The following is a 72,089-nucleotide window of genomic DNA, read 5'->3' as shown; positions in this document are numbered from 1 at the left end:
CTGAGATCTGTTAATTATGGTCTTTTTTCACTGATATTTATGCCTTAACTCCAGGGTAAAAGGTACTGGAGAGTAAAAACTGTGAGACAGGGATTTTACAGACACAGGTTAATGCACTTTTAATAGAACTTCTTTGGGGAGATTTCTCTCCCTAGCTTCTAATCTGTTTTTAGCACAAATATCCAATGAGCAAAAATTTTGCTAAAAATAGCTGTTCATCCTATGGACTCCCAGGGAACCAAGAGCATGTGATAAAGGGTTTTGAGGAAGGCTGAATACACTTGTCTTTTTTTTATGATGGAAGCTTTGGAATTATTGTTCCTTTTACTTAGAAATGTATATGAATGTGTGAGGTCCTAGCTGATGTCAGGTTGGGTCATGGGGCCAGGTCCCTGATAACACAGAGTGTCGTCTGAGTAGTGCCTCTGTCCTCTTCGCAGGGTGTGGCTGCTTCCTGGGTGCATCACTGTTAGGAGGGGGTGGATGGGCCTGTCTAATCCGTCTGGGGTTGGACCACACTTACCTGGCACAACAAACACTGTTACTGCACAGCCACAAATACTGATGACTGTTGTTTCTATCATTACTATTGTTGTTATTATCAAACATAGTAAATTAATCGTTATCATTTGACATTCATGAAGACTTACAAAGCACATCCTCAAAACATACTCCAAACAGGTTTGTAACTTAGATAGGTTGAAAATGATACTCCAACTAAGAACCACAATTTGAGTGGTCAGAATCTATTTTTTCACCCCAGATTGATCTATCAAGGAGTGTACAGAATTACTCACTGAATGTGTTTGCTAACTAAGGTTTGCTTTCTCTGTCAACAGAAGAAAATCCTTTGAGACACTGCTCTATTTCCAGAACTTCTTGGCATGTGGTAAGTGTTCAATAAAAGTGTGTTGCCCTCTTAAACTGAGCTATATTAACACGTGTTCTAAGTCACATATTTCACTTAGGGTTAAAATGTCACTAAGATATATGCTTATTTTTTAAATGTACTTCAGTGGTTAAGTTCATGCTATGTGATTCAGATTAAATTAGGCTCTTTCACATAGTGCTTCACTGATTACCAATTGTCATAATACTAAATGTCATGAATTGTCATAATCCTAATACTCAAGCACCATCTCAGCAAAGAGGTAATATCCCACCAGCCACTGATAATCACAAAATGGACAGACACTGAGAAACAACTGGTTTGATAAGTGGTACCCTGAAAAGACAGGGTTGCTGTGCCAGCTCAGCACATGGGAAAGCCTCTTTTCCTACCTCAGTTTAGAAAAGACTGACAACATTTCTCCATGGCAAATATTAAATGCTCTTGAGAGATGTGTTTAACACGAATTCTTTGAGTGCACACTACAAAGGATGGTAGGGTGGAAGGATCCAGGTAACTTTAAATAATGTTAAACTTACCGAGTAACAAGAAAAGTTACTATAGCTCATCTAACTTTCATCTCTAAAGGGTCCCACTGCTTTACTTAATAATTCAAGAAATAGTCAGTTGAAGTTGTTTAGATCTAATTAGTATAAAAATAACCAGGCCTGCCTGACACTCCGAACGCAATTTCCGCATTAACAGAAACTTTAATTTGTTTAGCTGATTAGTCCAGGAATGTACTGGGTAGATTTACCTGCAGCTAGCTCACCTTTCCCCAAATAAAACCAAGTTAGAATATTGTGGCCATAATTCTCTACTTGTCCCTTCAGATTCACACTTCACACCCTTCTTGGCCCTGCTTCATGCCTTGGGTAGCTCACTTGCAATAGACCACATCATCTGATCTCCCTTGGCCTCCATGGGAGGCACCAGCAGGATCTTGGAAGAAGGAAAGAGAGATTGGGATATGTATGCTCCCACTCTTTCCCTTAAGGCCACAACTTTGACAATAGTGCCTTCCTCTGACCATATGTAGCCCCATTCCATGCCTCCTGCTCTCACCAGGTTCCAGCAACACCGGCTGCCCTTCTCGTCCCTTTAGAGCAGTGTGGTGATGGCTTCCACCTTTGCAAGTCTCTGGATATTTCCCCATCTCTCACTAGTTTTCCTAACTCTACCCCACACTTCTCTAAGCAGTGTCTTTATAACACTCACTCCAGTTACCCCTTTGAGTGCTTCATACATGTTTCCTGACAAGATCCAGCAGACACAAATACCCTTGAGTGCTTTATAGGATGACCTCTTTTCCCTCTAATGGCCCTTAATCCAGCATGGGAGAATGTCTTAGCTGCAAAAATGAGCAAAGATGTATATACATGACAAAAATGTGCCATACGTTAGTGTGAATGTCCTTGGAAACTTAACTAGTCTTGTATATATTGCTGTTCTACTGCCAGCTATTTGCTAAACTCTCAGAAAACGGCCTAGATTAATATTAATAGGTGTCTCTTACCCTGAATAGCATCAATCTGACAGGCCACTGTCATCTCTTACAGAAGAGAAGTTTCTAAAGCAAAGGTGATGGAAGAGTAAAGATTCATCTGCCAGTTCCATCTCTCTAAGCCAATATGCAGGCTCATGTTTTTGAAGCAAAGTTCCTTAAATAGCTCTTTTCTACACTTACACTTATTTGTATGTACACAAACACACACACACACATCAAATTAGAGGGCTCTTCTCATCAAGCTAACTTTTAATGTGTTCCTCTCTGGAACATGCCTGAACTCTAGTATCACCCTTCTCCATCCCAGCCCCAGCCAGTCATGCACCCAGCACAGCAACAGGGCTCCTCTGGGCAGGATCCTGAGCCCATATCCTTCCTTCCTCTGGGCATCTATGCTAACGAACCTTGACTACTGCTTTTGGTTCCTAACGTAAGTTCTTTTTCCATTGATCTATAAGGTGCCTTGCTCCCTACCCATGATCACGAACAGATCCCCCAAACACTGCTGGCCCCCTGAATTCTGACTCTCACCTATGTAGGTGCCCCATTGCCACAGTCTTCCAGTCCTCGGCTCCCACATTTTAGCTCCCTGGTGCTGCTTTCCTGATCCATTTCTAGACACAATACTTGGAGATCAAGCCTTGCATGCCACCTACTAAATTTCTCTATTGTCCAGATATTCCACATCCCACAGCTTTCCTCCTGTTCCCACCAAATAGTGTCTGAACTATCTGAGTAGATGGGTTCAATGCCACTTTCCTAAACTGAAATTCCTTGGACTCATGTCCTTAAAGACATTGTAGAACAAAGAGTAAAATTCTGAAAATTCCACAAGAGACTGTAATATGTACTTGTTCAAAGCGTCCTTCGAAGCAGCCAGTCGTTGCTTTGATGTGACAGTCAGAAAAGCTGGTTTGACGCTAACCTGTGGAAACAGCTCACAAAGCATTTTATCTCACTGGGCTTCATTTTTTCCCATATGCAAAGGCTAATTAAGGTTAGAACCCAGACTCTAAACTAGTTCATCACAGATATGAGCAAACTATTATTTGGTGACTAGAAGTATATAATAGTGAACTAGATTGCACAGAAACATATATGAAGAATGAGTGATACACCTTTCATGTAAGCCCCATTTACCCTTTAAGGTTACCACCAGATGAATCATTTTCCTGAAAGTACTTATGTGGCATAGAAACATCCCAAAATGAAAACTCTTACTCCAGGGTAGTCTGTACCCAATTGTCAACCGTGTAATAATTCAATTGACTAAAACAATATGCAGAAGAAATGGCAGAGCCCAGCACCAATAATCAAGAATATATTTCATACATGATAACTGCTGAATTCAATGTTCATTTTCACTTGGTGGGAGAATCAAAATATCCGTCAGCTCACATCCTAAAGCATACCAACTGCCTAAGGCCACTGCTGAGCTATATTTTATCCCGCGAAACCCTGCCTGCTTTTTGCCAGTGTTAAGTAGATGAAAAAATAGGCACCTGACTGGGGTGGGGGGTGAGGGGGCAAACCATAGGCTGTCCAAAGCCCATTGTCCTGGGGCCCCATGATGAACTGGTACAATGCAGTTCCTTCCTGATGACTAAAATAAGAGCATCGGGCTGGAGAGCCAGGGGCACCTAGTGAGTGCCAAATTATGGGGCAGCAGACGCTCTGTGAGCAGCCCCCTGAAGCACAGCTGAGCCACTTTAGTAACAGAGCAGGCCACTGATGAGCCATAGTCCCTGCTGCTGGGTTTCCAGGGCTCCCACCCTGAATCACTTCCTCACTAGAGTATGCGCGAGGCCCAGCCGCGCTCTGGTCCCAGATCTCAGAGTCCACAACAGCCGTTTCCTCACTCTGGCCCCTTCCTTCCAAAGCTGGGCCCTGCTTGAGTGGGTCTCTGTTCTGTTTAACAACAACAACAAATGCCCTAAAGTCCTGATAAAAATATAGGCTTATAGGACACTCTAAAGTTTTAAAAATAAAAGTAAATTTGTTTTTTCCGTCTGTTTTTTTCTCATTGCAAAATAGGAAAGTCAAAATGCTGGACAGAACTGAAATGCACTCAGTACCATCAAATCACTTCATGACACTGAATGTCAAGGACGGTGGCATATGAATTGGTCCTTACAGGTGGATTATGCAGGTAACTGCCTACCCTGTGTGATGTTTGGGAGAAAAAAAAGGGTCTTCAGCGACACGCAATATTTCTGCCCTAAAGTTTAAAGCTTCATCAGTTGCGTTTGATAATTTGATTCACTTAATAAAAATAGCTGAGGAGCAAGAGAGGCTTAATTCTTTAAGTGCCGGTAGTCATCTACACCTAAGTAAGATTTAATACGAGTTTTTACTGAGGGCGAAGGAAAGGCGGCATGAGAGCTCCTTAAGAAAGGTGAAATGAAGGCAGCAGAAAGTGAGAACAGGGAGGGAAGATTCGGGAGAGGACCCGGCTCCTCCCTGCATTGCGTAAAGCCAGGCCTTGGGCTCTCAGGCAGAGACTGTCAGCAGAGAGTTTCCTGGCTCCTGCTTGGTATGAGGAAGCCTTACAAATCACAAATCAAGCTGACATTTGGTGGAACTACTTCCTCTTTTGGTCACCTACTTGCTTTTCCAAAGCTCATCTGTCACATTCATATCTGGCTGTCGAGGGAGCCCCCTTTTTTTTTTTGAAGTATGAAGGATAGTAAGCCCCACAGGACTGTCGCGATTCAGGCTCAGAACCCAGGATCAACGCTGCGTCTGTTTTTAAAAGATAATTATAACACCTATAGTGCTAAAGTCAATCATCCTATTGTTTCATTCAATGTATCCGGAAGCAGATGGTCCTCAAAGTGTCGAAGCGCATTTGAACGTGAAGACCCGTTACTTAGTGCAACGGATGAGGCAGAACTCGGGGTGGGCCCTGAGCAGGTACAGAGGATGGGAAGCCATAGGCGCTGCTTCCAGGCCACCAACCAGAAAGAGGCTGTTGTTGCATCAGTTTTCTAGTCTCCAAAGAGAGTCTGTTGGACGCAAGCACATCTCCATCTCCACCAGAAGCACTTATTGTGTCTCTGTGTAGGTGAAAATGAATCGGTTTCCTTCTGTTTTGCCAGAACTCATTGGTGAACATGCATGGTGCCAGGGGAGCGCTGGAAAGGGAAACACTTTGTAAAGTACATGACTGTCTAACCCCTATGCTGTAGGCCTGAAACTAATTCAAAATAATATTGAATGTCAACTGTCATTGAAAAGTAAATTTTAGCCCAGCCAGGCATGGCTCAGTGGTTGAGCATCCTCCTAGGATCCAGGAGATCCAGGTTCAGTTCCCGGTCAGGGCACATGTCAGGGTTGCAGGCTCGATGCCCAGTCAGGGGCTTGTAAGAGGCAGCCAATCAATGACTCTCTCATCATTGATGTTTCTATCTCTCTCTCCCTCTCCCTTCCTCTCTCTGAAATCAATAAAAACATATTTTTTTAAAATGCATATGGCAAGAAAATTCAAACTTTTTTTTTTTAAATAAATTTTAAAAAAATTTTAAAATTTTAAATTTTAAATTTTAAAAATAATTAAATAAATAAATAAAAAGGGGTGGGGGAGTGGCGTTGGCTACCAAAAGGCTGACAGGATTTAGAATGTGAAGGTGCTGGAGTGTAAATTGAAGAAATGAAATGAAATGAAATTGAAATGAAATGAAATGAAATAATGAAATGAAATGAAATGAAATGAAATGAAATGAAATGAAATGAAATGAAATGAAATGAAATGAAATGAAATGAAATGAAATGATGAAATGAAATGAGAGAAAAGCAACCTCTTTACAAGGCATGAAAGCCCACCGCCCTCCCCCGCCTCTCCTCTGGGCAGCCTGCCTTCTTTATTATCGATGCTTCTCTGCATTTGATCCCCGCACTGCTTTGTTTGGCTTCCCAGGTGCTCAGGGAAAGGCTGGCAGAGAGCTCTGGGTGCGGGCTCCCGGTGGCGGCCCCTTGGGCTCAGCAGCTGGATGTCACCAAGTTGGTCCAGGGCTTCAGCAGCATCCCCGCTTGCGCCTCTCCGCCAGGTGACAGACCCCGGGCAGGTAGCAGGGAGCCGGTGGCTGGGCCACACGGCCTGTGCACTACTTGCCATCCCCCTAGCCGCGCCTCCCAGTCTGCATTTAGTCACAGCGGCTCCTCCCCTGGGGCTGCAGGTAGCCAGAGTCCCCAAGAGGCCTGCGACCCCTCCCTCGCGGTGCACCTGGCGCCCGCTAGCAGGTGCAGGCAGGTGTCCTTGCTGCGCCCCAGCTGCGCCTGTGAGCAGGAGTTGAGGCTTGGGGACCAGAGGCAAGGCCGCTCTCACAGGGGCTGGCGAAAGGCGGGTCTCCGCGCCTGGTGGGTAAAGCCACAGGGTGGAATTTTAAAAAAATAATAATAATAAAGTGGCCACCCTTCAAGAACCATGACAGAATAAATCATGATGTTAATTGTGCGTCCCTTCCCCCTTTGTGAGGATGTGTCCTGAAATAAACAGTCACTTAGCCTTCCAGGGAAATTAGATCCAGGTTGAGACCTCCAAATCCAGGCAAATGTTCTCCGCAGAATTGTCCCCGGACAGAGGTTTTTACCTTTACCTGTTACTGCAGTGCGGCCAAGCTCCCTGGCTTCTTTCTGGTTGGCGTTGGCCTTCTGCTTAGATCCTGGGGAGCAGAATCAACAGGACTGAGCTCTGCTCTGTCCCTTCTCTACCAGCACCTTAAAGAAGCTTGCAGATGACCAGGACTGTAACGCCACATAATTTTAAATGCATGGACGAAAAGTTGGCTCAAGAGACTAACATTTTAAAGATAACACTGCTTTCATGTAAATTAAGGGGGGAAATGATAGCTAAGCACGGTTAAAATTCAGGGTTGATATGCAACCCCTTTTAAATCAAGCTGTTTTTACTTGCTTGCTCTAAATATCACAGGAAGATCCATGGAAAGAAAGGGGTTGCGTAGATCAAGTCTCTGTATGTCAGTGTTAACAGTGCTTATTATCAAAGAAGAGGGGAGAGGAGCTCTGAGGTCAGAGCTCCCCTACTTTTCTACCCCCAAACAGGTAAGGACTGAAATGACAGAAAGGAGGTTTCGCTCACCACAGAGGTCCAGACTGCAGCATTTAGATAAAAATATCAATGGCAAAATACTTTTAAATGAATCCAACTTCTTTTGATTATTGATGTCCTACTGTTTTGTGCCTGAAACAACATACAAGATGCATCAGTCATTTATAAATTATTCATTCAGTTATTTTGGCAGCAGTGTCTTTCCATCTATCAACTGATAAATGTACAGAAGATAAGAAGGGTAATTTTATAGCCCCTTGACATTTACCTTTGACATGATTTTCATTTTTAATATGGGAAAAACACTAATGAAATACATTTGACAACACTGAAGGCATCACAGATTAACACCAGCGAAATGAGCCACGGCACCTGATCTGCCAGCTCTGACCAGGAGCTCCTAGAAACTCGCCAGCCCTCTCTGGTGTCCTGCCTGACACCCTCCCAGCTGTGTCTGCATAACAGAAGTGCACATAATTGGGGGGTTTGTTTTGTTTTTTTTATTGCTTCTTATTTATGTACTTGTTTGGTCTGAATAGTTTTATTTTGTGGTCTAAACAGGGGAAGACATTGTTTATATTTTGGGGTTTTGTCAGGGTGATAGTCTAATCAGTTTTATTTTCTAAAATCTATCTGCCAGGCAAATTGAACAGGTCTGTAGGGAAGGAGTTTCCTGGTGGTTTTGTTATTTATGCCAAAGCAACTCACTTGAGCCCTCATGACAATCTTTCTCCATGATTCTTTTGTTTTAAATATGTTTTTATTGATTTTAGAGAGAGGAAGAGAGAAATATCGATCAGCTGCCTCCTGCGCTCCGCATGCTGGGGAAAGAGCCCACAACCCGGGCATGTGTCCTGACTGGTAATGGAACTGGTGACCTCTTGGTTCATGGGTCAATGTTCAACCACTGAGCCATGCTGGCCAGGCTCCCACGATTCTTAATAAAAGTTGTAAAGGATAATTCCTTCTCTACCTCCCTCTCCACTATTACCAGATCTTATTTCTGCCTGCATATCACCCACTTTCTCACTTGCCTTTCCATCCTACTCCCCTTCTTTGACTAATATTCATGTGTGGGGAGATCTAGACAGAAGCAAAGATGCAGGTTATTAGATGACCTTCAGAGGACTAATCTAGGATCTAGTTTGGGGCAGGAATTGTAGCCAAATAGAATGGATTGTGGAATTTGAACTACTGGTTCTGACCAATCAGAGGCCAAAAGAGGTAACAAACAGCAGCTTCCTTCATGCCCATGAACTGATCTATCTAAATGCTTCCCCTACATTTAAAAGCTTCATCCACACAACTATGTAAAATATGTAGATGTATTATGAGATTAATCACAATGGATTCCAGAAGTGAGGTTGGTAGATAGACAAGTTCCATTTGGTTGTCCCTTGGAAGGAACTGGGAATATTAAAAAGTCATCTAATCTTAAAGTAACTGGGATACCAGACAATAAACCAAAGTAGGAACTCAGAAATAATACTTCATAGGTGAGTGTATCAGTATCAGATAAGTAAAGTACATGAAAATGTTTGTAAACAATAATGTTATACAACTATTAATTACTATTTCACTAGCAAGTCCGTAGTTTCCTTGAGAAAAGGAACCAAATTACACTCATATTAGTATCCTCATAAGTTAGCATGATGTCGGGCAATTAATATATATTCAATAAATAAATATTTTACATTGTTAGCATTTACTGAAGGCTTACCACCTGGAAGGTACTATATGAAATAGTTAGCATGAATTATTTTATTTCATCAACGTCGTAATACTATCAGGACTAGTTCCCAATACTATAAAGTATTTAGAGATTACGGAAATAAGTTTTAGGGAGGCTAAGATTTCTAGGGTCACACAGTAGTAGAGTAGGGTAAAAATACAGACAATCTGATGCCAGAGCCTGCACATACCACCTCTTGGATTGAACACGTAAGACTAGTACTGAGAAAGGAGACTGTTGGGCCAAAGGAGAATCAACACAAAGCTGGCTTGATTCTTTTACTAAGTCACTGAGTGAGGGTTTGTTAGGTTTCTCACAAATTATTGTCTCAAGCATCTAAAGCAGGAGCTCTTTGGAGGTATATAAAAAATGAAATGCACAAGTCAGAACTTATACTTTTGTTTTTATAATGGCAAGAAAAAGTTTACCCAAAAGCAATAAGTAGAATGAGAAACAGAAAAGCAACTTTAAACTTTTTCTTTAATACAGTTAAGAATTTTAAAAATAAACAATAAAAACCAACCTTCAATGTATTAAGAAGAGATGCCAAATGCAATGAAGGTTGAGCTCTTGAGAGGAAACACCCTTGACTACAGATCTCATGCAAACCCAATAACAAACACTTCTCTAAACCAAGTGGCACAGCCTGAAAGGGAAAAACCAACAATCCATGTGTATGAGTTATCTATTGCTTTGTAACATATCACCTCAAAACATCATTACTCTAACCATCATCATTTATTGTATCACAGTTTCTGTAAGTCAGGGATCTGGGCATGGCTTAGCTGAGTCCTTGACTTCAGTGTCTCTCCAATGCAATCAAGGTGTTGGCTAGGGCTGCAGTTATCTGAAGTCTGTATTAGAGTAAGATCCACTTCCAAGCTCATTTATGTAGTTGAGGGCTTTAGATCGAAGGCCTCCATTCTTTGCTAGATGTTAGCTGGAGGTCACACTCAATTCCTTGACATGTGGACCTCTCCATGGGCAGCTCACAACATAGCAGCTGGCTTCATCAGAGCAAATAAACAAGAACCAGGGAGAGAGTATGTGAGAGCAAGATTAAAGTCACAGTTTTTATAATTTAATCTTAGAATTGCATCTCATTACTTTCTTCCATAGAGGCAAAAAACTAGGTCTAGTGCATTCTCCTGTGGAGGAGATTATAGAAGGGTGTGAATACCAGGAGGTGGGGGTGAATGGGGCTGTCTTGGAAGTCCACCTATCTTACCCTGTCTGAAACTAAATGAACAGGCACTTAAGCTAGCTGTGGGAAATGCCTTGGACCAGTTAGCACAAAGTCATGAAAAGCAGAGGATGTGGGGATGAACAGAGAATCACACAAACAAGTTATATTGGCACGAAGCTTTCTGTGTTTGGCAAATGTGATAAATTGTGTTGATGGCCCCAATTCTGCAGCCCAGGATTCACCTTCTTTTTCATGTGTTTTTTCAGTTTCTCTCACTAAAGAAGTACAGTATATTTCCCCATCCTTTGAATCTTGGCTCAGCTATGTTTATTTGCTTTGACCAATTGAACAAGGCAAATATGATGATGTGCTAGTTTCAAGACAAGTTCTCAAGAGTCCTGTGTATGTCTCCTTGTCCCCTTGCACTTCTGCCATTATTGTAGCAGAAGGACAAACCCAGACTGGCACACTGGTCCCAGGAGGCGAATGACAGATATACAGAGCAAAGTCATCCCCAGCCTAAATCAGTCAACCTCCAGCCAGCCACAGACTTACGAATGACCCTAGATGTGACCAACAACATGATAGCTAATAGATACCTATTGTTTTAAGTCACTGAATTTTGAGGTTGTCTGTTATGCTAGAATAAGAAATTAATACAGCATGGAGAAAAAGGGGGAATATCTGCATTGGGAACAGTCTTTTGCTAATTATCTCAGGTGTCTTGGAAGAAGTAAATGAAAAGATTCAAAGGAATAATCTACAAAAACAACTCAAATTTTTGCAAAGCTGAAACATGGATTTTGTTTTCTCTCTAGCTGGTCCAAAGAAGATGGGCCTTATTTAAAGAAAAATGAAAGTCTTTCTAAAATGAACTAGCACCAAAATACCAAAGATAATATAAGAAAAAGGAAGGCAAAAATGGCAAATGAAATAACACACCTTAAAAAAATAGTCATGAAGCAGATAAAATTATAAGAAAACATATTATCATAAATTTTGAAAATGTAATGAATCAATTGTTCCTACAAACAAAGATGTAAGAGATCAGAGAAAGATACAGGGAACTAACATAATGTTGAAACATAGCTTGAAGAGCTAAAAAAAAAAAGTAGAACAGAAAGGGAGTGAAAATGAAATTCAAATTAGAAGTAATGTAAAACTTAACTGCCTTAGTTGATTTGGCTCAGCGGTTAGAGCATCAGCCCATGGACTGAAGGGTCTTGGGTTTGATTATGGCCCAGGGCACGTACCTGAGTTACAGGTTGAACACCCGGCCCTGGTCTGCGTGAACTCGAGTGGGAGGCAACAAATTGATGTGTCTCTCTCATGTCGATGTTTCTATTTCTCTCTCCCTCTCTCACCCCTTTTCCACTCTCTCTGAAAAGCAATGGAAAAAATACCCTCACGTGAGGATTTTAAAAATAATAATAATTAATTCATTAAAAAAACAGAATCAACACAATTGAAAACATACTAGGGACATAAATGATAGAAATCAAAAAAGGCAAGCAAAGTGAGATGAAATTTAAAAGATTGAAAGTATTAGAAAGAAAATAGTTGGCAATTAAGACATACCTAGAAAATATACCTGTATGTTTATCACTGAAGAAAAGAAATAAAAGGAAAAAGAAAAAAAGATATAATTCAAGGAAATTTCCAAATATATAAAAGACTTAAATCTATAGAATGAAAAGTTATAGTACACCAAAGGAAAAATTAGGGAAATATCAACATATTTTCTTTGAAACTTCCCAGAAAAGTTACTAACCATCATAGACAAGGAAAGAATAATTTGGAGATCCAGGCTAAAGATCAAGTCATTAATTAAGAAAAAAAAAAAAATGCTAGCCTCAGAGTAAAGAAAGATCTGATGCTACAAGGTAGAGACCTTTAATGAAAGGAAAAGTAACTAAAGAATTTTATATCCAGATAAACTGTCATTCAAGTATAAAGACAACAAACACTTTTCCACATACAGGAAGATACAGATTTTAGATCTCAGTGGCTCTTATTAAGGAAATACTGGAGGCTTCTGGTCAAGATGGTGGCATAGGTAAATGTGCCACTTGGAACTTTCCGCAACTACATCAAAATTACAACTAAACAATTATTCAGAACAACCTAAAATCTAGCTGAACAGAAGTCCTATAACTAAGGATATAAAGAAGAAGCCACATCTAGACTGGTAGGAGGTGCAGAGATGTGGAACAGGCTGGTCCCACACCCATGTGTGGTACTTAAAAATTGGGAAGGATATCTTGGTTTCATAGATTCCCCCTGAGGAGCCAGGAGTCCAGCCCTACACCAGGATGCTCAACTTGTGGTTCCAGTGCTGAGAAAAGAAGTCCCCATAATTTCTGGCTGTGAAAAACAGCTGGGATTATGTCCGAGTGATATGGAGGGCAGCTCTAGTCCCAGGTGTTACTCTTAAAGGGCCCATGCATTGACTGACTTGGATTCACACACTTTGAGCTCCAGCACTAAGGGAGAAGCTCAAAAGGTACAAGGGACATATTGGGAGGAACTAAATTGCCTGGCTTCAGGACAAGGGCTAGAGGGGCAGCTTTCTCCCACACAAAAGTGCTGGCAGAAGCCATTGTTCCTTTTTGAGCCCTCCCCCACAGAGTCGGCAGGCAGACACCTGAGTCCCCATCAACTTGACTAACACTGTTTGCCCACCCTAGTGTTTCCCTGAGACCCTGCCCCATCCAACTTTCAGGCCCACTCAAGCCATTTCTAGTGGATTTTCCATACAAATGACCTCTCTTGGCTCATGCTCTGGACTTTCCTAAAAATCTCTAAAACGAGCAACATCTGGCCTCTGTGTACCCTGTACCTCTAGCTAAGTGGGCCAAGGTCCAACACTAATGGCAGTTGGCCTCAGTTCTCAGCTTGGCCTCTCTGAGTATCCTCCAAGCCCAGCACAAGCAGCAGCCATCTGCAGATCACTCTGTAGCTCATTCCGGGTCGCCCCAAGCAGAGAAAATGTGATTGTTGACCTTGGCCTACACTTTCCAGGAGGTCCCAGAATCACTGCACTGACTAAACAGCTTCAGACCATGCTAATTATAACCCAGCCACTTCCAAGAACAACACACTTGAGGAACAAACTCAGTGGGTACTAAAACCCCACTGAAGCAAGTCCTGTTCTGTAGAGTTGGCCCCTGCACAGCAGTTCCTTCACTGTAGTTACAGCTGGTCCTCGAAGCCGATTAGCCTGTGGGTCAATCCCTCCCAGTGATGAGTCAACAGCAATCAAAGTTCAACTACAACAAGAGAGTGCACACAGCCCACACAGGGGGTGCACCTGGAGTGCCCAGCTCAGGTGACTGAGAAAGTTGGGCCACTGGGCCCTACAAGACACCTAATACATAAGGTCACTCTACCAAGACCAGGATACATAACAGCTCTACCTGATACATAGAAACAACACAAGGAAGCAGCCAAAATTAGGAGACAAAGAAACAGGTCCCAAATGAAATAACAGAAGAAATCTCCAGAATAAAACTAAATGAAATGGAGGCAAGCAAACTACCAGACACAGAGTTCAAAACAATGGTTATAAGGATGCTCAAGAAACTTAGTGACAATTTCAATAACATAAAAAGCAGCACAGAAACCATAAAAAAAGAGCCAGTCAGAAATGAAGAATACACTAACTAAAATGAAAAATACATCACAGGAATTAACCATGAAGTAGATGAAGCAGAGGATCAAATCATGGATTTGAAAGACAAGGAAGCAGAAAACGCCCAACGAGAACAGCAAACAGAAAAAAATAATCCAAAAGAAATGAGAATAGTGTAAGGAGCCTCTGGGACAACCTCAACCATGCCAACATCCACATCATAGGGCTACAGAAAGAGAAAAGAGAGAGAAAGAAATTGAAAACCTATTTAAAGAAATAATGACAGAAAACTTCCATAACCTGGTGAAGGAAATAGACATAAAAGTCCAGGAAGTGCAAAGACTCCCAAACAAGATGAACCCAAAAAAGCCCACACCAAGACACATCATAATTAAAATGCCAAAGGTTAAAGACAAAGAGAGAATCTTAAAAGCAGGAAGAGAAAAGCAATTAGTTTCCCGCAAGGGAGCACCCATATGACTGTCAGCTGATTTCTCAACAGAAACTTTGCAGGCCAGAAGGGAGTGGCACAAAGTATTCAAAGTGATGAAATGCAAGGACCTACAACCAAGATTACTCTACCCTGTAAAGCTATTATTTAGTATCAAAGGACAGATAAAAAGCTTCCCAGATAAGAAAAAGCTAAAGGAGTTCATCACCACCAAACCAATATTACAAGAAACGTTAAAGGGTCTTCTTTAAGGAGAAGAAGAAAAACAAAGATCAAAAGTATGAATAATAAAATGGCAATAAATACATATCTATCAATTACTTTAAATATAAATGGATTAAATGCTACAATCAAAAGACTTACAGTGACTGAATGGATAGCAAAACCAGACCCTTACATATGCTGTCTACAGCAGACTCACTTCAGATGAAAAGATACACAGACTGAAAGTAAAGGGATGGAAAAGATATTTCATGAAAAATAGAAACAGCAACAAAAAGCTGGGGTAGCAATACTTACACCAGACAAAATTGACTTGAAAGCAAAAGCTATAACAAGGGATAAAGAAGGACTCAGCAATTCTAATTCTGGGTATTTGTCCAAAGAAACCCAAAACACTAAATCAAAAAGACATATGCATTCATATGTTTATTGCAGCATTATTCACAATAGCCAATATATGAAAACAGCCCAAGTGTCCAGGAACAGATGAATAGATAAAGAAGATATGAGGTACACACACACACACACACACACACACACAGAAGTATATTACTCATCCATGAGAAAGAAAGAAATCCTGACGCTTGTGACAACATGGATGAACCTGGTAGACATTATGCTAAGTGAAATAAGCCAGACACAGAAAATAAAATAAATATTATAGCACCTCACTTATTTATGGAATATGAATTCTAGTTATATTGTGGACTCTACAAAACATCAAATTCTAGAAGCAGAGAGCAGGACAGTGGTTACCAGGGGCTGAGGGGATAAAGTTAATGGGGAGATGTTGGTCAAAGGGTACAAACTTAAAGATACGTCAGATGAGTAAATCTAGAGATCTAATGTACAGGAATGATGACAGTATTTAATAATATTGTATTGAACTCTAGAAATATGCAAATAGAGTAGATTTAAACAATTGAAAAACTACAATATGCCCGGCCGGGCATGGCTCAGCCGTTGAGCATCTACCTAGGATCCAGGCAATCGGGCTTCGATTCCCGGTCGGGGCTCATGCCTGGGTTGCAGCCTAGGTCCCCAGTTGGGGACGTGCAGGAGGCAGCTGATCAATGACTCTCTCATCATTGATGTTTCTATCTCTCTCTCCCTCTCCCTTTCTCTCTTTGAAATCAATAAAGATATATTTTTTAAAAAAAAGAAAAGAAAAACTACAATAACAGAAATAATTTAGAAAAGTGCCTCTAATACAAAATCATTAACCATCCTACATAAAAACATACAACTGCATTCTATAGGTCTAGCTTACCTAGAAAATGCATCAATACAGCAGAATCAAGAAATTACTATTACAGGCATATAGGTATTACTATTGTCCAGCTGCAAGCTGTGCAATTAATTTTCCCAAATCAAAAGATGATAATATTTTGCATTTCCTCCTCTTAATTGACATTGGAAGCTTTTTTCTGCTCTGAGGTTTTATTTGCCTTGAAATGGTGTACAATAACTTTTTCAAAAGCGAAGTTTTCTTCTGTAGAAATTGAAAACCTTTACAATTTATGTTAAGACTGCAGATTGGTCTTAGGATAAAGTTTATGTTCTTACTATAAAAAAAAAAAAAACACAACAATTTAAAGTAGTATCTTTTATGAAAATATTTTTTAAACAAAGATTAAGATGATTCTTCCTCTCCTCTTTTCCAGTCTGTTAATTCATATTCCTGAGAAAACCCCTTAGTCCCCAGACTTGACATGACCTTACCAGTCACATACTCATGAGAGGCTAGATGGGGTCCATGTCCAGTTATTTGTATCACCAAGTGCAGGACTGAATAAATGGATCACATCCACCCTAAAATACATGGAAAACAACAAAGTAACCATTTGTGAAGCGAATTAAGTGATATATTTTTCAGCCTATGCTTGTTAAAAATTATATATGTACCACTGTAAGAAACCAAGTTGGAAAGGAATTCATGCTGTCGTGTTTAAAATTGGGGGAGGAGCTGTTTATCATTATTATTATTATTATTATTATTATATATTTGAGTAATGAAGAGTGTTTGGATATAATTTAAGGCCATTTATCTACTCCCTGTTTGTAGTCCACTGTCTCCACAGCTTTTATTCATAATAGCTTCAAACTGGAAACAACTGGAAAGTCATTAACATTTGAATGGATAAATAAATTGCTGCTGTATTTCTTGATTCTGCTGTATCAGTGTATTTAATAGGTAAGCTAAACACCAAAAAAAAAAAAAAAAGAGAGAGAGAGTTGCATCATACTATGAAAGAAAGGGGAACACTGAGAAAATAAAGAGCCAAAGTGCCTAGAAACTGCTGCTGAAACAAGGAAAAAGGCACAGCAGTTACCTGAGCTACGAGAAAACCAGAGGGCATTTGGCTGCACAAAGTGCAATGTGATGCAGAAGAAGCCTTGAAATCCAAAACAAAGAATTCAGATGAGCAAGAGAGTGACTTTCTAATCAAGCTGAGGTATCAAACCAGGATTAGCTTAAATTCTACTTAACAATAGTGGAGGTTTCCTGAGGAAGGCACCAAGTCATGTTTATACTTTTGAAATTTTCTCCATATATGTTGCTTCAAATCATATTTGGTGATATCTGTTGTTTAGCTATTTCATAGAAACCTCATGGTGTAGTGGAAAGAACAGACAAAACTGTCGACCTCACCTACCTGAAAGACAACTTTTCAGCTGAGAGCAGGTCATTGAGACACCCTGAGCTTCAGTTTCCTAATTTGTAAAATGAGAATAACAATAAATCGGGTTGTATTGAAGATTAAAGAACTGAGCATATAGAAAACACTTAATAAGTGAGTACTTTCTTTTTTCATTTAATTAAGTTATCTTATTGACTTCCAAAATGTAGATGAGGAAGGAAGGTACTCTTTTTCTTTTTCTTTTCTTTTTTTTTCACTCATCTACTGATGAGCAATTAGGCTGTTTCCAGATCTTGGCTACTGTAAATCATGCTGCTATGAACATAGACGTGCACATGTTGTTTCAAATTGGTGTTTCGGGATTCTTAGGATATAATCCCATAAGTGGGGTTGCTGGGTCAAAACGGCAGTTCCATTTTTAATTTTTTGAGGAACCTCCGTACTGTTTTCCACAGTGGCTGCCCCAGTCTGCATTCCCACCAGCAGCGTACCAGTTTCCCCTTTCTCCACACCCTCGCCAGCACTTGTCTGTTCGGTTCGTTGATTTGTTGATGGAGCCATTCTGACAAGTGTGAAGTGATATCTCATTGTGGTTTTAATTTGCATTTCTGATGATTAGTCACATTGAGCATTTTTTCATAGGTCTCTTGGTCATCCATATGTCCTCTTTGGAGAAGTGTCTATTCAGGTCCTTTGCCCAGTTTTTAATTGGATTGTTTGTCTTCCTTTGTTGAGTTGTATGAGTTTTTCATAGATTTTGGAAATTAACTCCTTATCAGATGTATCATTAGCAAATATGTTCTCCCATACAGTGAGCTCCCTTTGCATTTGAAGGATGGTTTCTTTTGCTGTGCAGAAGATTTTGAGTTTGATGTAGTCCCATTTGTTTATTTTTTCCTTTGTTTCCCTTGCCCTAGAAGATATATTGGCAAAAATTCTGCTATGTGAGATGTCTGAGATTTTACTGCCTATGTTTTCCTCTAGGATTTTTATGGTTCCACTACTTACATTAAAGTCTTTTATCCATTTTGAGTTTATTCTTGTGTATGGCGTAAGTTGGTGGTCTAGTTTCATATTTTTGCACCTACCTGTCCAATTTCCCCAACACCATTTATTGAAGAGACTGTCTTTACTCCATTGAAATCTCTTGCCTCCTTTGTCAAATATTAATTGACCCTAAATTCATGGATTGATTTCTGGGCCCTCTGTTCTGTTCCATTGATTTTTATACCTGTTCTTGTGCCAGTGCCAGGTTGTGCTGATTACAATAGCTTTACAGTAAAGTTTGATATCTGGTATTGTGATCCCTTCAATTTAATTCTTTCTCCAGATTGCTGAGGTTATTCGGGGTAAGGAAGTTATTCTAAGGTCTGCTTCTCTCTCTCTGTCTCCCCTCCTGCTTCTTTCCTCTTACCTGGTAGACGACGCCAAGCATCCAAGTGTCTATGGCTATCACATAACAACTACCTTAATTATAAGTTTGGATTTTTTGAATGGAAAACAAATATCATGAAAGTTGACTCTGTGGAGCAAAACCTGAAAAAATTACAGTGAGAACAAAAATTATTCAGGGCCCCTGGTGAATACACACTCTTTGGAAGGAGGATAATCGTGAAAGAACAACAGTGTGTGGGTCAAATCCAGGCTACACCAGATGCTCAGCAGAGAAGGATATGTCTCCTTTTCTGTTAACCTCCAAACAAATTTAAGTTATACAAAAACATATCACATAACTCTCATTAAATAAGAAAAACATGTCTACCTCACTTATGTAGTCACTGAGCTTAAAAATTAAGACCTACACCTTAAATTATAAGCTTCCAGCCTTTATAAATGACCCCTTGCCTACCTGAATGAGCTATAATATATAATCAAAAATTTCAGATCTTAAAGGTATGAAAATGATCCAGTTTTTACCAATCCTATTTTAAATTTACTGCTCTTTTCTTTCATCATTATGTCAGCCAAATGAAAGAAAATCTCCTTCTACCTAATTATTACCACCCATACTAATTAAGATGATCCTAAATTTGTGCTTCAATGTTTTAAACTTTTCTTGACACGTAATTTGTACTGCACCAATGAAATGACTCTAAGTGCATTAAGGAGTAATCGAAGTCTTCAAAAAGTTCTGTTTTCTTTTGTGGGCTTGTTATTGTTGTTGTTTGGTGTGTGTTTTTTCTCATTTCTCTTTCTGATAGTTCATTGCAAATAGGTCCATTTTCAAAGGGCTTCTGTTTTGTCCCAAATCAAATTTATTATTTTACCCCCCAATATCTGTACCATCTTATAACTTCTCTTTTTCTCATCTTGGTGGCTCCAGCTTTTCAGTTACTTAAGTTACTTCTTGACCCATCCCTTTTTATTGCATTTCAGGAGTAATAAACTGCCAAGTCCAACTGAGTCTACTAATGCGAAAGGTCCACATCCAACTGGCCCTTTTCCTTCCCACTGCCAAAGAATTCCATTGGACCTTCATCCCTTCTGGCTTGTGTCATTCACATGGAGTTTTTTCTAGGGATTTACTTCAAGTCTTTTTTTCACCTTTATTTCATTCCACTACCTCCAGATTATAATTTCTAAAGCACAATACTAAATAAATCATTCCTTGCATGCTCATTCACTCAAAACACTTTAATGACACCTAAATAAATATTTAAGGCCCACAATCAGACAACCTCATTTTATACTTCCAGGCTTTTCTCCATACTACTGCTTTTCACCTAACATGGCAAAACTACACAATTCTTTCCCACCCCTGTTCCTTTGCTCTTCCTGCCACTTCTCTATATTCTTTATTTCTCCTCTACTAGCTGAAATATTAGTCACACTTTAAAATCCAACATAAATCCTTCGCAGGATTGCCTGGTCTCTGAAGTTAGAAGTAATTTTTCCTTCCTCTGAGCTGCCATACCACATCGAATTTCTCTTTCCAAGCCAAGCTATTTGTTAAGAGTTGTTTACATACATGTCTATATTTTGCTATTATACACAGATCTGCTCCTCAGGGTCAAGACCTGCACAGTAGGAGATAATTCTCCATGAATCTTATGCTTTTACACATCTTCCTGCAGAGGCTCTGGCTCTATTTGTTTCAGACTTTCTTTCCAAGGATGTTTGCAGAATAAACGTCCTTGGAAAGACAGAGGTAGTGTCTCCCTTCAGGGTTTACTTACTTTAATAAAAGGGTCAGGCTTCCTAAGCTCTGAAGTTCTTCTCCTGTAACACACTCCACTGTATGTACAGGTATCACCCGGCCCCCTTTGCATTGTCCGGTGGGAACTGGGGCTCAGGGAACTGGCACAAATGCTGATATTCTAGCTATTATCATTACTATGAAAAATAAAATCCTTTGTCTCTGACCCAGGAATCTCATGTCTTCTGCCAACATCCATTAAATTATGGCAAACAGAAAGGCTCTAAAGTGGCCTCCACAGTCACCGTATTTTCATATTAATGCCCTGTGATGTCTTATCTCTTTGAGTGAGGGTAAGACATGTGACTTGCTTATAACCAACAGAGTTCAGCAAAGGTGACAGGATGTAAGTGATTATGTGGACATGATTATGTTACCTATGTTTCTAATGTTCTGTCTTACAAGGGGACTCCCTTGCTAGCCTTGAGGAAGCAAATGCCCATTTTGGAAAGGTCCACATAGCAAGGAACTGAAGTTCTCCAGCTGAGAACTAGCAAGAAATAAGAGATTCTCAGTCCACAGTCTGCAAGAAACTAAACTCTGCCAACAGCTATGGGAGCATGGAAGTAGGTTCTTTAATAGTTGAGCTTAAATAAGAACCCAGTCCTGACCTCAAAAAACAAGAAAAATTTTTAGTAAACTATCTAACCATACAACTTAAAGGATTAGAAAGCTCCCCTGTGAAGCTGTCCAGACCAGGGCTTTTGTTTGCTGGGAGCCTTTTTATTACTGCTTCAATTTCAAGAGTTGTTATTCTGATGAATCAGAGGCCTATCCAGGTTTTCTGAGTCTTCCTGATTCAGTTTTACATGATCTCACTCATATCTGGAATCTAATAAACAAGATAGACTGTGAAACAAAATAGGTCCAGAGACACAGAAGCATGGAACATACTGAGGGATTTCAGTGGGAAGGTGGGGGTGGGGGAGTGGGTGGGGAGAGATTAATCAAAGAACTTCTATGCATATATGCATAACCCATGGACAAGACAATAGTGTGGTGAAGGCCGGGGGGCGGTGCAGGGTGGAGGGGATCAATGGGGGGAAAAGGGAGGATATCTATAATACTTTGAACAATAAAGATAAATTAAAAAAAAACAAAAAACAAATAATGAAAAATAAAATAACAATAATAAAAGAACCCTGTCCTGGCTAATATCTTAAATGCAGCTTTGCAGAAGACCCAGCTAAGCCATGCCTAAACTTGTGACCAATAGAGTCTGAAATAATAGCTGTGTGGGTTTTTTGTGTTTTTGTTTTGTTTTGTTTTTTTAAATATGTCTTTATTGATTTCAAGGAGAGGAAGGGAGAAGGAGAGAGAGTTAGAAACATCAATGATGGGAGAGTCATTGATCAGCTGCCTTCTGCACCCCCCCTACTGGGGATCGAGCCCGCCACCAGGCATGTGCCCTGACAGGGAACCGAACCTCGATCTCCTGGATCCTAGGTCCATGCTCAATTGCTGAGACACACAGGCCAGGCAGCTGTGTGTTTTTTAAGTCACTAGTTTTGTGGTACTATTGTTACTGACTAATTGATAATTAATATACAGGCTAACTTGGTAGTTTGCAAGTAGTGTGACATCTCAGACCCTTCACAGTTCTTGACTGTTTTGGAAACAAGGATTGAATGCGGATAGATATATGACTTTTTGGAAGAGGAAGGAAGGCCTTGAGGGATAACTAATGGCAACTGAGGAACTCTGTGGAAATCGGCAGTAAACATGTTGACCAAACTATGTGGCTAACCAGGCAATAAATGGTACTCTATTTCATGGCCTGGTAATGAGGAAGAATTTTCCCCAACCCTTCAACCCAATGGTTATAGGCCCAGGCCCAAGAATCAGATCCAAAGATAGGCAGCTGAACAATGACCTGGTTATTGCTAACACTCCCCCAGGAAGGGAAACTTCCCCAAAAGTCTAGTAGTCAGGGTCAGGTGTGCCTCACTGTTTTAACTGATACAAAGATTCATCCTGGTGGGCACAGAAGGTGCTGACTTCTTTCGGAGAACCACACAGAGACACCACTTATGCTGTACATGAAAGAAGGGAAATTTGTAACTACTGTGGCCAGAAATCCATAGCATCATGGTCACACCTGGAAAACAGCAGCTATCCCTGTGAAATAAACTTGATTCCTCTCCCCACTGCCTGACACAAAGCTGATGCTCAATGGAATGCTTGGACATGGGCCTGATTCACAGGTGACTGAGCTACACTGAGGCCCAGTCTTGTCCCACATGGATAGAACTTTAAAACATGATGCTAAGTGAAAGAAGCCACTCGCAAAAGAGAATGTATTATTATATGTCTTTATTTCTATGAAATGCCCAGAATATGTAAACCTGTAAAGACAGGGAGTAATTAGTGGTTGTTTAGGGCTAGAAGTTAGGAACAATGGACCAGATGGGGAGGGAATACTAAAGAATACAGGATTTATTCTTGAGGTTATAAAAATGTTCTAAAGTTAACTGTGGTGCCTGGCAGGGCATGGCTCAGCGGTTGAGCGTCGACCTAGGATCCAGGAGATCGGGATTTGATTTCCGGTCAGGGCACATGCCCGGGTTGTGGGCTCGATCCTCAGTCAGGGACGTGCAGGAGGCAGTTGATCAATGACTCTCTCATCATTGATGTTTCTCTCTCTCTCTCTCCCTCTCCTTTCCTCTCTCTGAAATCAATAAAGATATATTTAAAAAATAAATAAATAAAGTTAGCTAGGGTAATGATTGCACATATCTGTGAATATACTAAAAACCATTGAATTGTACATCTTGAGTGGGTAAGTTCTGTGGTATGCTAATTGTATCTCAATAAAACTATTTTTTTTAATTTATAAATAAATAATAGGTTGACTCAACTTCCACACTCTTTAAAGAGGCAGTTTAGTCACTAAATGTAGTTGGTCCAAGAAAAGGATTATTTTTTCTCAGATGCATCCTGAACAATGACCAGATAAAAGGTATAGGATATTATATAGACCTATTTTGAAAATTCAGGATCCCACCCCTACAATTCCTAAACATGATGCTTTTTTTTCTTTCCCTTAATGGCAACCTCACTCAGGCTGGCCTGCCTGGTTCAGCCTCTAGGTGGCAGCCCACGTAGAATGGGAATAAAGTGTTCAGTGAAGTTAATGTTAGTCCAGCCACCTGGAGTCTCTTATTGGGTTGACGTAGTCTTAAGCTAAAAGGCTAATGACCACTTGCTTGCCAAATCCTTCTAAAGTGGTCCATGTGGATCAAAGTGAACCAACTGGTCCCTGTACGTTTCACAAAAATGTTCTTGTCTGTTTTATGCCTGAACTTTCCAGAAAACATTGTATGGGTTGAATAGGGAATGAGTGGAATAAAAGGAAATTATATCCCTGGAATGGGGCACACCAATTTTGTGGAGGTGTAAGTTGATTGACCACCCCAACACCTGAGGAGGGAACCATTTAGACCTTAGGAGGTGCAAGGGAGGAAGGGATATCAATAATCTTTGTCATTCAGAACTGCCCCTGGAGGCTTCCTCACTGAGATACACCACCTTCGTGGAGTTCTCCCAAACTGTTGCAAGCACCCTAAATTTAACTGACTGCTGGGCCTGACATCCTCCATCTCCACAATTTGGTCACCACTTCCCTTGACTTTACTGAGAATTCTATCCGAAACAGAAAGACATGGCTGTACCTCTCTGCGCCTCCCACACAAAACACCTGGCACCACCTCTAGATGCCTTTCCAACCCCCATTCCCATAGTCATTGATTGATAGATCATTCCAAGAGACAGACAAATTACATGTGCTGGTGGAATGAACAAACAGGACAGATTGGACCCATTGCCTTAGGCAGTCCTTCCCAAAACAATAAAAACTCAATAATTTGAATCAAATGGGGAACCTAAGGCCAACCAGTCAGCCAGAAGACCACTCTGGAGGCAATGTTCACCTGATCCCCAAAACTGATAGAAGTTCAGGGTCCCCAAACCCTGAACTTTAGGGTCACCAAAATTATAAACAACACTTACTTCCATATGTGGATACCATATGTGGAAGCCAGTATTAACTTGTCTCCCTCCTGAAAACGTGGTGACTTGCACCATAGCTGTAGGGGTTGGGGTGGGTTAGAGGACCATAAGAAACCTTCAGGTGGTTAAGCAAATGCCACCAGTATGTCATGTAGCTTCCAGATGACTGTGCAAATTTCTCCTAATGAGCCTGTAGGGGATTACTCAGGGAAGCATTCCAGAGGGGGGTACTGACCTGTTATTTATGCTCACTCTTTCGGCAGTTATCCCTATGATAAGAGTCATCCAATTAGAAAAGGTGATTCAAACCTTGACCTTGACTTTAGCTAATGTGGCTCACTACCAACACCTTGGCCTTGGAAAGTGTTCAGGTCAGCACAATTCACTGGCTAGTGCTGATATGGGTAATATAATTTCTGTAAGCTTCCTCCTTACAGGCCAAGGTAAAGTGTGCAATCACTAATACATCCTACTAATACTTGGATTAATGCTTTGGGCAGAGAAGAAAAGCCAAAATGGAAACTAAAGGAGAAAGCTACCTGGATTTCTAAGGTAGATATTAATGATTCATAAGGTTCTTTCATCGAGTTAAGTCTAGGACCCTTGAAGTCATGGGGTCAATACTGCAAGCTGGCTTCATCCTGCTGCCAGGAAATCCTGTGGACAGAGTGGAGTGCTGCTGATAATAGTTTCAATTTATATGCTATATGAGATTAATTGAATGGACTTGGTCCCAGCTCTGTTGCTCAGATTAATCAGAATGGCACACTCATGGGTAAATTATCAGAAGCCAGGACGATGAGAAACAAGGGGTGGATTTTGTTAGAAAACAACTTTTTTATGAGTCTCTCTTATTTCTGCTCTTGACTGTTTTTTGTTCCAGGGCATTTGTATAGTGACCAGCTTTGGAAGATAGGGATAGTGTCTCCCTTTGGAGCAAAGGGCAGGTTTGCTTACAGTCCAGTAGAGTAAGGAGAAGGTCTCCCTCCAGGCCAAAGGGCAGGCATGCTTACTACTTATAAGAAAAAAATTCAAGTTCCTAAACTCAGGGTTCATCTTCTATAATGCAACCTATGGCATGTATAGGTGTGACCTGGCCCTCTTCACCTCACTCTGTGAGAATCAGGGTTCAGGGAACCAGTGCACATTCTGGCTACTGCTATGGCCATGACTAATGAAATCCTTTGCTTTTGACTCTAGAGTCTCACATCTTCTGTCAACACCTATGAACCTGTGGCACGCTAAACTTTTAGAGTTAAGAGGTTGTTTATAGGCCCTTTACAGTTCATGACTGTGCCTGTGGCCCACTCAGCTTTGTATACTAAATTCCATATATACTGGATGAGGAATTGAAGGAATCTGCACTTGAAATCATGTACAGACACCCCAAAATATACACCTTGTCCACAGGTGAGATCCATGTTTCTTAGGAGATATACACTAAGGTACAACATAAGATATTAAACACATGATTGAATATAGTCTCTGGGAGAAAAGATTACTTCCAAAATATATTTACACACCAAAAACCTTCAGTATAGCAGGCCTATTCATTTCAGCTCTCATGAAAGTTTCCCTAATCCTCATAGCCAAATTAATTGTGGCTCAATTCTTAGCAGCCTCTAATATACTAAAATCGATGCATTAATATCCAGTATAATTCATCTTCTGCAATCAAAAATTCTCACTCTCTTTCTCTCTATTCTACTTTCTCTCTCCCCTAATGTCTCTGTGTTCTTAAGATTTTCTGCATACTAAGAAAAAATAACAATGATAATGTTTGAACCTTGAGTTAAAAGCTTATCAGAATATCTCCACTAATAACTTTATTGAACAAATATGCTATACTAGTCACATTAAGATTAAAAACAGGTTTGTTTATCCCATATGAATATTTTCCTCCTAGAACACGTTATGGAAGAATTAGAAAGGCAATATGTTGTCTACTTTTAAGTATTCTTTTTTAAGCTTTTATTTAAAAAACAATTAGCAGTGACCAAAATAAGTTTAGAAAAATGGTTCATCTCAATTCTGCATTAGTCCCATAAGCATTCTCCAGCCACAGTCCTTGAAGCTATGATCCAGTGTGAAGTGGCTTCAGAAAAAAAGGGTGTGCCAGAAAAAAAGGTCACCATCAATTGGGAGACTGAAGGAGAGCCTGGACAGCACAGCAGGAAACCACCTAGTATGGGTTCCTGCCTTCCACCTTTACCTCTATACCGATGGTCAGCTTCTTTCTGGGGACCGTGTTCCTAGTAGCTGTGCTTGGTTCCATCTGTTCCAAATAAAATGACATAGGACCAACATCCTCCCCCTTGCTCACTGATAACCTTCCTGGGCCTTGGGGTAAGAGGAGAGATGTCACCACAGTCAAGTCACATCTCTCCCAAGAAAGCAGCCCACATTCCTTGAAAGATTCGTGAGTGATGGCCTCCCTCCCCGCTCCACCCATTGCTTTCCTTTTGTCCCATGCGTTTCTGTGTCAAGTACCTGAGAGCTGTTCAGAAGATAGGGCAGCAAAGAGAGAAGCTCTTGCATTCCATCCAGAAGTGCTGAAATTACCCCTCATCTGTCCCACTGGGCATTGTGAGGCTTCCTTAATTAACGCTTGTCAGACTCCTTGAAACCTTCAAATGAAAGGAGCTGGGCAAGTGCCAGGTGGCGATTACTGTAACTTATCTCACTCTCTTTGGTTTGAAAAATCAGCTTAGAATTTTCATAGGGTCAAAGCATCTCATGAAACTTAGGGTACCAAGCACCTCTCCTTAAAAATGTCTAGTCCCAATTTTAGGGTTTATTGAAAGCACAGTAATGAAAAGTCTAAGGTGAAAGTCTACTCAGTGTTCAGACTTTACAATAATGACATCATCTGCATACTGCAAAATCAGATTCCCAAAACAGGCCCTGCAAATCCTTCCCTCCTTTCTCACCATTATTTTGTTTCTATCTGAACTATTCCCATTTCCATGAGCAATAATAGCCAAAGAGAAAAAAACACACACTGTGATTCCCCTTTTGGGTCTCATCTTTAGGGCAGGTGTGTGGCTATCTTGTTCTTATGGTTAATCTTGTCAGTGAGAATACTTTTCCTGCACTTACTGATTTTACTAATATGTGTTAGGCCACCTGTGAAATCATCATTTCAGCACTAACCATTGGCTGGCAGAAAACTACTAATCAACTCAGTAAGTTGAATCACTGAGCCTGCCTCATTCTGCTATATAAGGATCACATCTCACTTCCTTCTGTAACTTGATTACAACAAGCAAGGATCCAAAAAGTGCTGTGGCCTCCAGGTCACCCTAAATAACTTTGAAAGCCAAGCTGCGCTGCCAACAGGTTGCTGTTACCTCGGAGAATGGGAGGAGATGGAAACTTGAGGCTCTGATTTGCAGGAGTCTGCGCAAACCAGGCTAACAGATCTGAGAAAAGAAAAAGCTTTTTGAGTTTTCCAACCTCTGACTGGAAGTTCTCAGGTGCTGTATGTAAGAATGAAGAACAGTCTTGGGCCCACCTAACCTTGACCAAAACGGATCTTCTACCTAGTAGCTGCTGGAGCCCTAGATTACCTCAGGCCCCAGCTCACAAATCTCCTTTGCCAAATACTGTGCCATAACCCATGAGGGACATTTGTCAACGTTTCCCCAAGAGAGACTTTTTATTCCCTTCCCATCTTCCCCAGAGTCTTCTTTTGTTTGGAAACTGCAACCCCATTTTTGAAAATCCCATGAATGAAAAACCATGCATATTTATTTTAGAAGGCATTCGGGTTATGGAAGTGGCCACATTTGTTGACTTCTTAAGTAAAGCTGAAGTTCCCTCTCTGTTACTGTATGGCAAACCCCAGGGCTCAGTTCACGTAAGTGTGCTGTGCTCCACTGCCAAAAAAAACACCCGTTTTTTCTACAGTCACCATAAACCAACCACCCTAGAAAAACCTGCTTTGTTGTCCTAAAGGAGTTATTATTGTTCCGAAGATGTTACAAGTAAAGCCAGGGAGTTGTTCTTCTGTTCTTTTGTAATTTCTCACTGGGATCTTCCATTTTTATTTATTCTTCCACTTTTAGCACCTGAGTACTTATGGGATCTGCAAAAGTACATATTGAAATATGCAAATAGTATATAGCATGTGAATGTCAGATGCATGGAAATTAAATCAAATACGGGGGTGCGGGGGAGAAACAGAGTGCATTAAAGCTTACTTTATGGCCCCAAGCTGTAGATAAATTGTGGTCTGTGGTAGTTAAACAACAGCTGTTCAGATTTAAAATAAAATTATGATAAGGATCCCCAGAAGATAACACTTCTTGAGGTAACAGCATTTACCTAAATGCATCTGTTAGCAACCAGCACTGACAGGAGTGTTTATGTGAAAGTTTATTCCCATTTGTTTGCCTGTGCTCTATCACCCCCATCTCCAGAGCACAGCAATTCGTCCTGCGTGGAGTTTATGTTTGGGTCCTAGCGTAACATTTTCTTCCATGTCCAGGCAGGCCTGCTTCTGCCTCGGCTGGTTGTGGTCCCGCGTGGCAGGGGAGAGCAGGGGAGCAAGCGGAGGGCTGAGGCTCGTTCAGCAGGGGCCCTTCACTCTAACCCAGTTGCCCTTAGATTCATGGTGAGCAACAGTTCTTTAAGAGCTTTACACCCAATAAAGTTGAAACTTTTATATATTTCTCTTCATTTATTGTGCAAGAGTTTTATTGCAGACACATAAGAAACCACCCAGATGGAATTTCTAAGAGTGGTGACTACCATTTCCCTCAACACCTCAAACCTGTCCATGTGCAGCTTCAAGTCTGTCTGTCTGTTCTCTCTCTCCCTCTCCCTCCCTTCCTCCCCTCCCTCCTGACTTGTTCCATCTCCATCCCTATTTCCTTCCATCACCCTCACCACCATCATACCCACCAAAATGTATGTCCATAGCAGGTAGGTTATATGTCAGGGGGAAAAACTCCTCCTATATATTTGTTAGTGAATAAAATTTGCCCAATCCAAGAGAATGCATAAATTCTTTAAACAATTTATACTTTATTTGAAACACGATATATACTTTAAGGATATTCAGGAAATCAAATTTGAACTGAAAACTTTCCCACAAAGCTCTATGTACATATAGAGATAAAATCTGCTTGTAGAAGCAGCCTTTTTGCATGCCCTGGTGCCAAGAAAAATCTTACTGGAAGATTTTCAAATACAAATTGACTTTTGAATCACTTTGCGTTGAACTTTAAAAAGTGAGTTAATACGGAAGACTTATTGTTATTAAAATAATAGTTAACTTTTTAAGATGAAATTAACTGTAAAATCAGTCAGTGAACTAAAATATTATCGTTGGGTCGTTTCATAATCTTAAACAATAAGAATGTGTTTGTTAATCTTGTCGTTTGCTCTTTAAAATATGAATAAGCTTTCTCCTGAGCCAGGGGAAAGTTCATCTAACAATCATAGGTTGGGTAACTTAATTGAAAATGCATTCTTAAAGGCAGACTAAGCATGCAACTTGATTTAATATAAAGTAAGTAAGAAATGCTATCAACTAATGTTTGTTCATCAGTAATTATAAACCTGTTTAAAATATCACTGTGAAGTGTAATGTATTTTAGATTCAAATGAATCATCAGTATCAATCACATAGAAGTTAAATGTATAAGCTCTCCTTTGGGAGCTAATTAGATGATGAGAATAGAGTCCTCATGCATACAAGGATTAGTGCCCTTGTAAAGACACCCCAGAGAGCTCTCGCAGCCCCCTGAGGCTGTAAGGAGATAGCTGTCCACAAACCAGGATGAGGGCTCTCAGCAGGCTCCAACTCTACAGCACCTGGGCCTTGGTCTTCTCAGCCTTTGCTACTATGAGAAATAAACTCCCGTTGTTTATAAACCACCTGTATACTATGCATATTCTGTTATAGCTTCCTGAAAGGACTAAGACACTCTACAGAGCAATTGGAAAAGACAAAGCAATAGAAAAATGGGCAAAGTATGTAAACAGAGAATTCAATGGAAGGGGAAATTCAAATCATCAAAAACGTGAAAACAATGTTCAATCTCAAGAATAATTACAGATACAAAAATTAAAACCATGAGATTTCGTACCCATAAGATTGATGAGAATTTTCCAATTCTGTCAACACATTGTGTTGGCAAGCATATGAGATGACAGGGGCTCTCATACACAGCTGATGGCAGGTATAAACTGATGCACACAGTTTGGGGAAAATTTGGGGGCTACATGTAGCAAATTTAAAACTACTCACAACCTACGACTCAGCAACTCCAAACCTGGAGAAACTCTAGTCGAAGATTTTCATAGCAGCATTGCTAAATAATAAAAAACTAAAGCATGCTAAACTGCGTCAAGGATATAATGTATAAAAAAGTGATGTGCTCATGAAAAATTAAAAATAGCAGATAAAACATTCTATCTGTCTACTTATCTATATCAGCGTGAACAAACCCCCAGAACATAAAAGTTGAGAACAAAAAGGATGTTGGAAGGGCAAAAACAGTTCAATAATATTTATAAAAAGTTTAAAACTACAGTAGGTCCTCAAATAAATCATTTTGTTCAATGTTGTTTTGTTATAACATCCATGAGATACCCTAGGAACTTAACTCTTGTTTATGTCAATTCACCTATGATAAAATAGGTTTTGTCGCACATCCTTTCACTTAAAGTCAACAGGACCCATCAGCGATTTAATGAGGTCTCATTGTACATACAAAAGGGCGCCAGGGTGGGGGCTGGGTGAAGGTGGGCAAAGGCTGTGGGAAATGGAGACACTTGTAATAGTGTCAACAATTAAAGTTTAAAAACACATATTATAAAAAATAATAATATGTATAAAGATGGTAGACACCAAATTCAGGAAATTAGTGATCTCAGTTGAAGAGGAAGGAGAACAGGGGGCAGGAGGTTTCATTGAACCTATAATGGTTAATTTTTTAAGCTGGGTGATGGGTACTTTGGTATTCACTGTATTATTCACGTGATTTGGGTTTGCCTAGAAGACTTTATAACTTAAAAATTAAATTGCCTTTCTAGCTTCCCAGTAAAATGCATAAAGGCAAATAAGACAATATTCAAAATAATGTTTTTATTAGTTTGCTATAGCTGCTATAACAAAATACCACAGACTGTGTGGCTTAAACAACAGAAATTTATTTCTCACAATTCTGGAGACGGGCAGGCCAGGATCAGAGTGTTGGCAGGGTTGGTTAATTTTGAGACTCTTCTCCTTGGTTTGCAGATCTTTGCTTTGTTCTCACAAAGTCTTTTCTCTATGAATGTATATCCCTGGTGTCTTTGTGCATCCAAATTTTCTCTTTTTAGAACACTAGTCATATTGGATTAGGGCCCACCTATGTGATCTCATTTAACCTTCTTTACCTCTTTAAAGATCTATCTTCAAATACAATCACATTCTGAGCTACTAGAAACTAGAAGTAAGGACTTCAATCTATAAATTTGGGGGGAACATAATTTAGCCCATAACACTCTTGAATTCTAAGATTATATACAATTGATTCCTAGAATCTGGAAGGAAGTGTCAATTATTGTAAAGACAATGAAGTGGTCTGAAGGTAAACAATCAATAGGTTGCCATGTTTCAGCTCAGGAATCAGAGCAGCAGTGCCCGATCCCCAGCTCTCAAAGACAGTGGGAAGGTGGTTCACCTCCCGTTGCAGATTCTCACCTAAGAACCAAGTCTGGCCATAGTGTTTTGTATCTATTGAGAAGGCCAAGCCATTTTCTGAAATTGTCTTTTGTTTCCTGAAATAGGCATATTTTATTTTTCTCTGAGACTTCAAGCTGATCACTCCCCCTAACTGCAGTATTTTTCTATAAGCCTCTTTTTGGTATTTTTCTGTTTTCTTATTTTCATAAAAAGTCAATTCTTGTCAGACAGAGAGAGAATCGTACTCTAACCCCACTCCTGCACCACCCCCAGAGTATCTATTGTCCATCCTGAGTCATTGAAGTACATGAAACATTTCCCAGAATGCACTGTACCAGGGAAGGAATACATCTCCAGGATGCAATGTATGTCCGCTGGTCTTCCCAGCTGCCCAAAAGCATTTTAGTTTTGTTTGTGTTTTAGTTACATTCTCTAAATGGATGTACAAAGTGAATAGGCGGAAATATCATTTGAAATGAAATAAAAATAGACTGTATTCAGATTTCTTTCCTTCAGCCCTAAATGCCAGAATACAGTAGAACATTGTTTATAGAATTTTGAGAGAGAGAGAGGAGAAAAAACCCTATGACCCGTAAATTTATACCCATGCAAAGTCTCATTTAATGGGTGAAAGGCAACAGAAAGAACCTCTATTATAAGGCAGTTTATTGGCCTTGACTAATTACACAAAAGCATAACTTAGCTTTTTCTATATACATTTTAAAGATACAGAAAGAAAAAAAATAATTGCCCCAAAATGTTGTTTTCAAATCCTGCAGCCGAGGAACAGTTTGTCCCTGCAGTGCCTCACCCAACTGTTCTTTTTCTGCTTCTGATGCTGTAATCCCATCATCAGAAACGCTTCTTCACCTACTGTTTCAAATTCTTGACTTCTTTGATGACCACTTAAAACAAGAAATAATGCTATTCTGTGCCAGCATTTACTAACAATGGCCAAAATTTTCACACAGCTGATACAAAAAGTGCCCTTTTTGCCCTGCATGAAAGCAGTATCACCAAGACCAGCATAAAGGCCATTTCATTGCCAAGTTTCTTGGATATTGATTTTTTTTTTATCTTTAAATGCACTGCATAACATTTTGGTCAACAATGGGCCTCATGTACGATGGCAGTCCCATAAGATTATAACGGTGTTGAAAAATTCCCATCACCTAGTGACATTATAGCCACCTTAACATTGTAGCACAACACATTACTCACATGTCTGGTGATGCTGATGTAAACACACCTAACTCTGTTGCCAGTCATATAAAAGCACAGCACATACAATTATGTACAGTACATAATGTTGGATAATAAACAACTATGTTACTGGTTTATGTATTTACTGTACCATACGTTTTATCATTATTTTAGAGGATACTCTTTCTACTTGTAAAAAAAGTTTGTTGTAAAACAGTATGCTGTGTTACCCCAGCAGCAGCCTCATATATTTTGTGTTTACTATGTCTCTTGATTGCATCATTTCATCTTATGCTTTTGATTTAATCTCATGTTGTTTTGCTCATCATAGCCCCTAAGTGTACAAAATCCACTGATAATGTTGCCAGTAAGCAGCCATGTCAAATGATTGACCTGGAAACAAAATTTAAAATAGTTAAGGACTAGGAAGGTGGAAAATCAGTAAGGTTATTGCTCACCAGTCAAGCATGTCCCATTCCACCATAGTTACAATCTTGAACAAAAACGAAGTGATGAGTTGTTAAAGAATCTGCTTCATTGAAGGCAAAAAGACTAACAAAATTTCAAGAAGGGCCTATATCAGACATGGAGAAACTTCTCATGACCTGCATTGAAGACCAGACACAGAAAGGTATTCCTCTCAGCACCATGATGATCATCATGGCCAAAGAAAAAAAGTTTGTTTGTGATGTTGAAAGAAAAGGCTAGACCCAACTATGATGCTGAATTTGCTGCTAGCTCTGGGTGGTTTAAAGGATTCAAGAATTGTTATTCATGACATAAGATGAAAATGAGTGGTAAGTCTTTGAGTGCTGATGTGAAGACAACTGAAGAATTTTTGGAAACTCTAGGTAAGCTGATTATGGAGATAAATTATTTGCCAAAGCAAATATTCAGTATGGATGAAACCTCCCTATTTGGGAAACAGATGTTTGAAAGGACTTTCATCCATAAGGAAGCCAAGTCAATGCCAGGTTTCAAGACTTTTAAGGATAAGATAACAGCCTTGCTTGGGGGTAATGTTGCAGATTATAAGTTGAAACCCTTTATGACCTGGCACGTTGAGAACCCCAGAGCTTTAAGCATATCATAAGCATACAATGCCAGTGTATTACAGGAGCAATAAGAAGTCATGGATGACCCAACTCCTTTTCCATCATGCCCTCTTCAATTGCCCTGCCAGCAAAATGGAGTACTGTTTGGGATTCACATACCTTTCAAGATTTTGCTTATTGTTGATAATGTTCCCAGGCATGCTTCTCTTATTGGTGATCTTCATCCCATCAAAATGGTGTTTCTCCTTCTGAACCCCACCTCTTTGATCCAACCAAAAGATAGAGGAGCAATAGCAACTTTTAAGGTCTACCACCTGAGGAGGAACTTTGCCCAGGCTACTGCTGCAACTGAGGAAGACATTGATGCAATTCTGGAAAGACTACAATGTCTATGACTTAATCAAGAACCCTCCTTGGGCTTGGGGTGATATCACCATGGGGTACATGAATGACACCTGGAAAAAACACTCAAGTGGTCATCCATAACTTCAAAAGATTTGCCATGGATGAAGAGTTTGCAAAAATCAACAAGGTTTGGTTGAGATAGCAAACAGCTTTCACTTGGTGTGGATAACATGAAGAATAACATGTTATTCTTTCACTTGGAGAATAACATGAAGAGCTCCTAGATGTGGTGGTTCCTGAGTAACTGACTAAGGAGAAGTTGTTGGAACTGGAACAGGAACACAGAGCTGAAAAAAGAAGCAGGAGAAAAAGCAACTGCAGAAGAACAAAAAGAAGAACAGAAGACCCCGCAAGAAAATGCACAATGAAACGTTTAGCAGATGCTTTTGCAGACCTCAACAATTTCTTTAAAAGTTTGAAAATATGGACCCCAACACCAAAAGGTTTTTATTCATAGAGAAGAATGATCACAGTACGTAATTTACTTACTAGCAAATCTATGATGACAAAAAGAAATAAACCAAGCAAACCACCATGGACATATATCTGAAAAGAGTGGCACCTCCTCAAGAAGAGCCTCAGGCAGGTCCTTCAGGGGGAATTCCAAAAGAAGGCATTGCTATCATAGATGACAGCTCCATGTCTGTTACTGCCTACTAAAGGCCTTCCAGTGGGACAAGATGTAGACGTAGAAGACAGTGACACTGATGATCCTGGCCCTGTGTGGGTCTAAGCGAATGTGTGTTTGTCAGGTTTTAGACAAAGAAGTTTAAAAAGTAAAAATATTAAAAAATTAAGAATAGAAAAATGCTTATAGAATTAAGGATATAAAGAAAAAAATATTTTGTACACATGTACATGTTTGTGTTTAAGCTAAATGTTACGAAAGAGTCAAAAAGTTATAAAACATTAAGTTTATAAAGTAAAAAAGTTACATTAGGCTAAGGTTAATTTATTACTGAAAAAAATTATAAATTTAGTGTAGTCCAAGTGTACAGTGTTTATAAAGTCTACAGTAGTGTACAGTAATGTCCTGAGCCTTCACATTCACCCACCACTCACTCACTGACTCACCCACGGCAACTTCCAGTCCTACAGACTCCATTCATGGTAAGTGCCCTATACAGGTGTACCGTTTTTGTCTTTTATACTGTATTTTTACTGCACCTTTTCTATGCTTAGATACACAAATACTTACCGTTGTATTACAGTTGCCTACAGTATTCAGTGCAGTAACATGCTGTACAGATGTGTAGCCCAGGAGAAATAGGCCATATCTTAGAGCCAGTTGTGCAGTAGGCTACATCATCTAGGTTTGTGTAAGCACAGCCCCTGATGTTCACGCAATGACAAAATCCTCTAACCACACATTTCTCAGAACATATCCCCATCATTAAGCAACACATAATTGTACTGAGGAACATAAGTATGGTTTTATATATAATTCGTAAAGACCAATAAACTGGCCTATGATATATTTTATCTGACACAAATCCCTCTCTATTATCATCTTCTTTCTAAGACTTGAGGATATTTCTACTTAATTATGATTTTAAAACTATATTAAATGGTATTGTCAGGTTTCAGTTGCAAAGAACAAAATCCACTCTAGCTAGTTTAGCAGAAGCAGGTGTATTACAAGTTTTAAATGTAATTTAGAACTGGATTGCTGGGAAGGCTGAGGAAACAGTCTCCAAGTTAGGTTTCAGGACAGACTCCCAAAGTTATGAAACTCAGTCACCAAACGAGCCTCTTATGTAATGAGGATGCCTCCTGCCAAACAAATAGGCTGCCACCTTTTGAACTCCACCCCCATCACCCCAACCAAGAAGCCAGCTATGATCTCTACCAGCAAAATGCACCCCCACTCCACTCACCTCCCCAACTCTGCTGTTCAACAAATATTAAGGCTACTACTGATGCTGCAGCAGAAACACCAGTTTCCCACCCACCCCAGCTTGGTAGGAAAATCAAACAGCAGAAACAGCCTCTCTCACTTCACCTTCTAAATCTTAGGTAAGTGCATCTGATTGATTTACTTGCTGGACCCTAAATTGTACTCAGAACCATAGATGCAAGAGACTCTGAGAAATGCACAGAAATGCACACTAGAACAAGGCTGGAGAGGATATTGAACACTAACCTGTCATATTCACAATAATACAATCCTAATCGTAGTCTTAAATATAGAGGAAAGAGCACTAATGCTCAACATGATTCTAAAGGTCCATTCAAATCATCTGGGGAGCTTGTTGCAACTGTAGATAAGGGTTATAATATTAATGATATTAATAATAATATTAATCACTAACATTTGATTTCATGCTATGGGTCAACCAATATTCTATGCACGTTATAGGCATTATGCCATTTAATCCTTAAAACAGCCCTAAGGTATGTACCTTTTTTACGCTTAATTTGCCAGTGAGAGAACTGCAGCATAAACCAGTAAAATAATATGCTCAAGGCCACATACTGTTAAGGGATGGAACCAAGACTCTAACCTGGGCAGTCCTGCCCCAGGGACTGCCCCTGCTGGATATTTTATTCAGTAGTTCTGAGATGGGGTCCAGGAGACTATGCTTTTAATAAGCTCTCCAGGGTGATTCTCAGGAACACCAAAGTTCTGATAGTCTTCAGTATCTTCCAGTGTTAGATAAACATCAGGTATTCATTTTGTAATCAAGAACATGCTCTTAAAATGACAGCATGTCTAATTCTGCATGTGCTATGTGATCATTACATATGAATATTGTGCATACTGCTAAAGGGTTGAAAGCAAATACACCAAAGTGTTTCCAGGGGTTATGTTTTTAGAGTGGAGAAATGAAGGATGTTTTGTTACCCTCTACTTTTTGTATTTCCCGGGTGTCCTACAATTATTATTTTCTTTCTGTGTTCACATGGGTCAAGAACCAGCTCACAGAGGGTTCACGATGGCAGCCAAGCGTTAAGATGTGATCTCTTTTCACTTGGTTTTTACTTCTTTTGTCTTTCCCTTCCCAATGCAATTTTATATTATAAAATTCAAAACTGGAAGAGTAACGTAACACCGCCTAGTCTTTTTATCAGACTAAAACAAGAAAAACAAAATATCATACAAACTTAGGTATTTTATCTTATGCACGAGAGGCTGTAAAAGCGAGTCGCGATGCCAGCTCTGGACACGTGCAGCAGTGCCTGTTGATCACACCTGATCTTTCTCTGTTCCCTTTTTCCCGTCTCCCTCCAGTCCCTCTCTTCCACGAGCCCACGGGAGCCCCGCCACCTGGGAGCGGAGCGACCGTCTCAGGAGCGCAGCTGGGGGACAGTGGCAGCCGGCGCTGTCCGCTGGGCGTCCAGGGCTGCCACGGGCCTCGCTCAGCAGCCCTCATACATCATCCAAGCAAACATTAATATTTCACCTCAATTATCAAGTGTGCCCGTTCAAACTTTTATCTAAAACATTCTTTATCATCTTTTCATTAAGTTCTCAAGAGCTAATGGTTTCTGAGTTCCCCGGGTAAGGATGATGTTCTGAATAATGAAAGCTCATTATTTCTCCACAGAATGCTTGTTAATTCAAATGATGATATTAAAACTATAGTAGCCTTTAGCGCTGGGGTGATTTCTAGCATACTTTATCATGTATCAATATATACTCTGTTTGTCAAAACTGCCCAGGGCTGGGGCTGACATTCTCTCTGGAGGAGTCGAGTGCTTCAAAAGGCGCTGAATACACCAAGGTGACAACTTGCAGAGTTTGCGCCTCTAGGAAATGGAAAGATGAAACTCGAAGTGCCACCGTCTCCCTTGATTTCCTTATTAGTATTCATAAAGAGACAGTGCCCTCCGCTTTCCACTCCTCGTGGGTTTCCCTCTCCAATGGAATGAAAGGAAATCAATATTTTGAAAAGGAAGCACACATAGGGGGTTCTACACATGAGACGTTATTTATTTCCGTTTAAGTGATCCCAAAACAACCTGCACACGCACAGAAAAGAAGGACGCTTTCGTTCCTGCTCAGACACACACGTGCGTGCACACAGACTGCGGGCCACCCGACGCTCAGGGTGGTTGATGACATTCTCGGGCAAGAAGCGCTGGTCCTCCAGGTTATTTTTTCACAGAGCATTATTTTGTTCATTGAGTGGGTCTGTTTAAATACTTCTCACTTCATCTCATCCTAGTTCTCCTGATTCCCACAGTAGCCACATCACTGTTTCCTGAATGGGTCCCCTCTTGTCCACTCTCCACAGCATGATGCTTCTAATGTTGTCAAACTCACATTCTTCTCCTTCTGAACTTTTTTTTTTAATATATCTTTATTGATTTCAGAGAGAGAAAGGGAGAGGGAGAGAAAAAGATAGAAACATCAATGATGAGAGAGTCATTGATCGGCTGCCTCCTGCACGCCCCCGACTGGGGATCAAGCCCACAACCTGGGCATGTGCCCTGACCGGGACTCGAACCACAATCTCCTGGATTCTAGGTTCAATGCTCAACCTCTGAGCCATGCCCTGCCGGACCCCTTCTGAACTTTTTGATTAGGGTTAGATATGATTAAGAAGTATGCCGCCGAGGGAGCCATGAAAAAACCAGCAGCCGCCCTATTAGCACCTCTGTGAGCTAAGGTGCTCCCCGTCCGTGGACTTCCCGTTCTATTTCTCTCCCAGTCGCTCTCCACTCTTGTTATTGTAAAGCTTGAAAAATTGAAAACTGCTTCCTCCTGGCAGTTTTTCCAGTTCTTCTATATGTCTTGCATTTTTGAAGCATCTGAAATTCCTCCTAGCAGGTCTCCAAGGAGAGTGCAGCTTTGCCAAAACTAGACATTTTACCTCCCTGAAATGGTGTAAAATTTGAAGAATCTTCCCTGCGCCTCCTTAGAACCTGGGAGGAACTGTAATTTTGAAAACCAAGCCATTCTGTAAGTTGCTCGGAGCTCCAAGGTCAATGCATGGGAGCACTCACGTGTGCTACAGCATGCTTTTCTGTACCACTGTCTCTTAATGATCTCTCCTGTGGAAGACTAGCTGGGCGTCTGCCCACAGGCACTATCAAACCAACATGGTAAACTTTCTGCACCGTAGTTGCACTTTTAGATAGTAACTATCCGAAAGAAAAGGATCTGCATGCATGACTATCATTATATTTATTATACCACTCAATATTTTTTGCATTTTACATTAATCATGTCAGGCAATGGAATGATGCTTAGAAATAAGTCACTCTGTTAATCCAATATATTAATGGTAAGGAACATCTGAGGTAATTTATTGTAGAGGGGCAAATGCATTCCCAGAATATTTCAGTCATTGAGTCAATTTAAGAAAAATGTGGCTTGAGAAAAATATGTAGGTCATTTCCCACTACGTTCTTGGTATTAAATATTCTGACCCAATATCAGTGCCTAAACATCTTCAGGGCATACATGCATTCCAATCGTTGGTTCAGAAAATATGGTCACCATATATGCAAGGAATTGCTTGAACCCCTTCCCAAAGTATAAAAGGAGCTTCAGTGCTAATACAGAGAAAAAAGAAGAAGTCTTACATGAGACTGATATAGTTAATTGATCGTGCCATTTGGTCTAGAAGCCTGCTGAGTAGCCCCTTCCACACAAGTCCTCCCGAAGCAAATGCTGTATCAGTTTTTCTCACTATTTCCAACCTCATTCTCACCCATGCAGTCCTTTAAAAGCTTAAGTTTTATTGAGAATGGGTAACTTTAGGACAAATTAAACTTGAAACATTTGGGAAATTGACTTCTTGACATCTAAAAATAGAAAATTAATATTCAAGAGGAAACAATGCATAGTGAGACTGACAAAAAAGGGTATAGAAAGCTAAAGTAAGGGACCATTCTAGGTAGATTTCACTTTCAATCACTTTCAATTTCAATAAGGATTTTACTCAAAGTATATTTGTAAAGGACAAAGTCAACTATAAATATTTGCATGACTACCACTTATAAGGGCTTTTTAAAAAAATGTGAATATCAGCAACAAAAACATAGAGGTAAAATTAAGTTTACCATCTTACTCCCAAAAAAACAAGCATAACTGAACACTATACATATGAGAATATGTGATTTCAGGTGGTGGGTTTATTTTTTGTTTTTAATGCATAAATACAAAATTGTTTCAGTGGATCACAAGTTGGACCCTGCATGTCATCCTCAACTATTAACTATCACAAATAAATTTACATGGCCAGCTGAAGTTCTATAGGCTCTCCTGCTCAGCTGAATATTTTTGCTGATCTCCATCTAATAAAAATATATTTCTTCATGATCTGTAGATTATTTCTACAAAAGGAAATATATTCATTTTTTCACAGTTTTCAGCTGTTATGTATTGCTATCTATAGCGTAGAGTGGTTATTGGTAAACTTTTTTTTATAAAGGACCAGAGAGTAAATATTTTAGGATTTGAGGACCATATGGTCACTGTTACAGCTATTCAACTCTGGCAAAGTGCAAAAGTAGCTGTAGACAATACATAAATGAATGAACATGGCAGCGTTCCAGCTAAACTTTATTCATAAACACAGGCAACGGGCCAGATTTGATCCGTGGAATAGAGCTTGCTGACCTCTTTGAAGGAAAACCTGTCTTAAAAGTATTTACTTTCCACGTAGTGCTATTATAACTATTTGAAACCACTCACTAAAACTATTACTGAGAACAGAATTATATTGCCTAACCATCTGTAATGAAGTCACTTAGAGTTTGATTCACCATCAGGTCTGATTGTTCCAGCACATAAATGACTCCCCGGACAGATGACTTTGTTTATAAACACTCACAGAAATCAACCCACTAGCTCACGATCAACTGGACCCTTCACCTTCCTAAAACCCATTCTTCTCATTAAAACATTAGAAAGAGCATATGAGGAAGGGAAAATCAGAGATGATAAAATTTTCTAAATCAACCACTCATGCTACCTCTCAGTTGTTGCAATTATATAAGGAAAGCCACAACTGGGCTTTTTTAAAAAATATATATTGATTGACTTGAGAGAGAGAGAAAGAAAGAGGGAGGAAGGGAACAAGAGAGAAAGAAAAACAACACTTTTTGTTATTTCTCTTATTTAGACATTCATTGGTTGATTCTTGTATGTGCCCTGACCAGGGGTCAAACCCACAACGTTGGCATATTGGGACAATGCTCTAACCAACTGAGCTACCTGACCAGGGCCACAACTGGACTTTCATATAAGGAAAATGATGTCTTAAGTGATCTGCCTGCAAACTTAAGTATCAGAAGAACTTAAGAAAACCTGAGACCTTCTTCTAGGATGGCACATGCTCCATGGAAGATCTGCTTCCACATGAAGTAGGTTAGACCCCCTGGCAAAGTGTAAAAGAACCTGAGGAACAAAGGGCATGGTTTATCCAAAAATGAAATGTGTTCATAGAATATGAACTAACTTGGAATTTTTAAGTTGGAAGAGGCCTCAGAGATTATGTAGACTAGAGATCTTAACTTCGGGCCTAGGGTTGATTTAGTTGCATTCCAAAAACTGCCTACAAATATAGGCAAAATTTTAATATCTGAGTGTTAAAATATCTATTTAACTTCTTTCTTTTGTGAAAGCCTATCACATCCATCAATTCTCAGAGGCTGTTATCCCTTATACTGGGTTGAATAGCGACTCTCAAAAAAATATGTTTGAGTCCTAGCCCTGTGAACGTGATGTTCTCTGAAAATAGGGTTTTGCAAATGTAATTAAGGATCTCAGTATGAGATCATCCTGGCTTTAGAGTGGGCTCTAAGTCCAATAACAAGTGTCCTTCTAGGAGACAGGAGAGGAGACCTGAGACACAGAGAAGATCATGTGAAGACAGAGACAGAGAGTAGCTATTTTAGGGTTTTCAGGCCATACTGTCTCTGTCACAATTACTCAACTCTACCTTCATAGCACAGAGCAGGCATAAACAATATGAACAGGGCAATTGTGTTCCAACAAAACTTTGCTTATGACACTAAAATTTGAATTTCATGCAATCTTCCTTTGATTTTTTTTTTAACTATTTTGAACTCACAGATCATACAAAAACAGGTAGTCAACCAAATTCAGTCCCAGGGCTGTCCTTTGCCAACCCTTATACTACTTGATAGCAGATGTGATGCTCCTCCATCCATGCCTGACCTTTCCCCTTCTCCAAATTAAATATTCCTGGTCTCTTCATCTACTTCTTGTAAGACATTATAATACCTTTCCATTATTCCAGCCTAAAATTGCATTTCTGTTTGTCTTTGTCTTTTTCTGTGTGTGTGGCCATTGCTCACACAGATTGAATTATTTGCTTGACCACATTTCAATCAGCTTAAGGTTCATTATCTCCTTTAACCCTCAAACCAGTCCTTAAAAGGAAAGCATTGTTAATTCATTTCTTACCTTGTTTCAGAAGCTGATATTATCCCTGTTTATAGATGAGGCAAAGAAGGCTCACAGAAGGCATGTGACTTGTCCCAGACCATGTGGTTAGAAAATGACAAGAAGAAAGATTTGCAGATGGACTTCCTAACTCCTAGCCCAGGCTGCTTTCCAGCACACCATGCTCTCTGTAGCTAGAGGTCTTGTAACCCTACAGGAGAGGAATGAGCTTGGTCCAGCATGACTCACTGGGGTGCCCGTGATGCCTCTAAAGAGCATCACTTCTCTTTCTGTATTTTTAAGCTTTCTTTTTAGTAGACAGATCTGGCCTCTTACCAAGAGTGTGAAGCAAAGTCATAGGTTTGTAGGTTGCAGAGTCATCCTCTGCCTCTTTTGAGAGCTCTCAAAATCTTGAAGAAAGGGAAATCGGAGCTAAATCAGGATTTAGAGTGAAAAGAAGGATGTTGGGGAAGGCGGGCTGGAACTAACAAAGCAATGTGTCTGCAATACATCAAACCCTACCCACGCAAACTAGCAACTGATCCATTTCCAGCAGTGGCATCAGGCACCATCATTTTCGTGAAAAAAGAAATGAATCTATTTAGTCAACATACTCAATCAACCCTGCTCCTCCAGCTCAAATTTAAACACAAAAATCAACTTCACCCATATTCCAAAGTAAGACCAAACAGGTAGAAAAGCAAGTGGTAAGCACCAACTTCTAGTAGCTCTGAAGACAGCAGGCTGGCCTCACTTACTGGCATCATTTTGGTACATCTAAGATATAATTCTGAACTTGAAAAAGTGAATCATTTTTCTAACATGACTGAGAAACGGTCTTTGGAAGCAATTACAAGGGAGACTTTTAAAAAGTGTTTTGCACAACTGTACCTTCAGAATAACTTTCCTCCTTACAAAGTGACCACTGTAGGAAACATCACTTGGAAGCACACATTCTGAGGGACTTGTGTAAAAGTAAGGCTACTTGATAGTCTTTGGAATAGCTTGGCAAGAGTTCTTTCCTGCCCTGACCTATGTGGCTCAGTTGGTTTGGCTTCTTCCTGTACACCAAGAGGTCATGGGTTCGAGTCCCAGTCAGGGCACATGCCGCAGTTGTGGGCCCGATCCTCAGTATGGGTGTGCAGGAGGCAGCCGATCAATGTTTCAATGTTTCTCTCTTTCATTGGTGTCTCTCTCCCTCTCCATTTCCCTTCCTCTCTCTCTAAAATCAATAAAGACATATTTTAAAAAACAAAAGAGTTCTTCCCTCCCCATTTTTAACCAGATTTCAATTTTAACCAAAAATTTTAAGGTGAGTTAGTGCCTTAAAGACCGTGTGAGTTTTAAAATTTTGTCTTGGCTCTTTTCTGTTTTAACATTGTTTTAACACTGTTGGCATTTCCTTTCAGGAGTTCAAACACTACTTGTCAATGTGGTATTCAAGTAAAATTCAAAAATACTCTTGGGTTTGATAGAGCTTACCAATAACTCTGCTTTTCCTCGCACATGCAAATAATGGGCAAAAGATACTTCATGATTTAGGGGTAGCTGCCTTCACTGATGTCATTCGTGTTCCAACAAGGAACGGCTCTCTAAGGAGATGCGCTCAAGGCTCAAGGTACATCAGTTTATATCCACTGTCCTGGCTTCTGCAAATGCCAATCCATCTTCTACAGAGCATATGCCAGAGCCTGGTGTCAGACGGTCCTAGCTTTCTTCTCGTAAATACCTAAGTCTGACCACTGAAACCCTGGCAAATAGTTTCCTGGCTCCCAGCTACCATGATTTGATTTATAATAGCACAGCCCAGACAACACAGTTGTAAAAGAGTTTAAAATGTTTTTGATGATCTTAATTTACTTATTCATTACAGAAATAATCAATATGATCTGTTAACAAGGGTTTATCAGAATATGACGTGTTGCTAATTTTAAATACCAAATAGGGACTTAAATACTCTGAATCTCTTAAGTCAACCTTATGAAGACTTTGCCCCCCTTATGAAGACTCTGTAACAATATAATTCATGTTAGACTGTATCAGCTTTTTAAATATAATACCTGTTGCATGGTATCAACTTTTTACATACTTGTGTTATTTATTACTGGTCTCCTTCAGCTACAGTGGAAGCTCCTTAGGCACAGGAACAGCGTCTGGCACATCCTAGGCATTTAATATGTGTGTTTAATGGGAAGAAGAAGGAAGGAAGGAAGGAAGGAAGGAAGGAAGGAAGGAAGGAAGGAAGGAAGGAAGGAAGGAAGGAAGGAAGGGAGGGAGGGAGGGAGGGAGGGAGGGAGGGAGGGAGGGAGGGAGGGAGGGAGGGAAGGAGGGGTGAAGCCATATCCCCTATTGTGAACATCTAGTGATGTACCCATGTAAAGGTAATAATACATGCACACTGTTAAATAAAATTCAAACAACCTGTTAAAAAATTATGACACTAATTAGGAAGATTTGAATAATGAATATTTTATATTAATAAATTATTATTTATTTTTTAAGTATGAAATGTATTATAGTTATAACTTACATATTAAAATACTTAAAATATAATGATGTCTGGGATGTGTCTCAAGATAATCTTGGTTCAGAGAAAGGACAGTGAGGGGAGATATAGATGAAATAATATTGGTCAGAAGTCAATCCTTGTTTTGGAGTAATGAATACATGGAAGTTTATTATACCATTGTCTTTTCATTTGCATAGATTTGGATTTTTGTAGTAAAATGTTAAATACTCGAGCTATACAAAATGGCAAACAGCTGAAAGTAAGGCTCCCTCCCATCTCTGAACTCTATGCTCATTCAATGAAAAGGAAACACAGAAACCACTAGCATCTAAAACATACCCCGCTCTATTCCGATTACTAGAGACGCCGCTGTTAGGAGGCAGGCGCATGCTAGTGGGAGAAAAAGACAATAAAGAAGTTAACCAATAATCACATGAAACCATTGAAGAGAGCGATGGATGCCGTGAGGAAACAAAACGTCCTTCCCAAAAGCAGCCAGCTACCAGAGAGCCTAGGCATTTGCCTGCACACACGTACGTGTGTGCATGTGCTTCACACACTGTCCTCTGGTGCACACTCCTTTCCACCGAGAGCATCCGTGCTGTCCTGTACCTGGCTTCTCTCCCTGAGCAACACATCCTAAAGGTCAGTCTATGTTCAGGCGAGGGTCTCTTGAGAACAAGGGCCCCGTGGAATTTCTTCGCAGCCCCAGAACTCGGCGCACTGCCTGGCATCTGTCAGGCCCGCGGCGAACGCTTGATGAATGGAAAACCTAATCGCCGGGCACTCCAGCTTCCCCTCCCCTCTGCACCTTGCCTCTCTTGATCCGCAGGTGGCATCTATGAGAGGGCTGCAGAGCTGCACGGTGCCTGGCACATGGGGGACCTTTAACAAATGTTTGCTAGAGGATTAGGTCCAGGAAGGGAAGCGCGACCAGGCAAAGCCTGTCAGACAAACTTCTCATTAATAACAGCTGAGCACCCGGTGCACTGGGCCGGGGGAAAGCGCGGCCGAGGGGGTCCCTGGCGCGGCCTCTCTGATGCTGGGAAGCCAAGCTAAAGCTGTGTTTGCTGCACTAGCCCCATGGGCAGGGTGGGTTTGGGTTTCGGGGAAGCGGGATTGTCTTGTTTGTTTTTTTAATCTGCTCAAGATTCTTCAAACACTATTGCTTTTTAATATATTTGCTCCAAGAATCACCTCTAATCCAGGCCACTGTGTCTCAGTGGTTGAGCGTTACCCATGAACCAAGAGGTCACTGGTTAGGTTCCTGCTCAGGACACAGGCCTGGGTTGTGGGCTTGAGGGGGCGTGCAGGAGGCAGCCAATTGATGATGTACCTTTCTCATCGATGTTTCTATCTCTCTTTTCCTCTCTCTCTAAAATCAATAAAAACATATTTCCAAAAAAAAAAAAAAATTACTTTTAGGTTTCAGCAGATCTCATGGAGCTATGCCTGAAATCACTCAGAGATCTTTTACATCATTGTCTTTCCTGAAAGACTTGGATCTCGTAGGATCCGGTTTGTTGTGTTCACTTTGAAGAATGTGTTATAGTCGTCATAGTGATTCTACCAGTATTTTGCTGGACAGTATAAACAGCAGAAAGCCACATGAGTGACGTGGCCCCTAGATGACTTGAGCCCTAAATTTTGCTTCATCTCAAATGGCTTGAGAGAGGTTAGGGGTATTTAAATATGTCTTTACAAAAATACTAACTGTTACTGAATGAATACAAAAATTGGAGTAAAAGAAGCTACCGTAAATTGGAATTTATTTATGTAGTTCCTAGTGTGACTCATATTTTAGGAGATGCCCTCACTGTGTACACAGCTGTGGAATGTGAAAACATTCTTACCACTGCATCAAAGCCCATATGTTGTGCTTCCTCTGCGGATTACATTATTGGAAAGATGCTAAGATCATTTCAACAAGCAGACCCCTTTATCAAAGTCCAGAATCTCACTGAGCTCTCTCTTTAAAATGTCACAGAAAGGGCTCGTTTGAACTAACATTAGGGTTTAGATTGGGTGAGAGCGCAGATCTTTCCGTGAGTTGTGTGTGTACAAATGTCTGTGTGAGGATCAGGGAGTGTGTCCAAGCCCACAGAGCAGGAGAGGCTAGAGAACAGATGTAAGTTTGAAGTCAGAAGGGAACATAACAAGCAAATGTCCTTTTAAGGTGACCACCAAGATCATCACAGAAACAAGGACTGGCCAAAATACCTTAGGCCTGCTCAGGCAACACACCTTCATCTAGAACAAAATACAGATTGGCTATTTAGACAGCAGGCACTTATTTTCTCACAGTTCTGAGTGCTGGAAGTCTAAGAGCAAAATGCCAGCATGGTCGGGCTCTGGTGGGAGCTCTCTTCTAGCTTGTAGACAGCCACTTGCCCCTGTGCTCTCACATGCCTTTGTTCTGTATGTGCAGAGAGAGAGAGACATAGGAGAAAGAGAGGAAGGGGGGAGGGAGGGATCTTTGTCGTTTTTTAAAGGCACTAATCCCATCCTCATGACCTCACCTGAACATAATCACCACCCAAAGGCCCCCGCCTCCAGAAAGCATCACATTGTGAGGTAGGGCTTCAGCATATGAATTTTCGGGAGACGTAAACGTTCAGTTCACAGCCACACTTAAAGTAATCTTAGTGCTTTGTAACTATATTTCATTTGGTTGTTCTGAGAATCTATGTGTTTACAGAAGCCGTTTTACATGATTGCTTTGGGATGATCACTCGTTTGACATTCATGAACTATTTCCTATCATTTACTTTAGGCCAGGTGCAGTCATGGGCCTTGGGAGATACAGAGGAATAATGGATGTGCTGCCCTGTCCTCAAGGGGCTCACAGTTTAATGAGAGTTGGAGAAAGACCATGAACAAGTAAAAAATAAACAAGTAAGTAAAAATAAATTCACCTGTGATTCTGCGGGGAAGGAAAACACAGGGTAGAGTCCTAGGCAAAAGGGTGGGAGAAAAGAGGACTGGGCTTTAGATGGGGAGCTTAAGAAAGACTCTTTGAGAAGGTGACATTTAAGTTGACATTTGGAACATAAGCAAGAGTGTTCCAGCAGATGGGATGGCAGATGTGAGGGCCTCCAGGCAGAGGAAAGTTTGGCCTATTCTAGGAACCAAACGAGGTCCATGTGTCTGGAACACAGTGAGGGAGGGAGAGAGTGGCACACGTGAGCTTGGGGAGGTTGGCAGGGCAAGACTGCGCCAGGCCTTGCAGGCCAAGGTAAGGCGTTATTTTATTCTAAGGACGACCGAAGCCATCACCGAGCTTTAAGCCAGAGGAGTGGCGGTCTGCTTTGTGTGACCTGGTCCTCTCGGTTCCAGCGAAGGAGGCAAGAAGAGACGGAGACAAGGGTGTTGGATGACAGAGACAGCAGAACTTAGATATTTTGCAGCCGCAAGGATTCTTCCAGCCTCTGTAACCTTAGAAAACTTTTTGTAGACCTAGCGATACTTGAAAACCATTTTTTAGCTGATGAAGGAACTGTGCATTCAGCAGACATCGGCTGGATGTGTACCCCCGAGGGCCACGCGGTAAGACAGAAACCGTGTCCGCACAGAGCTCCCTTTGGGCTAGTCGAGGGCACTGGCAAGGACTCCAAATGGCAGCTGGTAAGAGTTCTGACAGGAGCCGTCACAGAGTAGGAGGACGACATGAGACTGAGCCCAGCTGCAGGGGCGGGGGACGGGGAAAGTCCTGTTCACGAAAGGGACGACACTCAACAGGCTCTGCGGGGGGAGGAGTGTCTCGGGCGGCAGACGGAGTTGGGTGTGGACAGGAGCACGGGCGAGGGAGATGTGTGAGCTGGACACGCACAGCCACCGCGCTGGCCAGTGTGGGCAGGGCGCTGGGTCCCCAAGGGAGCGGCAACGAAGGGTCTAGGTGCCGGCACGAAGAGGGAAGGAAGACTAAGGTGGATGTCTTTAGAAAGAAGTGGGAAGGACAGTTTGCAGAGAGAATAAAGACAAAAGTAGGGTCTGATGCAATAGCCCAGGTAACAGTTGGTAAGTCAAATCTGGGGCAGGATTATGGGATTCATAAAGGTAGGACGCCATGAGAGTCTTTTATTGGATTCCCCAGAACGCCAGGTACAGCAATGAATACATGATATTTCAGAAACATTGTTAAATTGGATTGAGTAAATATAATTGCGTAATATACCAAATGTCCAGTTCTAGACTCAGCGTCAGATATTATGCTAGTATGGAAAGGCAAAGAGCTAGGTGCTCTTTTTACATATTTATAAGGCCCACACAGGTTAATGTATATTCTTGACATCACAGATTTATTTCTATGTTAATTTACTTTCAGAAAGCATGTATAACCATAATATACATGGTGAGAAAGTAATTTTATTCATATGTTTGGACATAAAAAATATCATTATGCAGTCTAATAATCCCAGTTGACAGTCAGAATCATTTTTTTAAAAAAACAGATACATTAAGAAAGAATTCAAGAAAAGCAACAACCAAGCTCTGATCTGGCTCCTCCGGTCGGCCAGGTGGCACTGATTGATGCCAGCAAGCGCAGTCATTTGCAAGCTCATTTCATGATCAATGCCCAGCGCGTTCGCCTTTACACAGTATTGGGAAACGTTGTCCCGACATTTGCATTTGTGCGAGAAGGCCTGCTAACGAACTCTGCCTGCCTGAGCGGGCCGGCAACTGAGAAAGCAGTTGATCACTGTTTTCCTGGGTTTTGCCTGTGTGTTTTGTTTTTACCTTACGATGACAGCACAGGGTTGGTCTCTGGGGAGACACCAAAGGACTACTACACACCATTAAAATCCAAATGGGGTGATTTCAGACATTGATTCAGATCTTTTCCAAAACAGGCAAAGACATTTTTACTCCGTTTGGATAACCTGGAATTTTTCTAAAGGTGTTTCACCTATAGAGGGATGAATGAAAGTCGGTCAGGGAAAGCTGGGCTCTGTGACCCGGCGGGGCGTTTGCCTGCCCGAGCCCAGGCCAGCCTCTGTCCAGCCAGCGGGCTGAGAGCAATCGGGCTGCCCATCTGCACAGCTCAGCGCCACATGTCCCTCCACCCTCCCTGGGCGCAAAGAGGACATGGCTCCACCGTTTCAAACCCCAGATAATTGAGAGAACTGGACGGGGTTTTGTTTCTTTCTTTTTTCATCCTTGCTGCTCTTCACACCTGAAGTTTAAACAAGTGATACACCTCTGGCGTTCCCTGCAGCCCCCTCCCCAGCCCCTCCTTTGGATCAGCCGCAGCTTTGTGGCTGGCAGGCCGGAGAAACTGGTTCTACACACCCAGGGGAAAAATGACAGCTTTTCACAGCAAGCTGCTCGCTCATAAACAGCGAGGGGAAGCATCCACACAGGTCCCAACCTGCCTCTTCCAAAATGTCAGTGCAGCCAGCAGGGTAGGGAAATCTTCAGGGAACATTACAGCTCTTTACATAACTTTCTGGAAAGTAGCTTAATAGTGTTTACAGCCTAAACAGATCTCAGGTGACAGGCAGCCCTGCCAATCTGATGCCTACAAGCAAGTGACCAGCTCACCCCGCTGCTGAGGGCTGGGTGGGTCTTTTCTGAGTGGCCCTGGGAGGCAGAGCTAAACAGGAGGGAGGCCGGCTGAGTAGAGTGAGGTGGCCCAGGCCCTGGCAAAGAGCCTATTTTTTTTATGCCGGAGGTGAGAAAGGCAAATGCTTTTCCTGGAACTTTCTCTCAATGTCACACCCCTCTGTGCAAATGTCTGCTACACGGTGAGCTGTGTGAGCTCCTGGGCAAGAGGAGCTGGGTAAGTACATAGAAGATACAATTCGTTTATAAAGAAGGCCAGTTCATTCAGGGTTTGTCTAGCTGTTGTGTGGTTCATGGAAAGCAAATGGGTACCAGCAAAATGGCCCCAAATGCACATTTAAGTTCTTGTGAGGCTGTACTTAAACCTGGAAGATACAAGTGAGCTTCCACATCATAATTTGGGCTTTTAAAATGACTATCTATATTATCATTTCCATGTCAGACTATGAGAGATATCGTAAATATTAAACTTAAAGGTATGATGTTGTCATTTCAGATTCAAGACTACCAGGAAAAGGGAGGCATTTCAGGCTAAGTTTAGGGAAGGGAAGGAAAAGGGGAAGGAATAGACTGTCCTTTTCATTTCACTTTAATAAGATTTTAAGCTTGGTTTGCACATCCAACAGTATAGCAATGGGGACGAAAGATCTCTGGGTTTGCTACAGCACAAGAAGACCCATTAAATGTTCGACCTTGTTTATGCGTTATTTTTAATACACGTTTCCCAGTATTTACCGCAGAAGTCTCTTGGGAAAATTAGCAATGGGATAATTTCAATATTTAATAACCACAACAGGTTAATTTGCGTGTCAAATTAACCTGTTATTTAACCATAATACTAGGTACAAGAAAGAAATTTCATTAAACTAGAGTTGTCGTGCCTCTTTTCTTATCCACTACACCACTCGGTCCATAGCCCTGAAAAACTCTGACATGGCCTCAACTTTCTCTTTAAGACATAAAGTGATTACACACTTTTGATATATTGTGTTTTTGTTAATAAATAATTATCCTGTGAGGAAATATCAATGGCAGTCAGAAGTTAGATAATTATAAACAGTTTACATTTTACTATCTTTATATAAAAAACAAACATGAATATGAAGACATCTAAAAACGTAGAAATAGTAAGTTATATCTTCTATGTATCAATATATAAAAGCATAGTAGGCAATTTTTTTCAAAAATCAAGAAATAGTTCCTTGTCCATTAGGTTAAGACCTAAATCCTCCAACAAATGTATAATTCCATGCATGGAACAGTATTAATATGTTGCCGTCACACAAAATATGTCAACAGCTATTCATACCGCTGTGATGATCTGCGGGTACAATGGGAGTCAGATGGGGAAGAAAGTACCATTCTTATTTGTACAGGCCTGAAAAATAAGCCAGAATAGATCTGGAATTACAGCCGGCCTTTAAAACACTTTAAATATAACATTAAAGCATTTCTTTATCTACTGCAAGCATTTATAAGCTCCATAATGTCCAACTCTTGCACACATGGAGCTTTCTGCAAAGGCTAATACTTAAATGCTGCTTTCTGGGCACTCTGCTACTGAAAGGTTGGCCTTACATTCATTTCCCCCCATGGATAAATAAACATCCTTGAGACTTATGGAAAAGAACATCTTGCCTCCTCCAGGAAGTAAATAAAGCTAAATCAGAAATAAAGAAGAAATAAATATGATAATCCAATAGGAAAAGTATACAAACCATCACATTCAAACACTCTGGCCTCAAATGAAAAGAGTAAATTACTGCCTCCTAGAAAAATCCATGCCACTTCTTAGAGAAAGCCCAAGCCACACTAGGACTCTGAGTTAGTTCAGTGTAGACATCCCGCCAGACATAATGTATTTGATTAAGCTTCTGGCTTTTTATCTTCAGACTGCTTTGCTATATTAATTCAAAAGTCTCAGGAATATGAGCAACAATGGCAATAATTCAAAATTTTTCATTATCTGTTCTTGGATGTGTCTTCATTTGTCATAACTGTTGGGCTAGCATAAAGGAGCTGCTTCTGTCTTTTCACATAATTTGGGGTTTACCCTTCCTGGGTGCTAGCTTCAGCCCTGGGCTCTGCGGGCCCAGGGGAGCTTCTGGGCTCCTCCTTCACCAGGAGCCTCAGGTTGGTGTATTTATTTCTCCCTACTCCAAGGATGCCTTTGCCCCTGATCTCTCCAGCCTCAGTAGCCCTCTTTTCAGTTCCATGAGTATCATACCATTAGTGAAAGGATGAGGGAAAGCCAGGTTTTCCAAATTGGAGGTGATCCAAGTTTATAAAAATCCAAGAGCCAGGATTATTAAAAGCATGGTTTATAATGGAAGTTATTCTTTTCTTTTCTTTTTTTATAATGGAAGCTATTCTTGTGGAAAGAACAAGTAGCCTATAGTAAGTTAACAACAGAATTTCCTATAAATATTTACAGTCATGCACCTCATAACGACATTTCGGTCAATGATGAACCCGCGCCTGTGATGGTGGTCCCATAAAATTATAATAGAACTAAAAAATTCCTGTCACCTAGTGTGACGTCATATCTGTCTTAACATTGTAGCTCAGCGCATTATGTGTCTGTGGTGATGCCAGTGTAAACACACCTACTGTGCTGCCAGATGTATAAAAGCATAGCACATGCAGTTACCATGGTAGACTGCACCATCTAGGTTTGTCCAGCACCCTCTATGATGTTCAGACAATGACGAAATCACCTAACAATGTAGTTCTGGGAACGCAGCCCCATGGTGAAGCCCTGCAGGGTCGCATTTCCCAAAGGGTGTGTCTTTATAGGGTGTTCTCCACACTCTACCCCCTTTTGTAGGTGTTCGCCCATCTTCTTACTAAAGGCAGGGAACGCACCAATTAGGTAAAAAGGCGACAACCTGATCAGTCTTGCTAAGGGTCAGTTATAAAAATCTATAGCCTGCTTATTCTTTCCACAAGAATAGCTTCCATTATAAAAAAAGAAAAGAATAGCTTCCATTATAAACCATGCTTTTAATAATCCTGGCTCTTGGATTTTTATAACATAACAACAAACCAGAGTTTCAATATAAGACCTGGTCACTACTAGCAGGAGAAAGAGCCCTTCGTCTTGTAGATGTTTCACTCAAAGGGACATGACTATGAATAGTCAATGCCCCCTCCCTTCTCCATCCAGGGGGAAACTAGAATGGATTTATTGATGGTGAGTTGAGCCCTGGAATAAAAGCCTGACGTAAAAAGACAAAATGGGTTTGGGGGAGTGTAAGGACAGAGATCAGAGAGGTGCTCCCTAGTGCTCATGGGAGATAGCATCTGAGTACACAGGTGCTGGTGGACCAAGGCCCTTGGGCTTTTGTGTTGGTTGATTTCTGCTCCTGGAACTCTCATCTCCATGATACAAACATGGAAAACTCTCACCTCCTTCAAATCCCCGCTAAAATGTCACCATTTCAACAATGCCTACAACATCCATGATATTTGAAATCGCAAACTGTGTTTCACACACTCACTCTAATTCTTATTTCTTCCTTCTGTCTACTATTACCTCCTAACTATATACTTTATTACATGAGATCATTGACTTTTTCATTGTTATCCTTCTTGTCGTCTCCTCTCATCAACAGGAAGATAGGAGGCCTTGCTTGTTTCCTTCACTCATGTTTCCTACTTCTCCCAGACACCTAGAACAGAGGCTATGTATAGAAAAAATTTCTTCCTGCCTTTGTACTCTACTCCACAGGCCACTCCAAATATCACCCATCATAGTGAAGGGGTTACATTAGGTTATTATCACCTCAAAAAAGTAAACAACAGCCTGGACCATCCAGAACACTATCTCCAAATCCTCTAGCTCAGAATTTTCTACCAGAGTGTGCCACCAATAACTCGGGTTTTCTTTTTTATTTGAAGCACTTATTGCTAATAAGGAATCACTGTTAAACTACGTTCAGTCAAAAAGCAAACTTTATTGACAGGAGAGAGCCTTAGAAAAACACAAAAGACAAGGTCACCATCATGACATCAAAAGAGTAACAGTGAGGAAGGAGAGGGAAAGACAGGGAGAGAAAAGATGTTTTTTAATCAGTTACATAGGAAAAAGATCTTCCTAATTGTCATATGTCATTGCTATCAACTGTCAAATATCCTTTATTTTTTATTCCAAAGAAAAAACTTAAGAAAAAAACCCTACATCAATGCATAGGGTAGAAATTGAGGCCCCACATCAGTATCAGAATAGTCATTTTAGGCCTTAACAATTTAAGAACTTTTTTACTTTTGCACGGAGAGATCAGAGGAGGTTTTTAATTAGGCTTCAAAAAGCCAGAAGACTTAATCATAGAAATTTCTCTATCATTAATTTTCTCCCCTAAACATTCAGCTCTCCAGACCCTCTACTTTCTACATTTGTATTTTAATATAATTTCTAGTCTTTTGTTTGGCACAGATGCATTTTGTTAGATTTATTCTCAGGAATCAAAAACTTCATATTGATTTTGGCAGGTCTTGGCTTCTCAAGTGAGACTCTGAAATTGATAAAGAAACAACATTTCCAACTCTGTGCTGCAGATCATGCAGAGCTCTGAAACCTCACTCCCGAGTGCAGAGCCCGGGCCCTGGGTGCACCGCTGGAGCTGCTCGCATTCCCGAAACGCCGCGTGGTCTGTGAGCACAACCGCCAGGCCGCTCGTCCCTCACCTGGCCCAGGGAAGGCGAGGGGGCCCCTCTTCCTCCCTCCTAGGGGACCGAAGCCGAGGACCATGAGCTAGAGCTGATGTAGACTAAGGTGCAGGCGGGGAACTGTCACGGGCTCATTCAGCAGCCGGGCTAATTATTATTAGATGTCAGATTTAGGACGGTAAGTGTGTAGACACTGGGCTAGAGGGAAGATGCTGAAGATATCAGCCCCGCTGGTTAAGACTCAGCAGTGCCTCAAACAACGTTCAAATAATGGTGAATGAATGAACAAATGAGCAAATGAATTAATGAGTCCATGAGAGACGCAACATGCAAACATAGAACATCAAATAACAAGACAAGGAACTCTTTGAGTAAATACTTTGTTAAGTATTAAGCACCTTATAGTTCAGCCTGTAAACTAAAGGGCTAGAGAAGGTGACTTAGAGGAAGTGTGACTTATATGGATATTGAAAAGAACGATGTGTATTTATTGTAACAATATTTATAGTTACAGAAAATAAAGGAAACCACAAAAGGAGATTAGTTAACAAAATTATGGCACTTCATACAAGAGAATACTATATATCTCTAAAAATAATGTAAAGGAATTTTTAACATGAAAAAAATCTCTTTTTTTTTTTTCTTAATCTTCACCTGAGGACATTGAAACATGCTTAGAGAGAGGGGGAGAGAGAGGGGAGGGAGAGAGAGACATCGATTGGTTGCCTTCCACATGTGCCCTGACTGGGTATCAAACCAGCAAGCGAGGTATGTGCCCTGACCAAGAATCAAGTCGGCAACAATTCAGTGCACAGGACAGTGTTCAACCAGCTGAGCCACTCTGGCCAGGCTAAAAAAATCTTTTTAATATATCACTAAGTGGGGAAAAAGGTTTAAAATGAGTATAGACAATGAAGTTATTTTTGTAAATAAAATAATACAAATGCATGAACATACGTCGTTGTTAGTCATGATGTCTCTGTTAATTAATTATTGATTCTACTGATGTATTTCCTAATGAATATGTATTATAATTGCTTTAATAAGACAAGGTATATATGTTTTAAGCTGATGTGGCGGTGGGCAGAATAACTGTTTCCCGGAGAGGCTCATGTCCTAATCCCTGGAACCTGTGAATATGTTGCGTTACACGGCAAATGGAAACTAAGGTTGTGGATGGGTTTGCTATTGTTACTCGGCTGATCTTAAATTAGAAAGGTTACCCTGGATTGTCTCGGTGGGCCCGATCATGAGTGAAAGAGGCCTCAGAGGAGAAAGTCAGAGAGATGCCCTGAGAAGGACTCCGCCTGCCATTGCTGGCTTTGAAGATGCAGGAGGGAGGCCACAGCCAAGGAGGCAGCGGCCTCTGAACACTGGGAATGGTCCTCAGATTACAGTCCCACAACCACAAGGAACCAAATCCTGCCCACAAGCCACACGAACAGGAAACAAATTCTCCCCAGCAGCCTCCAGAAAGGAACATAGTCAGCCAGTACCTTGATTTTGTTTTAATGAGACCCAAATGGGACTTCTGACCTGCAGAGCTGTGAGAGGGTAAGTGTGTGTTGTTTCAAACCGCTACGCCTGTGGTAATTTGTCACGGCAGCAATAGACAACTGACATAGCTGGAAGAGTCTGGAAGTGCAGGGAGGATGAGGGCGGCGAGTTCCCCTCGGGAGTGGAAATGCACCTGACGCCTTGGGAGGCCCGTCAGGAGCAGCGGCTAATGGAGCGGAGAGTGGGAGGCAGGGCTGGGAGGCCCAGGCTGCAGACCGTGGGTCGCTGCCCTCTGCCTCCTGAGGCCCACGGGGCGGAGGCTACCTCCTGAAAGTGGAGGGTAAGGTTGTGGGGCGGGAGGTTAGGAAAGGACTTTCCCAGGGAAATCAGAAACTGGGGGAAATGGAGACTTTTAAAAGGGTTGGAACCCCCCTCCCGGAGACTGGTAGTCTAGGAAGCGAAGGGAAAATGACTGAAAAGCCCCGACTGAAGTGATCTGTGCTGGGGGGGGGGGGGAGCAGCACTAATTGGCCCAGGAGCCAGCTGGAGGGGGTGTGACCCTCATCAGTTGATGGAGATCAGCAAAAAGCCACGGTGAAAGCTCCAGGTAATCACAATCCCAGGAAAACAGCACCACCCTCGGCCCTCTGGTTCTTGCAGATTAGGACTGAGCAGTGAGGGGTTGTTCCTTCAGAATGAGAGCCTGTGTTCTTCAAAGCCACCGGGCCGTACATAAGCGGAATTCGTGTAAACAGCACCCTATGGCCTCGCATTTCACCAAATCTAAAGAAAGTGAATGACTGTATTGAATCCTTTTTTTTTTCCCCCTTGTTTGTTGCTTTATTGCATGGGGTTTGGATCAAAGCCTACGTTTAATATAAATAAAAGTTGATCTGCTAAAATATTATGGAAAAGATCGTTAAATCCCAGAAAAGTAGCCATTCCTGAGACCTGAAATGTTCTGTTTTTTGAGAGACTGCCAAAAGCACTTTGTTTGGATTAGAATTAAGTGTCTGCCAAATTGGAAACTGAAAAACTCAATCTCAAAAGATTTTTTTGTAAATTTAATGTAAGATTCTAAGCAGCTCTTCTCAAACACTCTAGCAAAAACGAGTATTTTCTACATTAAAAACCATGGTGAATGTACAAACCAGTTACTTCCCACAAAGTTCGGGGTTGGGAGAGGAAAGAGAGACAAGCCCGAAATAACCATATTTTCCTGATGCAACTTCAGAAATTCTCAGAGTTCTAGAATAAGGTGGGAGGTGGGGTGTACACAATTAGAGGTGACAGTTTTTACCTGGCTCTAGCCTAGAGCATGACCATCAGCCCAGCACATGTCGATGCACCTTGAGTGGGATGAAGCAGGGTGGACCATCACAGTCGTCCTGGGAAGGGGAACCAGGAGACCATCATCGCCACGACTCACTATGGAGAGGGGCCAGATGCCAGGCCTTTGCCGAGCACTTTCTCAGATACTAACTCCCAAGAGCCATGGGAGTCATATCCCTTTTTTGCAGAATAAGAAGCCAGGGCAGAGTGGGAAAGGCCTTCCTCCAACCCAGCCAGCCAGTGCAAAGCAGGACCCAGTCACTCTCAGTTCCCTTACCCTGTTTTATTTCTTATTTCCTTCATTGCGTCTGTCTCTATCTGGAGCTATTTAGTGTTTCTGTTTGCTTCTAGGTTCCCAGATGATACCTGATAAATACACATCCGAGTGAATGAGTGAACTTGCCCAGGGCCCCACAGCTGTTGGCACCAAGGCTAGACTTTGAACTCTATTCTGTCCAAATCCAAAGATATCTACATATTTAAATATTGTTTTTATTTAAAAAGAACTGCTTAGATACTTATTAATGAAATGATAAGATGTCTGGGATATACTTTAAAATAACACAAGGAATGGGGGTTGCGTGTAAATGAAACAAATTTGACCTGGGTTCGTCACTGTTGACACTGGGTGATAAATAGGTGCAGGTTTATTGCAACATTCTCTACTTCTGCATATGCTTGAAATGTTTCATAATAAAAAGGTATGTTTAAAGGACAGAGAGAGCTTCAGCACTCATTTTTTAATTTCTGCTCTCTTTTCCCGCTACAATCTTTGTTATGGCCCATCTAAATTTCTTTTCCATATCCTGTGCTACCTAAACAATTTCTAGTGCCCTTATTGCCTTGTCTTCCCCATTTCTTTGACTTATACACAGTAAAAAGAATTGTATTTTCCCATAAACACTTCAGCAAATAAAGTATTGTCATATTCTCAGTTTTGCCCAGTAACAAAAAAGCAGAAACTTTATTCCAAAACTGTATATGTGCAAATGAGTTAGTTTATGTACAACTTTAATATATTTAATGATTTAAGTAGAATTTTAAATTTATGTATACAACAGAGTTGCCACACATGGCACATCTGACTCATTTAAACTATTAAATATAACCTATCATCATTCACTAAATGTTCTCCTGAGATAAACAAGCGAGCAGCAACACCTACTCAAGACAATGATAAGAAATAAGACTGGCTTTGCACACCAAAGAAAAGATAAATTTATTGGTCTTGTTTTCATTCTTCCAACGCTCATCATCTCTCTAACATTGTGACTATGGCAAACATTATTTGTTTCTCAACCTATTTCTATTCTCCGATGCTTGTCACCTGAACCCAAATATTTTTGGAACAGCTATGTGGCCAGCCCCTGGTGAGATGGTCACTCTCTCACCCTCTCTCACATCTAAGAAGAGCCCTGTAAAACCATCTGGCCAATGAGATACACATGAAGGTCCACTCATGCTCTAGAAAAGTTTTAGCATTTGTTTATGAAAGGGGAAGAATGTCCTTCCCACCAACACACACACACACACACACACACACACACACATGACTGGGGCTACAGCAGCAACCTTGCAACCATGAGAATGGAATCCAGCAAACATAGAGTGATAGACTGAAAGAGGGTAAGAACCCTGTGCGTTTAATAGCATGACAGAATGGGCGAATCAATGCTAGCAACCATCTACCTCTAGATATCTGTTTGTATTCTTTAAGTCAGATCTTTCAATGGTTGTAGCCAAATACATTTCTGATAGTCATTTTTTGCTGAAAATCTTCAACTACAAATCAATATTGATAAATTTCATAGAGAAAATGAAATTATAAAATGAGAAAAATGCTAAAGTTGATGGGCCTTATAGACATACAAATCATGGTTTTGCTTATATCATATAGTTTACTCAGTGGCTTCATATAACTAACACCTCGGTCTTGTGGTTCTGTGAATGTTTAAAAATATACAAGCCTCCCAATATAAAATCTCCTTGGTGAGTGTAAAGAAAGTAAAATAAAAGTATTCAAATTCTTGGCTGGCCAACAAAATAGATGAAATTCAGTTTAATTATTTTGTGTGGGTGAGTTACCATAGCTAATTTAAGTGTTCTAGGTTTCATATCCCTTTTTTTTTAATTTGTCTTTACTGTTGAAAGTATTGCAGATGTCCCCTTATTTACCCCATTGACCCCCTCCACCCTGTACCCCCCCAAGCAAAAAAAAAGATAAATAAATAAATAAATAAATATATATATATATATATATATATATATATATAAAAATAAATAAATACACACACACACACACACATACACATACAAGGCCCCATTCTCTCAAAGGTCTGTTTCATTCAGTAGCCAGTTTTGGGCTCTGATCTAAACAGTGGATGAAATGAGGCACCATATACTTTACCATAAATAAAATAACGTACTGTGAAATAAAATGTATGCACAACGTTTCCACTATCTACTTGTCTCTTCATATCATTTATACACTTCATGACTATCAAAAACAATTCCAGGCTAATGATCTTTTCCTTTTTGGTCACCAATTCTTTTCTGAGCTTGTCTTCTAACTTCTCACACTGACTCCCACCCGCTGACATGCCATCTCCAATTTCTAATTTCTTCCCTTAGAAATAGTTGCTGAACTTTATGTCCAGCCTGCATCAGTTATCAGCCCCTTTCCTTTGCTCAACAAGCATTCATTGAGGACCTACTATGTGTTATGTGCAGTGTGAGGTACAGGAATATACTGGTGAGTGCACCTGTCTGGTGAATCTAGTAGTCTAGAAAACCACAGGTTCTCTCTGAAATATCATCTCTGTGTATCTAGTCATACAGTGCAACTTATTTCTATGTGGTTGAAACTAATGTATATAAAGAAAGACAGTTTTTTAAATATTTTAAGGCTTGATATTCTAGACTTCCTATTGCAAATGAATAATTTGATAGTGATCTTTAGATGCTTTAATAAGGTGACAAGCCTACCGGGGCAAGAATTAAAATGGTTCTGTATGTTTTAATATGTACCAAAAAGAAAAAGGGCTGTTTGAGTGTCTGGGTTTCCCTTGAAGGGTATCAGCAACTTAGAAAAACTGTTAAGTCTAGACGATACACACATACAAACACACATGCATATACACATACGCACTGTACCTGTGTTAAAAACATACAGAATGTTAGACTTAAAGCAACCTTAGAGATTAAAGTACATTCCCACCCTTTGACATAGTGGGAGACTGAATCCCAGAAAGGCTCAGTGGCTTGGTTAAAATCAGAAGCTAGTAGATACTTAAGGCCCAATTATTTTACTCAGGGAGGAGGTTTACTATAGAAAGAGTTAATTAAGTTAGATAGTAGAGTAAGAGTCGTCAAATCGTGGCTGAAAAGCTGACTCCAGCCTCTGTTGAAAAAGACAATTAAAAAGGAAGGAACTAGAACTCAGTCTGCTATTAAAGGTAGGGGCAGGCCCAAGGTCAGCTGGAACCAGGAGAGGAGTGGAGGCACAGAAGCTCCACAGGAAAGTGAGTTACAAGAGTTGAGGCTGAAGACGGGTTACCCATTTGTTCCTAGGTGGTGTTTCCTTGTACCCTTCTCCAGGGGATTGTCACTGCTCTGCAGTGCAGGCAGGATGCCCGTGAGAGACCCGCCACAGAGGTTCTCGAGGCGGCCTTCGTGGGTCTCCCTAGAGTCTGGAGATGAACCATATTCCAGGGTGTTTTCTGGACAGGGGGTCCATCAAGGCTCTGACTCTATGAAGGCTAAGATTCTGTTAATAGACTTTGTGGCTCCAGGCTCACGTCACAAATAGAAACATGGTCAGTGCACAAACGAGGCCAGTGCACATGTAGGCTTCTCCCAGCTTCTCTCTTTCTCAAGGCGACCAACAATTTATGCCAAGCAAATAGAAAAGAAATGCAAATTTCACTGATTGCATTACCTTTTCCTAAAAGTGGGGCAAAAGTGTGAAAAAAAAATTGTCAACAGGTACAATTTTGTACTTACTTGTAAGAGAATTAAAGTATAGACAAAATATAGTGTAGAAAGTGCAGATAAAATCAGTATTTGATCCAATACCAGCAGCTTCTTCACAGTGGCATTTCTCGGCCTGCCCACAGTTGCCTAGGGTAATGTGTGAAAGCGTGTGGAAACCATGATTAATGGTTCTTACTTATCTCCCGTGAAAATGCCTAGCGGCTTTGGAATATAGGTACCCAAACATTTTAAATTTATTAATTTATTTTTATTAAAATCAGTGTATCCTGACACTAAACTGCTTTAGCACTTTGCAAAAATTCTATAAGACTAATTTATGAAGTGAGTTTTCTGGCTGTGCCTAGCCTGGACAATTGCTCCGTGAAAGAGTCACCTTTCTCTTATTAAAGCTCAGATCTTTTGTTTTCTCCATATAGGAATCCTTTCCCCAACTGGCAATTTTGTTTACCCCCCTCATTTAAATACTGCACTTTCTAAACGTGCCGTGGGGTTGCTTAGCAGTACGCTGTCGGCAATTCTCAGGAAAAGAGTCTATTTGATCTGAAAGGAGGAAAATGACATCTGTCACACTTGTGTTTAGTTTGTGAGGAGGCAGATACGTAAATACAACGAACGTTAAATAAAATTGATTAAGTCAGCATTTATGGGGCACCTACAGGGCACCAGGAACTGTGAATAATAATAATAATTAATAATAATTAGGAGAGGAGGGTGAGTGTTTAGCGGCGGGCACCCTAGGCCAGGCTCTTCAATGTGTGCTTCACATGGACTAGGACTCCATTCTCATCACAACTTTGTGAGAAAGGGACTATTTTTAAGCCTCATTTCACAGGTGGGAAAACTGAGGCAGAAAAGGTTACATCCTTGGTCCTCCGTCTTGCAGCAAATAGCTGATGGAGCCGGGCCTTGGCTCAGGCAGCTCCGTCCAGGGCCTGGTGCTCAGCACCTAACCTGCATTGTCCTACGCTGGGGATGGCACAAAACACCAGGGGGGACATGGATTCTTTATTTTTTGTTTTCTACAGAGTCGCCCAGCATCATAGAAAGAAATTTAAGACATTATTATTTTATGGCCTATATTTTTTTAAAAATAATGTGACATCGAAGGAAAGTAAATGATGAGCTTTGAAAGATTTTCTGTACATTACAGTTCATGCTACACTCGGCTCCGCATGTATTAAACAGTGTTTCAGAATAATGTCTGGGATTGAGACTCACTCACGGAAGCCCCTGGGCCGAGGTGTCCTTACTCTGCTATCCTCTCTCCTGAGAGGGAGAAGGCAAGAAATGCAGGTAATGGGATTCTACTGCCGCCCGCCAGCGGGGCAGAAAGGAGGGAGAGTGTAAAATCCACGGGGCAGAGCTTGAAGAAGCCCAGCGACTAGAGAGACAAACAAAACAATCCGTGTTTTGTTCCTCACACGGCTTGGTGTTCACACAGGGTGATGGTGTCGGGGGAGGCGAGCACCGGGGACACGTGCATCTCCCCGAGCCCGTGAAAGGTGGCAAGGGTGGCACTTACGCCCTCTCCACTCTGAACCCTGGCGGGGTGCCCCGTGCAGGTGCCAGGGCGCCTCACCAAGGGAAGGTGTTTGCCAGGCTTTCAGGCCATGAGAGGACAGTAACCACCATCCATTCAAACAGAAGCTGGCTGTAACCATGCTCACGAAACAATGATGTTCACAGAGCCAAAAGAATTTCTGCAGCAATTTTTATTTCTCTTGGATGTCCCACGTGTGTCCTCTGAGGCTCATCTGCCACACTTGCTGGCGGGAACCACCCACATGCCCAGCAGGAAGGGTTAAGGCTCTGGCAGAAGAGCAGTGGCTTCGCAGGCACCTTCCTCTCTGCCGCCCTCCAGGACTCACTCTAGAGAACACCTCCTGTGCCCTCTGCCCGCGCACCTCGCATCTCCGGGGGTCTTCGGCCTCCATTCAAATAACCCCTAGGGCATAGTGCGCCCTACGATGTACTCATGAAGATTGTTTTCCTAGAGTCTGGAGGGAATTGAAATTTTGCTTACAAAGAATGGTTGTTAATGATGACTCAATTTATTGACCATGACATCATAATTTTTAAAACATTTGCTGTCTGTGTGAGGCAATGCATGAAATTACCCGCTTGGCTGCAAACTGCGGTGGGTGGTGTCCCTTCAGACTGACCCAGACCAACACAGACACCGCAGCGGGGGTTACAACGGAGACGCCACAACCGAATCCATCAGGGGCCCATCTGGTGAAATTCTCATACACCTCCTAAGGCAAAGGCTGTTATTTCTGACCAGATTATATCCAAGAGGAACAGGCTAACGAGACATTTGAAGAGGAACGTGTAGCAAGAGTAAGAAGGTAACATTAATGGGCATTTCACAAAAGCTACTACATCATTGTTCTCTATCTTTGGGATCCTTTTACAACGCAGAATGTTTTAAGCCAGAAAAAAGAGTGGGGGTGTGTGTTGGCTCACATAACTGAAAAGTCCAGGGGTAGGAAGTCCAGGCGCGGCTGGATCTAGGCACTCAAGTGATACTATCAGGACCCTGACTCTCTTTATCACACTCAGCTTAACAACCAGTGTAAGAAGAGGGTGCCTCTCTCCTTCATTAGGATCTCATTGGCCTATTTTGGGCCATGTGTCCAGCCCAGAGCCAATCGCCCAGCTATTGTGAGACTTTGTACTCACTGACCAGGTCTGGGTACCTGAGGACCCAAGCCTTGGGGTCGGCCTCACTTTAGCTTATGTATTAGTGTGCTAGGGCTGCCATAACACGGTACCATAGGCTGGGTGGCTTAAACAACCGAAATTTATTCCTCACTGTTCTGGAGGCTGAAAGTCCAAGGTCAAGGTGTTGGCAGGGTTGGTTTCTTTGGGGACTTCTCTCCTTGGCTTGTAGATAGCTCTCTCTCTTTCCAGTGTCTTTATACAATCTTCCCTCTGTGTGTGTCTGTGTCCTCATCTTCTCTTCTCATAAGGACACCAGTCATATAAGGGCCCATTTTATCTTACCTCTTTAAATAACCTGTCGCCAAACATTGTGAGGTACTGAGAATTAACATTTCAACATATAAATTTGGAGCAGTCCACAAGTCAGCCTTACAAATTTAATTTTCTAAGAAAATTAGGAGGCTGCTTTCAGAGGAAGGGGAAATTAATGCTGAGCAGGCAAAAACAAAAGTCTGCCAAACTCCTCCAGTTTCTGCAGACTGTGTCCCAGCAAATCCTGCAAGGAGTTTGTTACAACCTTATTTGAGACAATAATATCTTGAGTCCCTCAGGAATGCCTCTGCTTGGAAGGTTAGTAATTTTAATAGTTTTGAACCATATTTCCTAAGTGTGTTCCATTAAACATTACCTTTATTTTGGATTCAAATAAATGTTATTTTTTAAATTATATGGTAAAAGAAAGATTCTTATTTTATATTGTTGAAAATGCTCAACTCAAATTAGACAAGTCCCTAGACCACGGAACTTTTCAGAGACGTTTAATATGTCAATAATGATTGTGAACCTCCAAGAATGAGAGCTGAGCCTGCAATATTTACTATTCCTCCAAAGGTAAATTAGGGAATGCTTCCTGATATAATTGTCATCCACATACTGAGACTTAAGATTAGATTTTGACTGAGAACAGAAGGAGGGCAAGGCAGTGTCTGGACATCAAGACCGTTGAAAACCAGTTTTTGCAAGTTCTGGAGAGCGTTGACCTGATCTAGCACACTAACCAGCACAACTTCATCCAGCAGGCGGTGGGAGGTCCAGAGCTAAAAGGCGAGGGTCAGCTGAGGCTGGCTGCCCTGAGGCTAGGGAAAGGAGTCGGGATGGAAGGGAATAGGAGGAGGGGCTGTAGCCCAGATCACCAAATTCACGAGATACAGCAAAATCTAGCATGAACTGGGGTGGCTTAGTCTATAGGGGGGTTTATCTATCTTATCAAGGCGTGCGGATCAGAGGCTACAGTGAGATTTCCTGAACACATCATTTGAGTGTCTGGGTCATGAACCAGGGAAATCCATCTCAGCTGATGGGATAGATATTGGAACCTGGGACCAGACAGGAAGGAAGAACCTACTCGCTTAGGCAAGGGATGTGGATCTCAGTTCCACATCCCAGCACTGGAGTGGGATCTGAGCAGAAAGCAGAGCGACAACTTGGCCATGATCAGTAGAAGTCTAACCTGGGGTGACAAAGGACTAATATGCACATAGTTTTCAAGATTGCATATCCAGATCCAGGTCCCTCAGCTGGGGAGCAGCAGATTTCAGACCACATTTACTGGTAGAGAAGGAACTGCCGTGGTACAACCAGGACGGCTGCTGCCCCTTTACCTTCTCGGCTTTGTCTGCTGCACCCCCTCTTGTTCTTTATGCTCCACCAGAAGACCTGCATCCCACCTGCAACACTGCAAACCTCCTGCTTTTTCTCTTACTATTCCCCTTTTTGTGTTTACCTGGGTAGCTCCAGCGGATCATTTAAGACCCAGCTCAGGCAAGACCTCCTCTAGAAAGATATCCTCACCCTCCATCCACTCCCTCTGGCCTCCGAGGCTGGGTTGGGTGCATTTGCTTCGTACGGCCGTGGAAACTTGGTATCACACTCCAGGGCTGGGCCTTGCTGGACCAAGAGACATGTGCATGTCCCTCTCCCCTGGGATATGGTAGGAGCACAATAAATGTCTGTTGATCTCCACTGACCTATGGCAACAAGGTACACACAGTAAATTGACTACCGCAGAAAGTCAGACTGAAGCTCAGCATATTACATTTACTTTCTACTTGTAAATGTTGAAAGGCTACCCTTTCACATATAATTCTCCTGCCATTTGACCTCTGAAATAAAATTGAGCACACGGTGTCAAAGGAGCTAAGGCATCTTTCTGACACATGGTAATTACCCTTAAAAAGTATACCTCCCAACAAATCCCCTAAAAAACACCACAGCTCGGATTCTGGCAGTGTCCATAAATCACCAGCCCTGGCCCCTCAGAAGTTTAGGAAGTTAGCAAGGGCACTTGACAGAATTACTGCTTTTATTAATGCTGTGGGCTTGGATTATTTATTTAAGATTACCGGGATCTGAAAACATGCCCTTCAATCAAGACTTCACCTAAATCACAAGGCATGGTGCCTCCCGATAGCAGTTTCTTGCACTTTCTGTTATTGGGAAGAGACTCTCCAAGGGACACAAGGGGCTGGTTCAACTCCAGGAAGCAGACGGGTGATGAAAACATCTTTCTCATTCCAAGCACTGTAAATGTTAAACACATGTTTTGCAGTTCAATTGTTTTAAAGTATTTTCCAACGTGACCTTTATAAGTATTTCTATGTCCCTCCGTCTCTGAGCAGTGAGTGGCCGCTCAGTGGAGGCAGACCCGGGGAGGAAGGGTGTCACCTCTTCCAGGTCCCAAGGCTTCCAATTAGGCTCTAATTACTACAACACTAAATTATTCAATTTAATCTGAAAAGAAAAGAAAGCTTCCCAAAGTTGGAGAGGCAAACAGAACCTCCAAGCAGGAAAGGGCTTAAGACATCATCTACTTCAAAACCCTTCTTTTCCAGATGAAGGAAGTGAGGCAGAGGCTGGAGAGAGCAGTCGGGGCCCGTGCAACACACCTCCACCTCCAATGGGCTCAGCTGCTTGTCGACTATATCTTTCAAGACACCACAAGTTGGGCTGGTTTTCCCTTCTCTTCTCCCCTCCCCTAACTGTGTTCTCTCCCTCTTTCAGGTTGAAGAGGCATATTCTGCAATCTCCATTCCCTTTCTCTCCCCTACTACCCTCTGTTCCCCAACAAATCAGACCACTTCCATTCCTCCAGCCCAGAGCACACTTCCAACCTGTGCCTTTGGATGTGCCTCCCCTCCGCCCGCGATGCTCTTCTTTCTCTGGGAGGCCCAGCTGTAGATGTGCCAGGCTCTCCCTGGCAGACCCAGCTGTTACCTCTGTCACCATAGTCACTACCCATATACCTTGTAGTGTAGCGTTTATGACATTGATTTCCAGGTATTTGTTTACTTACCTGTCTCCTTGACTCAACAGTGGCCTCTTCACCATGCCTGGCACACAGTGTTCCTTCAGTTTCTACTGCAACTCTACCAGATAAACCATCAATCCATATTTCCTGGGCCAGGGCCACTCTTACTGAACATTACAACTCTGCTGATCATTTCACCGGTATCTCAAGCCCAGCATTTCCAAAACACAAGCCCTTGTGTCCCCTGCTCATCCATCCACCACCCCCAAATTGACTCCTGGTCCTCACTTGCTCATCTCTGTTAATGGCGCTATGAGCCTGTCAGTCACCCAGATTAAAAACCCAAGGTTCGCATTGACTCCTGCTTCTGACCGTCCTCTGAATAACTGCCAACCTTCGCCTTTCTCCCTTCGTTGGACCACAGCCTGAAAGAAAGCCCTCAGGACTCCAGTCTGATCATTTTCAGGACCTTCCACTCTGTTCCCTCAGTCCCTGTCCTTGACCCTACGAGCCACCCAACCCACTGCTGCTGGAGTCATGATCCCCAAAGGCAGTTTGGTCATAGCATTCGCCTGCTCACATACTTTCAGTGACTCTTCTTTGTCCACAGTCCAAACTCTTTAGCATTTTATTCAACATCCCCTACAATTCAGAGTCACCTGCATTTCTCTTCAACGCTTCCAATTACTCTAACGCCAACCATTTCTCCTCGCTGCATTTTCCTACTACATGTCCTCTGTCAAAAACCATGAAACAGTAAAAAGTAAGACCAAGTCAGTAAAATAGTATTTAGTACGAGTTTACTGTGCATAGAAGAACAGTTTATGAACTGGGAGCTTTCAAATTCAAAACTGGTATGAAGTTCAGAGGAATGGCTTAAAAAGTGGAAAGGAGGGAGCTGTTTAACATTCTCCATGATTGGCTATTACGATGGGAGTTTCCAGATAGCAGGGGATTGGTTAAAAGTAATTATCTCGAAGCATTTTAGGAAGATGACTTAAGTTTCCTTTATGCTTCACAAGAAATAACCTAAGTTAAGTTTCACTTATCTTCATGACATAAGCGGGATTTTGTGGTGCTTATGTTGCTTAAACGGTTTTGTCTGCTCAGAGAATTTCCAAGTTTGGTTTCCATCTTGTATTTTACTTTAACACTTCTCGTTAACTATCAGCTAAAATTTAGCTCAGTATTTCACATCTTCCAGGATGTAATTGTCACATATTCCAAGAAATAATTGATCCCAAATCCTACAAAGCACCTTGTTTATAACTATATTTTAATACAATCCCATTTTCTCCTGTACTTTTTTGGGGAGGAGTATGATAGAAAGGGGGAGACGACACCATCAGGACAGAAACCCTGTATCCCACACAGTGCCCACCACCAACTTTGGCATAGGGGAGGCACTTACTATATGTGCATTGAATTGAATTTGATTACATGGGAAACAAGTCTACATAGCTACCAAATTCACAGATTCTAAGACTCACAATTTTTTACTCTATCTTTTCTGAAATCAGAATGCATCTTGCAATCAATGATATCTCAATAATTAATTAGTAGTCTCTTTCTCTTTCTTAGTAATATGTAAAATAGCAGTATCTCTTGCAATGGGTAATGTCTTATATTTTTAGAAACAGGGTATTATAGAGAAACCCAAATGTTAGATTCAGTTTGTGAAAAAGCCCCACAGGGGATGCAACTGCCAACTGTTCTGCCAGCATAATTCCTGCTACCATAACACAAAAAAAGAATGGACCCATTACTTATTAATCAGCCAGAGGAAATCTCTTTCCCTCCCAAGTAGTTCTTAGTCAACCATAATGTACATTGCTCTTCACAATCCAACTGTAACCAAGTCTCAGTAGATATAAGATGCTTGAGGGACAAGACTGCATCCAACTCAACTGATGTGATTAACACAGCACTTTATGTAAGCATTCAATTAATATTTATTTATTTATTTATTCACCTTTAATGTAAATCTGCTAAAATAATTAGACAACTAGAGGCTATAGAGCTGGCCCAAAGCATGATCAGAATTAAGCCTGAGGCACCACGCAAAGAAATTGTAAAATTTTTCAATCCACACCCTATCTTTATTACCTGTACAGCCACTGTGCCGGTTATGACCTGATCAATATCATAATCAGCATTATTCTCACTAACACTTATTGAGCAGTCACTCCAGCCAGACAGTATTGTACTAAGCACTTTACCTGAAATATTTAGCTCAGTCTTCAAAAATAGGATCTGATTCCATTTTTTGATGTTTGCTGGCGAACAGCTTTTAAGCCCCACTGCTCGCTCTGCCCCGTCTGGCCCATATTTGGGCAAGTTGATTAGAAACCTGGATGCTCCCTCCTTTGACACTCACGGGAGATTCAAATCACGTAAAGCCTCTGCCCACGTGCAGGAGCCCTTGCCTCAGCTCCACCTCCTACGCACGGTGAAAAGCGCAAGCTGGTCTCCTTTCCCTGCCCTCTCAAGCCATTTTCTTTTATTTTCTTTTATTTCTTCTTCTTCTTCTTCTTCTTTTTTAATCTTCACCCAAGAATATTTTTTTCCCAAGGATATTCTTTTTCCATTGTTTGTCAGAGAGAGTAGAAGGGAGAGAGAGAAAAAAAAACATCAATGTGAGAGAAACACATCAATTTGTTGCCTCCTGCAAGTGGCCCAGCCAGGGCCTGGGATCCAGCCGGCAACCGAGGCATGTGCCCTTGGCTGGAATCGAACCTGGGACCCTTGAGTCAGCGGGCCGATGCTCTAAACACTGAGTCAAACCAGCCAGGTCTGCTCAGGCCATTTTCAAACCTGCTTGGGAAGCCTGCTCCCTCCAAAAACCTCATTATGTAAATAAGAAACCTTTTCATACCTTCCTGCAATAAATATTACATCCAACCAAATTGGGAGCCGAGACCCATCCTGACTCTGAAAAGTGATCACAACAGAGACCACCCTTGCTATTATTCTATTTTTTATTCCCCCACCTCTTTAACCTACGGAGAAACCGAGGTTTACAGTTTTACGCGAGGTCACCCAGGTGGTAAGTGGCAAAGCTGACTCCAGAGCCTGTAATCCAAGCAGGAGAAATTTCATTTTCTCCTGCCCAGATTACTACTAAGAGCCCTCCACCTGCTTTCTTCATGCGGCCCTTCCTCCAAATAAAAAACAGTAGCAACTAGTATCTGAGGAGATCATTTTCCTTTTATCCCTGGCTTTTCTTTGCCATGTAGATGATTATACTGGTCCAACATACATTTCCAGACTAAATTCAAACAGCACCTCCCCTATGAAGGCCTCCACAGATTTTCTTAGCTCT

Source organism: Miniopterus natalensis, chromosome 9 (genome assembly GCF_054644295.1).
Source record: "Miniopterus natalensis isolate mMinNat1 chromosome 9, mMinNat1.hap1, whole genome shotgun sequence".
In the NCBI taxonomy this organism is placed as follows: Eukaryota; Metazoa; Chordata; class Mammalia; order Chiroptera; family Miniopteridae; genus Miniopterus; species Miniopterus natalensis.
This window is presented reverse-complemented; position numbering follows the sequence as displayed.